The sequence below is a fragment of the Cornus florida genome, unplaced genomic scaffold, assembly GCF_030987335.1.
Source record: "Cornus florida cultivar Cherokee Brave unplaced genomic scaffold, ASM3098733v1 CherokeeBrave_3.0.0_Hap2_Chr09, whole genome shotgun sequence".
NCBI classification, from domain to species: domain Eukaryota; kingdom Viridiplantae; phylum Streptophyta; class Magnoliopsida; order Cornales; family Cornaceae; genus Cornus; species Cornus florida.
This window is the reverse complement of record NW_026775579.1, coordinates 61851177-61923265: the sequence shown is the minus strand read 5'-3', so window position 1 is coordinate 61923265 and position 72089 is coordinate 61851177. Positions and strand designations below refer to the sequence as shown.

The 72089-nt window shown below is 35.5% G+C and overlaps 3 protein-coding genes and 1 long non-coding RNA gene across 8 annotated transcripts; all 4 read right to left on the bottom strand.

The window, feature by feature from the left end:
- Positions 1-35561: 35561 nt before the first annotated feature.
- Positions 35562-37294, bottom strand: LOC132274090 (UDP-glycosyltransferase 91C1-like). Its single transcript, XM_059775255.1, has one exon. It carries the CDS (start codon positions 37073-37075, stop codon positions 35633-35635), a length of 1443 nt encoding a protein of 480 aa, XP_059631238.1. The 5' UTR covers positions 37076-37294; the 3' UTR covers positions 35562-35632.
- Positions 37295-37704: 410 nt separating this feature from the next.
- LOC132274089 (uncharacterized) lies at positions 37705-42151 on the bottom strand. Of its 4 annotated transcripts, none has more exons than XR_009470329.1 (4): positions 40141-42151; positions 39318-39899; positions 39084-39221; positions 37705-38149 (listed from the first exon to the last, which is right to left on the bottom strand). It is a non-coding gene; the product is annotated as an uncharacterized LOC132274089 (long non-coding RNA). The 4 variants fall into 4 exon arrangements; XR_009470327.1 differs by having other exon boundaries at positions 37706-38149; positions 39318-39904; XR_009470330.1 differs by having other exon boundaries at positions 37718-38149; positions 39829-39904; positions 40141-42148.
- A 298-nt stretch (positions 42152-42449) lies between these two features.
- On the bottom strand, positions 42450-53047 carry LOC132274088 (protein CLT2, chloroplastic). Of its 2 annotated transcripts, XR_009470326.1 has the most exons (11): positions 52549-53047; positions 51049-51194; positions 50645-50682; positions 46876-46991; positions 45735-45834; positions 45595-45630; positions 45430-45480; positions 44505-44628; positions 43314-43439; positions 42914-43215; positions 42450-42825 (listed from the first exon to the last, which is right to left on the bottom strand). XR_009470326.1 is itself a non-coding variant. In XM_059775254.1 (10 exons), exons 1-10 carry the CDS (start codon positions 52944-52946, stop codon positions 43067-43069), a joined length of 1284 nt encoding a protein of 427 aa, XP_059631237.1. In that variant the 5' UTR covers positions 52947-53047; the 3' UTR covers positions 42450-43066. The 2 variants fall into 2 exon arrangements, 1 of the variants encoding a protein (XP_059631237.1); XM_059775254.1 differs by having other exon boundaries at positions 42450-43215.
- Positions 53048-53958: 911 nt separating this feature from the next.
- On the bottom strand, positions 53959-61438 carry LOC132274087 (anamorsin homolog 2-like). The gene is made up of 5 exons (XM_059775253.1): positions 61164-61438; positions 60431-60597; positions 60196-60336; positions 59066-59255; positions 53959-54753 (listed from the first exon to the last, which is right to left on the bottom strand). The coding sequence occupies exons 1-5, from the start codon at positions 61294-61296 to the stop codon at positions 54464-54466; spliced, it is 921 nt and encodes a 306-aa protein (XP_059631236.1). The 5' UTR covers positions 61297-61438; the 3' UTR covers positions 53959-54463.
- Positions 61439-72089: the final 10651 nt, after the last annotated feature.

Here is a 72089-nt window from a genome sequence, read left to right as displayed (position 1 = left end):
ACCAACAAATTCCCACAAATGAGGGAGAAATCAAGGCTTGAATTTTTTTTATGAGAAAAGATAAAGAAAAAGAGAAGAAAAGAGAGGGAGGGAAAGCTTTACGGGGAGAGAGAAAGTGTGAGACCAAATGTGGTCTCTTGGCCACAAAATGAATTAAGTGGTGGGTCCCACCACTTAAAAAAAATCCCATTTTTCCTATATATATATATATATATATATATACACACATACATTACCAATTAAATCATACCCACATAAAATAACACACCACCATATAAATATGCACAAAATAATTATGCATCATATGCAATGGACCCGTGACACAATCCCCGTGCACAACAATTCCCTTAGCGGGTTCCACCCGGGTCCGTCAGGCCCGAAAAATGAAAAAATGCGAAAATGGCAACCCTTGCATTTCAAAGAGTCCTGAACTCAATGAAATGCTATAAACAACTCTTGGACACACCCAGCACAGCCCCATGATGTTCGGTACACAAAATGAGAAAAGACAAAAATACCATCGAAAAATTCAAAAAATTCCAGAAAATGGAAAATGGTGAAAAGCAGAAATACTACAATCTCCCCAACTTAAAAGGATTCTCCTCAACTCCGTGATGCCTCTAAAAAAACCTTCACCAATGGTATTATCTTGCCCCTTAACACTTTCTGCCGTGTGTCAAGGATCTGAACTGGTTCTTCTTCGTAGGAAACATCCCCATCAATGTCCACATCAACCAAATCAAGAATGTGAGACGGATCCGGCTTATACTTTCGTAACATTGATATATGAAAAACATTGTGGGCTTTATCCATTTGTGGTGGCAATGCAAGTCTGTAGGCAACCTCTCCTACACGGTCCAAGATCTCAAAAAGGTCCAATAAATCGTGGCGACAACTTGCCACTCTTCCTGAACCTCATCAACCTCTTCAGTGGAGAAACCCGAAGAAAGATGTGGTCTCCCACTTCAAAGGATAGTGGCCATCTCCACTTATCTGCATAACTTTTTGTCAGTTTTGAGCTGTAAGCAACCTTTGTCTAATCAACTTAATCTTCTCAGTTGTCTCAAGTACAATGTTGGGTCCCAAGGCGGCTGTCTCGCCCACCTTAGTCCAACAAATAGGAGATCTATAATGTCTACCATACAACGCCTCAAATGAAGCTATCTCAATGCTCGCCTGATAACTTTTATTGTAGGCAAACTCAATAAGCAGTAGATGATCTTCCCAACTACCACCCAAATTAAGTACACAAGCCCGAAGCATATATTCTAAAATCTAGATGGCACGCTCCGACTGTCCGTCCGTCTGTAGATGGAATGTCGTACTAAAGTGTAACGATGAACCAAACGCTGCGTGAAGTCCTTCCCAGAACTTCAAAGTGAACTTGGTATCCCTATCTGAAACAATAGACACTGGAACTCCGTGCAACTTCACAATCTCTTTCATATATAGTACACCAAGTGTCTTTACGTCATCTATTGCCTTAATAGGCAAAAAGTGAGCCTTCTTGGTCAATCTGTCAATGATTACCCATATGGCCTCATTTCCCTTTTGTAACCTAGGAAGATCTGTCACAAAATCCATAGCAATCTGCTCCCATTTCCACTACTACAAGTAATGGCTGCAACAAACCAGCTGGTCACTGATGCTCGGCCTTCACCTGTTGGCAGGTAAGGCACCTAGCCACAAACTGTGTAACATCTTTCTTCATTCTATTCCACTAATACTGATGTCTCAAATTGTGATACATTTTGGTACCACCTGGATGAACTGCAAAGCGGGAAGTGTGAAACTCCCGTAGAACGTCCTCACGACAAACTGTGGGAATGACCAACAAACCTCTGAACCGTTGACCTCCATCTGCATGCAAGGTCCAATCATTCACTGTCTTACCATCGGAGATCAATTTGTAAATGACATCCAAATCCGGATCCTGTCTTTGTGACTCAATCACTCATCCAACAAGAGTAGGCTGAGGCACAAGACTAAACAAAAATGCCGACTCACTGCAAACATCGTCGTTAAAGCAATATAATCCCATCTCTACCAGATCCTCAAGCATCTTCCATTTCTGAATGGCTAATTCGACCAAAGTTTCGCGAGATTTCCGGCTCAAGGCGTCAGCTACCACATTCGCCTTACCCTGATGATATTGCAAGTCAAACTTATAATCTTCCAAAAACTCAACACATCGTCTCTGTCTGTTGTTCAAGTCTTTTTGGAAGAAAAGGTACTTGAGACTCTTGTGATCCTAGAACACTTCGAATCTCTCACCATACAAATAATGTATTTAACACTTCAAGGCAAATACAACTGCTGCCAATTCCAAGTCATGAGTAGGGTAGTTATACTCGTGAGTCTTTAACTGTCAAGACCCATAAGCCACTACTCTACGATCTTGGATCAGCACACAACATAAACGATCACGTGAAGCGTCACAATAAATCATAAAACCCAAACCACGCTTAGGTATCACCAACACTGGAGGCATAATTAACCTTGTCTTCAACTCTTGAAAGGAAGACTCACAGGCTTTATTCTACACGAACTTTATTCCCTTTCGGGTTAATCTAGTCATACGTGCTGCCAAACGGGAAAAATCCTTCACAAATCTCTGATAGTACCCCGCTAGGCCAAAAAAACTCCGGATCTCAAAAACATTCTTGGGTTGCTCCCAATTCAAAACCGCTTCTATCTTTGATGGATCCATTGATACTTCACCTTTCGAAACGACGTGTCCCAAAAACTTTACCTCTTGTAGCCAAAATTCACACTTCTCATATTTGGCATACAAGCGGTGCTCCCGTAAAATTCGCAACACTGTGCTTAGATGGATCTTGTTGATAAGCGCTGAATACTGTATATTCAAGCGCCCTAAATTACATTAACAAAGTCCATTAATTGATTATTTTATGTAGATTAACTCCATTTGCATGTTTTTATGCATTTTCAGGTTAAAGTGCAAAAAGGAAACAAAAATGATGCCTTGTGGAATTTTGAACAAAAAGGATGCCATTTCTGAATTTCTGGCAGCAGTGATCCTGACTTTTGTCGCCATTTTCGACCTAGCAAACTCAAGAACTGAACTTCCATCATAACATGAAAGATTTAGATCTCTGAATCAGATTTCCAAATCTTCAAGCGGTTTATCATTCGGAGTTCGGAGCAGAGAGTTATGATCTTCTTAACAGAGGTGTGCAGAGTTCGGAGCACTGAAGTACTGACTTTCTCCCCATTTTCGACCAACCAGACTTGAGAATTGGGTCTTCATCAAAACATGAAGTTTTTAAAGCACTGAATCAGCTCTCCAAATCTTTAAACAGATCATCATTCAGAGTTTGGGGTACAAAGTTATAGTAGTTTTACCAAAGTAGGTCAGCGTTGAGCAAGAAGAGCATGTTGCACAGTACACTAATTTAGAGTGCTCGAGACCACTTTTCGAGTGCTCGAAAATCAGGCAGATTGCACTCGGAAATGGCTCATTTTCAGCCACTTGCACATTGGTTTCCTCAATGCCATCTTCCTTCTTTATGAAGTGGTTGGAGGTGTTCCTTAGAGGAGAGAGAGGGTTTTGTTGAAGAATAAAAGGCTACCAAAGGCCACACATTTGGTATGCTTCATTTTGGGAAGATAGAGGAGAGAGAAGAGAGCAAGGAAAGAGAGTTCTTCAAGCTAACAAAGGGAAGCTCGAAAATTGGAGATGGAGTTCAAGCTTCTTCTTCATTCTAAGGCTCCAATGGGTAACTAACTCTTTCTCTAGGGAGGTGATGAAGCCCCTCCCTTATAAGCATGTTCTAGTGTAGATTTTACTTTTGGGATTTCAATGTATTATTGTTGGTGATTTTATGATCTAGAGTATCATATGTGTTGTAATGAATTCTAATGTCTATACATGATTATTTTGAGCTACTCATCTTGTCTTGATGGTTTCTCTTCCTAATCATATTGCTTGCATTTCCATAGTGACAAAGGAAGTTAGATCATAGAATGGTTTTAATGGCATGGAGTTTGAGAACTTTGATAAATCATTGCTTAGGATGCCCTTTGATGGTTTATACTTCATTCTTAACTTTGTGTGCTCTCATCATTTAATTAAGGGCTTGATAATCTTTGGCTTAGGGAGCATGTTGAAGACTACACCCTAGTTTAGGTAGTTCAAGCATGTGAATCTTTGATGGATTATTCTTGTTTTTGATTTAATGAACCTCTTGAGGATAGTATAGCAACCAAGGGTTGTTATGTGTCATGACCATCATTTATGTTGATTTTCCCAATTTAATCTCAATCTAGAATGTGTATAGGGTTGGAGCGGATTCATTTCCCTAGTTTTTCTCTACTTGTATTTCATCTCTTTTTAATTCTTGCAAGTTTCTAATTTATGCAATTTCAATATTCTTAGCTTAAGTGACAAACAACAAAACCATTATAAACCCTTCATCATTCTAGAATGACTCTAGACACTTAGGTTGCCATAGATTAGCGTAGTCCCAGTGGTTCGATTTACCCGACCAATAGCCCTATTTTACAATGATTCGTGTTATTGCGAAGGTTGATGTATAGTTGATCAACCGATCACTTGTGCTCCTCCCGAGATCGTGAATACACAAGAATGTCGTCCACGAACATTACCACAAAATGGTCTAGATAATCATGGAAGACACGATTCATTATGTCCATGAATGTCGCTGGTGCATTAGTTAAGCCAAAGGGTATAACAAGGAACTCGTAGTGTCCACACCGTGTATGGAACGCTGCCTTTGGGATATCCTCATCCCTAACCCGCAATTGATAGTAGCCTGACCTCAAGGCAATTTTTGAAAAACAGCTGGCTCCCTTCAACTGGTCAAACAAATCGTCTATCCTTGGCAAATGATACTTGTTCTTGATGGTGGCATGATTCAACTTTCGGTAATCAACGCATAACCTCAAAGAACCATCTTTCTTTTTAGCGAACAAGACCGGTGTGCCTCATGGTGACACACTCGGTCGGGATGAAGCCTTTCATCCTCAAATCATCAAGCTGCTTCTTTAATTCTTCGAACTCTACTAGTGCCATATGATACAGTGCCATTAAAATCGGCGCGGTACCAGGCATCAAATCAATAGTAAACTCTACTTTTTGATGTCACCACGACCTCTTCTACGAATTCCATAAAATGATGAAGTGTGGGAATCACTCCGATCTCCCACGAAAAAGAAGCAATCTCCTCGAGAGTACAAACTGTGACTCTTCCTCTGAAACAATCGATTATAGCACGAAATGAAGTTAACCAATCCATCCCGAGAATGACATCAAAGATAGTCATCTCTAGAAGGATAAGGTCAAACACGAAACTCCGTCCGGCTATTACGATGGAACAATCCCTAATAACTCTACTCAAGGACACTGAAACTCCAGTTGGCATATCAATACATAACGCCCGATCCATGAAACTGACCTCTAACCCTGATGCAAGTGCAAATGATGATGATATGAAAGAATGAGATGCACCAAAGTCAAATAAAACACGGGCCTAAGAACCAAACACTGGAAAGATATCTCAGAGAACTGATGGACCTGAAGATGCATCGGTCTGAACAACTGCAAAAACACGTCCCTGTGGTGCCTATGCCTAAGAACTGCCAACCTGAACACCTGACTGTTACGCTGACATAATAGGAGTATCCCTCATAGCTGGCCATGAACCCTAAGAAGACATTGTAGGCTGTGGTGGTGGCGGTGGTCTAAAACTTGACTGAGTTGTAGCCGACTGTGACGGCCTCTACTGTGACCCCCTGCCACTACTCGTGCCTATTCCCCGATTCAGACAATCCTGAATCATATGGCCTTGCTGGCCACACCCAAAATAAGCTTTTGATGCTGTAGAAACTGCAGTCGAGTTCATAGGACATTTGGACTTGTAATGTCCAGGCTACTGGTATTGATAACAAATGGCCCCACTCTTATCTGACCCAACTGGCATAGGAGTAGTAGAAGCGGATCGTGCAGACTGCTGTCCCTGAAACTGAGACGAACCACCCTTGTTCTTCTTCCATGACGGGCCCTCTGAAGATGATCCAACATTCCTCTTTTGATTCCATTGTTCCCTTTCTGCATTTTTATCCTTGGCTTTAGCCTCTAGCATCAATGCTCTTTCTACTGCCTTCGAATAAACCTTAAAATATTGGGTCGTTATCAATGGCATCATTTGGTAATGAAGGCCTGAAACAAACTTCCGTGTTTTGTCAGCCTCGTTTCTCATTATTTCAAGAGCAAAGCGAGAAAAAAAAGTAAACTTGTTTTCGTATTTCGTCACTGACATATTTCCTTGAATGAGATCATCAAACTGTTTCCTTAGCTCCCATCTCTTGGTAATCGAAAAATACTTCTCATAGAACAGCTCCTTGAACACATCCCAACTCATGTCTTCCATCTTGTGTTGGTTAGTGACCGACTTCCACCAAAGCTTGGCGTCCTTAGAAAATCTATAAGTGGCCAAGGTGATTTTCAATTGATCATCTGGCACATTCATAGAAGTCGAATGGCTCTCCACTTGATCGAGATAATCATCTGCTCTCAACGGATTTGCACCACCCTTAAACATCACCGGCATAAGCTTTACAAACCCTAAAATCAACTTGAGATGTTTTTGCACTTCTGTCTCCTCTGTCTGAACTACCGGTTGTGGTACCGGTTATGGAAGAGAATCAATCATAAACCTCAGGGCATTCTGCAACAATTGATTCAGTACTAGTTCAGCCGAACCTTCACCCTTTTCAATGGGTGTCACAACATTATCCCTTTTAGTGAAGGCACCTCTCGGGAGAATCAAGTCCCTAAGAAGTGTATCCTCTTCAACTTGCTCCGCGGGATTGGAGTTAGAACTTTCACTAACATCGCCCCTTGTTGGCCTAGAGCCAACTCCCCTCGGTTCCTTTCACGGTGGTATCGTGCTATAAAACAAGAAAACGGTTCAATAATGATGACACTAAAGTCTAATCGAGAACAACTCAACACAAAATGATACCATACTAACACTTAACATGTAAGACTATGCAATGAACACATAAACACTTAAGCAAGTAACAATTAAACGTGGTTTTCAAATAACAAAACACTTTAGCAAATAGCCACATAAACAATGTAAATGACTTCCCATATAACTCTAGGTAGGCCTTTACCCATCATCCTAATGGTTTTCGAACTATTGCTCTGATTCCAAGTTTGTAACGACCCGAACCCGTGGGTTCGAATCACTAACCGGTCCTTAACTGAACCCGAAAACAACCGAGGGCAAAACGGTCAACTAAGGTGTGTAAATTACTTATATAATCGTAAATGAGTCAAAATAGGCCAACATAAGTCATGAGGGTCATTTGGACCCATTTGGATTTGAAACGAGAAAGTTATAGCTGTTCAAAGTCTGAATCAAAAAAAAAAAAAAATGACAAGCTGTGAAGGAGCCGACTCCCATTTTAGATGGAGCCGCTTTCTTTCTGCTAAAAAGCCGGCTCCACACCAAATGAGCATGCTTCACTCCCAAATAAGCAGTCTCCATTCCATGATTTTGACGAAATTTAGCCACTCGACCAAAAAGAGTCGACTCCTAAAGGGGGAGAGCCGACTTTTCACCTGGGAGGCCTAAAATTATGCTACCCCAATGCATTTTTAAACTATTCATTCCATCATATCAATCCAACATACATGATTGGTAAAAATAAACAATTTGATAAGCTAATTCAAGGAATTCTACAACATGGCGACGCAAAGAAACTTTGATCACATTATATATTCATCATCATTCTTCCCATTCCACTAAGAAATAATACACAGTCCTTACATTTAGCTCAATTTACATAAAAGTAGTTTCAAGGTCCATAGTTGTATTACAAGGCTATGCTAAGCAAATTTATTAATTTTCAAGATGGTGCTCTACAAAAGAATGACTCATGACTACAAAAGGTTACAAAACACACTTCAAGCCCCCCTCATGCATGTGGAGGATTGTCATCCGTTACCTCCTTCCCGTGACGTAAAAATGTTAAAAATAAATGGGTGAGCAAATTGCTCAGTAGGTAGTGTTTAAGACACACCTCTTAAGACCTCGTGAATCTAAATAATGAATGGAAGTAAAGGTAATGGGATCATGCTATGCCGGGGAAGAATACAACAACTTCAAGTCCAAAATAAACAATGTCGTGACATGAATGCAATGCCATGCTATGTCACTTCCCATTTTCAAAATCCATTTCATTCATCACTTTTCAAACCGTTAACACAACCGTCCCATAGTGACCCCATGGGGACACGAGAGAAGGATTAGCTACTATCCTTAACCCATGGTAACCCCGTGGCGTCATTTGGGGGCCATATAACTCAACCATGCTAGGGTGATTTTTCTAATTCCCTCTAGGTCATATTAACGCCACGGACCCTATGTAACCCTTTGGCGTCCGGGTTTTTGCAAACCCTTTATCAAAACTTTTTTCCAAAATTCCATTTTTTTTTTTTTCATTTCAAATCAATTTTCCCATTTCATTGCCCGATTCTATGCATGAATGTCTCATAGATATCAATGTTGTGTAAATAAAGAAAGTCATGCTCATCAAATTAATATTCAACAATATACATGCTTTACAACAAAAAAAAAAATTTTAATTATATTTCATACTTTCTAATCACCAAATTTAGCACTAAAGGTACAAAGAGCTTAAATTAATCAACAATTAAACATGGTTCATCACCATATATATATCAAACAATACATAGTCATAACTTTGGCACAACATATATATAATATAGCATGAAATTTCTACAAATCAAGCATGCTAACCACAAATTACAAAGAATAATTCACAAAAAGCCGAAGAAAATGTGAATTAGAAACCCTTACGTCACTTAGATGCAAAAACCCCATAATGAGCCCAAATTTTCGAAATTCAAGGGGTTGGCCAATTGATGAATTGCTTTTACCAAAATGATGGCATCGACAAACTCTCTGTTTTGCCTCAAACAGCACCAACAAATTCCCACAAGTGAAGGAGAAATCAAGGTTTTAATTTTTGATGAGAAAATAAAAATAAAAAGAGAAGAAAAGAGAGGGAGGGAGAGCCTTACGGGAAGAGAGAAAGTGTGAGACCAAATGTGATCTCTTGGCCACAAAATGAATTAAGTGGTGGGTCCCACCACTTAAAAAAAATCCCATTTTTCGTATATATATACACATTACCAATTAAATCATACCCACATAAAATAACATACCACCATATAAATATGCACAAAATAATTATGCATGGTATGCAATGGACCCGTGACACAACCCCGTGCACAACAATTTCGGTAGCGGGTCCCACCCGGGTTCGTCCGGCCCGCAAAACGAAAAAATGCCGAAATGACAACCCTTACATTTCAAAGAGTTTTAAACTCAATGAAATGCTCCAACCAACTCTTGGACACACCTAGCACTCCCCACGGTGTCCGATACGCAAAACGAGAAAAGACAAAAAATACCCTAGAAAAATTCAAAAAAATCTAAAAAATGAAAAATGGTGAAAAACAAAAATACTACTGGAATGAGTAAGTTAAATTCAAAATTTAGATGTACTAAATCTTGATTTAGCATTTTAGATTGAGAAATCTACTGTTATTATTGATAAAGACAATGAGGAAGAAAATATTTTCTATAAAGCTTTGGAGAGTTCGAACAGATTAAGCATTATGGTTCGAATAATAATTCCCCATAGTGATAGTGGTAAGGAATATTTGACTAAAAGAATATTTTCGTATTGTAGATAAATATCTAAAACGAAAATTATTAATTTATACCACTACTATGCATTTTTGTTAGTACTCTTACCATGTATGGGTATGTTCTTAAGATGACTAATGTTGCTGCAAAATTGAGAACCTTAGGGATGATTGTGGATGAAAAATTTCTCATACAATTTATTCTTAATTTATTGTCCACTCAGTATGGGTCATTTCGAATTAAGAAAAGTGGAAGTGAATGAATTGCAAGGACGAATCCAGGAATTGTCAATTGGGGCCGAGGGGGGGGGGGGGGGGGGCTAGTAACATAAATTTAATTACACAATTTCATAAGCAATTTTTTTTTGAATGGGTTAAAAAGGGGGGCTAATACTACTATTAATTTAAAAAAAAAAAAAAAAAAAATTGGGCTGAACATACTATACTAAAATTTTTTTTTTTGTTTTTTTTTTTGGGGGGGGGGGGGGGGGGGGGAGGCCAAGCCCCCCTTTGTGTCCGCCACTAATGAATTGACCAGGTTAAGCAGCAAGGTAATCATTATGTTCAGCTGATGACTCAAGAAATTAGAAAGAAATTTGGGAATAAGCCTAAAAAGGCATTAAGTGAGCAATATCCAAAATTAAAAGATTTAGGTCAATCACTCAATCTACTAAAAGAAAGGAATGTAATAATGTAAAAGTGTTTTTTATGTATTAAACACTTTTAGAAAGATTACATGAAACATAAAGGATGATTCAAAAAAGAATAATAAGCATTTGACTTTTGTATATTTCGAATTACTTATTGAAATTATTTCTAATACATGATAGGTTGACTTAAGTACTAATGTTTATATTTCTAATAGATGCAAAGGATTACTTATGGCTTAAACCATAAATTCAAATGAGAATTTCTTATTTATGAGAATTGGGAAAATTTTTTGTTGAAACCATTGAGACATTTTGTTTAGTCTTAGACAATGAATTTTATTTAAATTGTTTTAAACTCTTTATATTTCTTCAAATTACCATAATTTGATTATATTTCAAAAACTTTATGTTAATAGTGTTTCCTTTAAATTTGATAATGATATTTATTCAAGAAATTCTAATTTGTGAGTTATGGTATTTTTTGATGATTTTTTTTTTAAAAATTCAAACTTGATAGTTTATTTATTAAAACCTTTTTGACTTTGCATCGTAATGTTAGAATTAAGCGTAGCTCAATTAATGAAAATTCATTTATCTTGTGGCATAAAAGACTGGACAATATTCAGTGAAAGGTTAGGAAAATTAATAAATGATGTGATTCTTTTGAATTTAAATTTTACTGATTTTGTTGTGTGTGTGAATTGTATTAAGGGTAAACAAACTAAACACATAAAGAAATGAGTCACAAGAAGTACAGAGCTTCTTGAAATTATTTACACAGACATTTATGGACCTTCTGATGTTCCATCTTTTGATGGAGAAAAGTATTTTATCGTCTTTATAGTTGATTTTTCACGTTATGGATATATTTATTTGTTGCATAAAAAATCTCAAGCAGTGGGTACTCTTGAAGTATACACAAATGAGGTTAAAAAACAACTATATAGAAAAGTGAAAATCATAAGGTCATTTAGAGGTGGTAAATATTATGGAAAGTATAATGAAACGGGCTAATGCCTTGGACCGTTGGACCGTTTGCTAAACTCCTTGAAATGTATGGCATTTGTGCTCAATACACTATGCTAGACATGCCACAGCAGAAGTGTATAACTGAAAGGCGTAATCGTACTCTTATGGATATAGTTAGGAATATGTTAAGTAATTTCTTGCTACCTATAATTTAAAGGGTACAAGTTTTACTATCAACCATAGTACGAGAATTGTTGAAACCGAAAATGTTAGATTCATTGAAAATGGTGAGGTCAGTGGGAGTGATAAAAATAAGAATGTGATCATTCAAGAAGTTAGGGTATAAATTTCTTTATCTATAACTTTTAAGGAATAATTGTTTCTTTAGTTGTTGAACCGTATAACAACGAAGAACAATTTAATGATCAACAATTCCATAATGAGATTATCACCAATGAATAGATTGTAGAAGAATCATAAAGAATAACATTAAGACGATCTCAAAGAGAAAGGAGATTTGCTATTCCGGATGACTATGTGAGATATCTGCAAAAATCTGATTTTGATATATAGTGAGATATATACGGATCCGGTTACATATTCACAAGCCATTAACAGTAATGATGTTACTAAATGGATTAGTGCTATGAATGAAGAGATTATAAAGAAACCTTCTCTCCAGTATTTAAGAATGAATATTTTAAAATATCATGGCATTAGTAGTTTATTATGATTTAGAGTTACATTAAATGGATGTGAATACAACTTTTGTGAATGGGAGTTTATAAAAGGAAATCCACATGGAACAACCTGAAGGCTTTACATTAGAGAGTAAAGAATTCATGGTCTGTAAACTTAAGATGTCAATATATAGATTTAAACAAGTTTCCTAACAATGGTATATTAAGTTTAATGATACCATTATTTCTTTTAGTTTTAAGGAAATCACTGTTGATCAATGTATATACTAGAAGGTTAGTGGGAGTAAGTTTATATTTCTGATTCTATATATTAATGATATTTTGCTTACTAGTAGTGATCTTAGTTTATTATATGAAACTAAAAGTTATCTCTAAGAACTTTGAAATGAAAGATATAGATGAGGTATCCTACGTGATAGGAATATAAATATTTCATGATAGATCATGTGGATTTTTAAGATTATCTCAGAAAGTATATATTGAAAGAGTTCTAAAAAGATTTGGTATGGAACATTATTCAACCACTTTCATTCCATACATAAAAGGGATAAATTCAACCTAATGCAATCCCAAAGAATGAGTTAGCTATAAGGTAAAGAAACGAAAAATATTCCTTACGCATATATTGTGGAGTTTGATGTATATACAAGTTGGTAGGGGATAAAAGATTGTATGCTCACACTTAGGAAGACATTTTTATGAATATATATGTGAATAATAATTAATTCATAATTAGTTATTTGTTCCTTTTGGCTGGAAGAACCATATTATGAAAAAGTGTAAAGTAATTTATTATTACTTTGTCTATTATGAATTTTTAATTTGTAACATGCTTTGATGTTACAATTTATGGATGCAGAGTTTATTTCAGGATATGAAGTCATGGGTGTCATTTTTTGAAAATTTATGTTGCAATTATTGATCTTCTTGTATGAAAAATGATAGGTATTCTAAAGTTAAAATACTTTATCATTAAAGAAGATATTTAGAAATAACGAATGTCTATCAAACATATAAGCACATAACTTATGATTGCAATCCATTAATGAATGGACTACCACCCTAGACATATATGGAACATGTTGAAAAAATGGGTCTTGAATGTAGTCAATGATGATTATTTTTTAATTGCGGAATAGTCTTGGAAAAGACATTATTATTATATCATTATTGATACTTCTCATTTATAGACAATTTTGAATAGGTTACTAGTGTTATGGTACATGGAAGAGACTGTGTCATTTAATGATATACAACCGCCATGACTCGCATTGGTAATTTATTTACCATGGTATTTATGGTGACCAACTTAAGTACTCAATCTAACTTATGATGCACACTAATGACTATTTTACTAAACCACTATGGAATTTATCATATGGGCCAAGTGGGAAAATGTAAGATTATTTATTAATTGTGTGGCCCACATGATTTGGACATGTGATATATTTCATTAATTAATAGTTAAGCAAATAGATATCGGATTAAAATTATATTATTTGGTCAACTTATAAATTACTTTTATAGTAATTAATTATTATAGAAGTGTTTTCCTATTTATTCCGTACTTTGATGAAAAGTGGAATTAAGGTTACTAAAAGGAAAACTGGTCCTCTTTCTACCTTTATAAAAGTGCATATATCCCATCAATTATGTACGCTAATGAAACAATACGCTATAATATTTATGTGTGTAAAAGGCCAAGAGAGAGAAATCAGTTTTCACACTTTGCATATTATTTGGAGTTGCAGTTTAATTCGTTATTAAAGGATCTTGACGTTAGACTTGATCTCAATGGGATTTATAAATACAGATCGAGGTATTTATGCGTTAGGTATATGAGAATAATGATGTTCTAAGATTTTGAAATTCATGTTTATGTGTGATGAATGCTTGACGCAAATTATTAAAGTTTACGACCATAATCAACATTAGGCGTCCCACCAAATTAACATGCATCGCATGACACTGAGGGATGTAAATAACATTTTGAAGGACTCGTTTAGGTGAGAAAATTTGGTACTTCATTAAATTATATAGATCTTTTTTTTCTTTTATTTTTTAATTCAATACTTTTTTATTTTATAAATTAGCATGAAAATTTGGTACTTCATTAAATTAGATAGACCCTTTTTTTTATTTTTCTTTTATTTTTTTAATTCAATACTTATTTTATTTTATAAATTAGCATGATATGGATAAGGCTCCAAAGTCCAAAGTCAATAAATTGCTTATTAAAACTTGGGCTAAGTAGTAGGAGGTAGCTGGGTAATATTATACATTGTTCTAATGCAAGTTTCATTTAGAAATTAAGGTGCTTTGAACAACTATATATATTATTACAATTCATAATCTTCCAAAGGAGTACTCTGTTTCAACTTTCAATTAAAGTACTTAGTTATCAGTTCCTCATTTATTATCTATTAATCATATTAATTTTGACAACAAAATATTTAGGTCCTATTTGATAACACTTTAATTTTTGATTTTTGGTTACCATATTTAAAATTTGAGAAACTGTTAAAAAGAGCCGTTTGTAATCAGAAATTATTTATTACAATCGTTGCAACGATGGCATGGAGTAATGGATGGGTACAAACACTCCACCAAAGCAAAGTGGACCTACAATAGAACCAAAAAGCTGATATATATATATATATATAATATGCTTTGATGAAGTGTTTGTGACAATTCGTTGCACCACGATATCATTGCAACAATTGTCATGAATAATCGCACATTTGTAACCTTAATTTTGTTTTTTGACAACCAAAAAAAAAAAAAAACCAAAACTTTCCAAAACTAGCTACCAATTTAAGTAGAAATTTCATAATATCAAAAAGAAGCTTTGGTTTAAAGTTTTGGGTTTTAGGGCCGGGCACTTAGTGTAATTATAGTATCACTTAAAACAATACGGGAGTTTGATGCCTCTTCAATTGACTGGTCAGATGTCTCAGAAAACAGCAGATTCCAAATTTCACTACAACGGTGGAAGGGCCCAACACATTTTTGAAACACCGACTATTTGGATGTTGTCAAGTTTTAAATTTTCCCCTTCTTTTTTTGGCAAACTAGTGGGAGACAGGACTCGAACAGGGGCATACCCACTCGAAGAATTGGGTAATTTATCTATTAAGCCACTAAGTCATGTCACACTAATTTCCCCTTCTTTTAAATTTCCCTTGATATACTAATTTTTCATTATAAAACAGCTCAAATTCACATGTCACACTTGAATTGGTAAAAACTGTGATGTTTCCAATTCTCGGCATTTTTCATTTTTTCAGAATTTTTATCGTTGTAAGGGCATTTTCGTCTTTTACCATTTTACGTACCAGGCACTGCGGAGTGTGCCGGTTGTGTCTAAGAGTTGTTTGGAGCATTTTAATGAGTTCAGGACTCTTTGAACTGTAAGAGTGATCATTTTTGTATTTTTCAGCTTTTCGGGTTGGACGATCCTGTGTGGGACCCGCTACCGGAATTATTGCTCACGGGAATTTTTGTTGGGTCCATTTGCATCATATTTATTTTTTTTTGTATGTTATGTAAAGTTGTGAAATTATTTAATGTGTATTTATATATGTATGTGGTGTAAGTTAATATATATATATATATATTAAATTGGTGGGACCCACCATCATTGTTTTAGGGTTAAAAGACCATATTTGGTCTCTATTCACTCTTCACTCCCGCTGGACTCTCCCTCTCACATTCTGGAATTTTCTTTTTTCCTTTTTTGGGTTTCAAACTTTGAATCTAGATCTCTCTCTCAATACTTAGTGTTTTTAAGTGTTGTTTGCGACAAATTGAAGCCCACGTCAAGATCTACAAGTTAATTGGAGCAATTTTGTGTTTGGTGCACTCTAGGAGGTTTGGGATCTAGGGCACAAATTGGGGCCTTTGGCTTAGATTGAGGTAGGGGTCTCTAATACTCAAATTCTTGTTCCTTTATGAGTTTTTCTACTTTAATTGTTGTCAAGCATGATTAAATTGAATTAATTGTTCCTTGGATGATTTAATTAAGTATATGAACCATGTAATTATGTGTATTTGTTGACTTACTTGGAAAGTATGCTTAATGTGTTAATTTTCTATACCTATGATGCTTAATAATTTGTTAGAAATTTTATATGGAAGCATGTTAATTATGTGATAATAATTCTCTCCATTTCCATAGTATTAAAAAAGATAAAGAAATGTGATATGCATACAAGCATTAGGCATGAAAGAAAAGGGAAAGTGTTTTGAAATGAAATTGGAAAGGGGATTTTGGAGAGAAATTTGAGATAATGGTTTTGAGAAAACCTGGTCGTCGCTGAGTCACCAAAGGACCGATGTGTTAATATAGCCTAAAGGGAACTAGGGAGATTGCCATATCGTGGTTTAGCTATCTGGGCCCCGAATTACGCTGCGGAGGTACCAAAGGTCAGGGACAGTAGCCAATCCTTCTCTCGTGTCGCTGCGGAGTCACCAAAGGGCGGGTTATATTAACAGTTTGTGAAATGATGGAAGTTTTCTGAAAAATGGGGAGTGACATGCATGACATTACATTCATGGCACGGCATTCTTTTGTTTTGGACTTGAAAATGTATATTGTATTTTTTTCCAACTTTATATGACCCCGTTCCCTATTGTCCTATTCATTGTTTGGATTCACGAGGCTACAAGAGGTGGGTCCTAGGCACTACTTTGTTCACCCTATTACATTTAACATTTTTTCAGGACACGGATGGCAAGTGGCGGACGACGCTCCTCCACAGGGTTCAATGGGTTAGTAGACCGTTTTGACATACCTTGTAGCTATAATCTTATTTTATTATTATTATTTATTTTTTTATAAACCCGGAATGACACGTATAATATGTATTGACGTAAGAAAGAATGGTGTTGTCCCTAGTTGACCTCAGGTTCGGTTAAGGACCCGACTAACGGTTCGGACCTACGGGTTCGGGTCGTTACAAATTTGGTATCAGAGCAATTGTTCGAATACCATTAGGACGATGGGTAGAGGCCTACCTAGGATTGCATGGGAAGTTGAATTGCATGTTTATATGCTTATGTGCTAAGTGTTTAATTTTTTGAAAAACATGCCTAATTGCTTACTTGCTTACCTGCTAATGTGTTAATTACTTGTTAAGTTAAAGTATGCTTAAGTATTTAATGATAAGGGACAATATTTATGAGATTAATTCCATGGTTAAAAATTTTAAGGCATACTAAAATGACAAATTATCTATTAATTAAGTTGCTTATCACGTATATGGATATAGTTACCCGATTATGTACTTATTTCTTAAGTTGTTTATTGTTAAACAAGCATGCTATATGTGCTAAGATGACGAGTGTTAAAGTTATGAAATATGTTGTATGATGAGTATGACTATATGCTAAGTACCACGCATTCTTATATGTTATATGTGTGTAGTACTGACTTAAATGATCCATGAGTAAGTGTTATGTTTTTAGTATGTAATTGTTTAGCCGTCGCATTTTTTTTTTTTTGTTGTATTAGTTCTGTGAGTTGTCACCTACGACTGGGAAGGTATCAGCGTTGTGGGTAGGGGTGATGTGAATAGCACGATCATTTAAGTCCGGTTTGATCTGGGCACGTTGTTCCATTAGGAGCCTTTTCCCTAGAGACTGGTAACGGTGAAAGGGTCTGATTTTAGGTGTCTTTCGGGACGGAAGTCCTTATTTTCTTGCACGGGTGAGAGTTTATGTTTTCTCAATATAGTGAGTGGACTTTTGAGATGATGGATTAGTAGGGAATGGTGTGTGAGTCATAGGATCCTTTCATACAAGTAAAGTTGATTAGATGTCATAGGACGTGAGGTGGAATATAGTGTATGGTTTGTAAAGTTTAGGTGTTGTATGGGTTGAGCAAGGGTTGTATTTGGATTTTTTTTTATTTAGAAGTTCACTGATGTCTAAGGTTGAGAGTTTGTCTCTTATATTGCCGTTTTGAGATATGAGTTGAGGTTAACCTTGAGTTGGCGACGGGGATGAGTAGGTTGCACCTTTTATTTTGATTTCCAGTGAGGAAGGCAGAAGTTTAATGTGATGTTATTTGGTGACCATAGAATATTGGTCACATATTGTGTTGAGCCAGGATGAGGAGTGACCTCTTGGGCTTAGTGGCCTGTTCTATTTGATTTCTTTGTTTAGTGGCCCTGTGGGCAGGTGTGCGTGAGCGTGTGCTGGTGGCACCAAAAGGCTACCACACTGGGCGAGTTGCGGGCACACAACTCAGATGAAATCGATGTGGACATTCCATTGTGTTGGATGATAATCGTAGCGATTGGTTGAGAAATGATAGTGTTAAGGGTGTAAAAGTTGTTTACCTTTTTGTTTGGTAGGATAGTTCAGTTGTAGGTGTGACTTGAGTGTCTAGTTAGATATCAATGAGAGACTATTGTTTTGTAATTGTCGTAAAGTATAGTTTGTGTGGTTGACCGTTTGGCGTGGTGTCTATTGTCCCTCTTAGGGATTGTTCTTGTAGCGTTGCCGCGTAGGATTTTTATTTTCTTGTAACGGGTTATTGAATATGGTATCGGGTATCATGAGTGATGTGTGTTTTCATGTCGAGTTAGCATCACTTTTGAATGAGTGGTTGGTAGTGGAGGCTTGTTGTTTCCAAGGGATTGGAGTCTGTGTACTTATTTTGGAAAGGATGATCATGGGGGTATTAGTACTTGAGGTTCGTGTATTGTAGAGTAAGTCAGTTCAGGGGTGACCCTAGTATTCGGGAAGAAAGTGGTGATTGATTGCATCGTTGATAGTTTTAAGGAGACAATTGGGTGTTGAGCATTTTGGATTTTTATGCTCATTTTTGTTTTGAGGATTTGTTGGCATGGCATTGCCATATGGATGTTCTTTTCATGTGGTAAATAGTGGTCGCTGTGGTAAGTATTGAGAGTGGTGCTCATTCTATTGTTATGATGGTGTTGTCTTAAGGATATTAAAAGAAGAATCGTTTAGTAGTGGCTTGATGGTCTGATGGGATGATATGTTTGAACCGTTGTCTTAAATGGGTGGCAGTGGAGGTGTTATGGTATGATGATTAATGTTAAAGAGTAGAACGGTTTAAGGTGTGATTCAAATGTGACGTAAAGATTGTGAGTTATTTGTTGTATGTTGTCAGGTAGGTGATGGAATTGTACGCCAATTGAGGTGATTGTGGACAGTTTAGTCCTTAGAGCCAGTGAGAGCGGTGTTGCCAAGTAAGCATCTTTTTCTTTTGAAGAGTCAGTGGGTTGTCATGACTGAGGTCACGGGTCTTGTGCACACGGTGATCGAGACAGTATCGTTTGGGTAGGCATAGATGGAATGGATGGTAAAGTGTTGTTTTATGGCATTGAGGTGGTTGGTTGAGAGTGACTGATTCTAGGAAGAACGGGATATGGTGTCCGAAGGGCTGTGATTGTTTTTAGTGGTAGTATGTTGTGAGCATTGGTGCTCTTTGTCCGATGGTTGTGTTATGAGTTGTATTTTAGTGCTCGACGAATGGGTGGTGTGGACCTGATTGGTTTAGGTTAGCATGGGTGTTGTAGAGTATTGTATATGAGGTTTTTGTGTTGATAGTGTGTAACGGTTCGTTAGTAGCGAGGTTGCCTAGAATTGAGGTCGTAGTCCTGTGTATGTTTCCAATTGGTTCTCCTTCTTGTGCGTAGGAAGTTCATTTCATCTCAGGTGAGATTGGGTGTCCATGGTTGGACGATTGGTGAGTAGTGCGTGATAGAGTGCCTGGTTCATTCAGGTGTGAGTTGTTGGTCTCTTGTGAGAGTGGAGTTTGTTATCCTTTCCGTTGTTCTAGTCCTGGCAAGGACGTCATTTGTTGTGAGTCTTGTTCTTCGTTTCGGAGTTGTGCGCGTCTGTAGGTGGACGGACCTGTGTGAGGTTTGTTATGTTGTTAAAGTTCACCGGTAAGGTTTGGTTGTGTAGGTCGACTCGCTCCCACAGGGGAAGGTGGAGTCTTGGGTTTTGTAGCTCTTATCCTGAGAATGGTTTTGACGGGTGGAATGTGAGGCACGGGTTGCCAAATAGGGATTTTGTTTCCAGTGTAAGGTGCTTTTGGTGATGGCTAGGAATGTGTTGTGAGCGATAGTTTGAGGATGACTAGGCTATGTGAGTTGTGTATCCGGATGCTTTTATTGATATCTGAATTGAGCAGTGCCTTGAGGACAAGTGTTGGTATTGTTGGAGTGCTAAGTAGCTAGAGAGAGTGTGTGTGATTTCACCGAGAAATAATGGGAGTAATTGACTTTAGTTTTGAGGCTTCAGGCATAAGATGGGTGTATTATGGGGTTTGACGAGGTCAAAATTGAATCGAATAATATTGTGGAGTTGTTTACCTGGTATGGGTGTTATGAGAAGATTAGAAAGCTTTGATGTTGGTTGATGATTGAGACATTTGGTGTGAAGCTATTTTCATTTGTTATGGTTGTGAGATTAAGGCATAATTGAGATTCTTAGAGCTGGTATGTAATTGCTTAGTTGTTGAGGATATGTCGAGCAATGGATTGATTAGAGAGTGGATCTTGTGGTTGTTTTGAGAACTATATAGGTTTGTATTTGAGGTTAGACCTGAGGACAGGAACGACATCCGTGTTGAGATTGGATCGATGATGAGAATGGCCTGACCAACCATTTCTCCTGAGTCAGTCCATCTTTAGCACGATGTCGGGTCAAAGGTCCACAATTGTTTTAGTTCGTCATAAATAGTGAGAGCACGGAATTGTGGATTGTGTCGGTGTGATAGTGTGGATTCAGGTGGTTTGTTTCGGTGACGAGGTGTGTTAGGTGGGACCAAGTGTCCAATCCATTTGATTACTAAGGATCTTGTTTCGAGGATTTTTGTCTTGGGTACAGGATAGTGTGTTTTACTGATTGGGTGACAAATGTCTATGCAGTTGTTGGGAGAATTATTGTTTGGTCATCTTGAGGTCGATAAGTATAGTGATTGTCATATAGTGCGATTAGTAGTTATTGGTACGGTTATGTGGTGGTGTAGTTACGTACTAGATAGCAAGTGTTTGGTCTGTCAGGGACGTGTAGATTAGAGTTGAGATAGAATAAGAGATGGACAGGATTTCTTGTTTGGGGTTTAGTGTGTCCCTTAGAGGATGAGTTGGGTTGGACGTTGTTATGTCCGGTGGTCTAGCGATTTCTAGGATTTTGGAACCTTTCGTGAATGTGTAGAGTAAACTGATGTTCGTTTTGAGTTAGGCGTAGAGCCTAGTTGGTCTTATGTCATAATGAGGTGAGAGATGGGTACTGCATTTGGTTTTAATAGCAGTGGTATGTGATTGTCTGGTGATGTCCGGTGTCAAAGGCAATAAAGTTGGTGAATTCATGGTCTTGGGGTTTGTGAGGTTTCTCAGGAAAGTGTGTGGCTGTAAGCCTCCTTCTTTAAGGAGGGTAGATTTCGAGGACGAAATCTTTTTAAGGAGGGTAGATTGTGATATTTCTAATTTTCGGCATTTTTCATTTTTTCAGAATTTTTATCGTTGCAAGGACATTTTTGTCTTTTATCGTTTTATTTACCGGGCGTTACAGAGTGTGCCGGTTGTGTCTGAGAGTTGTTTGAAACATTTCATTGAGTTCAGGACTCTTTGAAATGGAAGAGTGGTCATTTTTGCATTTTTTATTTTTTCGGGCGGGACGGTCCCGTGTGGGACCCGCTACCGGAATTGTTGCTCACGGGAATTTTAGTTGGGTCCATTTGCATCATATTTATTTTGTTTTGTGTGTTATGTAAAGTTATGAAATTATTTAATGTGTATTTATATATGTATGTGGTGTAAGTTAAAAACAAGGAAAAAATAAAATAAAATAAAATTAGTGGGACCCACCATCATTGTTTTAAGGTTAAGAGACCATGTTTGGTCTCTATTCACTCTTCACTCCCGCTGGACTCTCCCTCTCACATTCTGGAATTTTCTTTTTTTTCTTTTTTTGGGTTTTAAACTTTGAATCTAGATCTCTCTCTCAATACTTAGTGTTTTTAAGTGTCGTTTGCGGCAAATTGAAGCCCACGCCAAGATCTACAAGTTAATTGGAGCAATTTTGTGTTTGGTGCACTCTAGGAGGTTTGGGATCTAGGGTACAAATTGGGGCTTTTGGCTTAGATTGAGGTAGGGGTCTCTAATACTCAAATTTTTGTTCCTTTGTGAGTTTTTTTACTTTAATTGTTGTCAAGTATGATTAAATTGAATTGATTGTTCCTTAGATGATTTAATTGAGTATATGAACCATGTAATTATGTGTATTTGTTGATTTACTTAGAAAGTATGCTTAATGTGTTAATTTTCTATGCCTATGATGCTTAATAATTTGTTAGAAATTTTATATGGAAGCATGTTAATTGTGTATTAATAATTCTCTCCATTTCCATAGTATTAAAAAAAAAAAGGAAATGTGATATGCATACAAGCATTGGGCATGAAAAAAAAGGAAAAGTGTTTTGAAATGAAATTGAAAAGGGGATTTTGGGGAGAAATTTGAGAAAATAGTTTTGAGAAAACTCGGTCGTCATGGAGTCACCAAAGAGCCGGTGTGTTAATATAGCCTAGAGGGAATTAGGGAGATTGTCCTAGCGTGATTCAGCTATCTGGGCCCCAAATAATGCTGTGGAGGTACCAAAGGTCAGGGACAGTAGCCAATCCTTCTCTCGTGTCGCTGCGGAGTCACCAAAGGGTGGGTTATATTAACAGTTTGTGAAATGATGGAAGTTTTCTGAAAAATGGGGAGTGACATGCATGACATTGCATTCACGGCACGACATTCTTTTGTTTTGGACTTGAAAATGTATATTGTATTTTTTCCCGGCTTTGTATTACCCCGTTCCCTATTATCCTATTCATTGTTAGGATTCACGGGGCTACAACAGGTGGGTCCTAGGCACTACTTTGCTCACCCCATTACATTTAATTAACATTTTTTCAGGACACGGATGACAAGTGGCGGGCGACGCTCCTCCACAAGGTTCGATGGGTTAGTAGACCGTTTTGACATACCTTGTTGCTATAATCTTATTTTATTATTATTTATTTATTTATTATTACTTATTTTTTTATAAACCCGGAATGACGTATAATATGTATTGACGTAGGAAATAATTGTGTTGTCCCTAGTTAACCTCAGGTTCGATTAAAGACCCGATTAACGGTTCAGACCTACGAGTTCAAGTCGTTACAAAAACAGTATGGACGTTCATTGAATTATTTGTTTACTTTGAATAATAAACCAACTAAACATGGTATGAGTGGAGCACAAACTTTTCATAAGATAATGACTGAATAATTGACTTGAAACCCATTTATTAATGTGACAACTTCTCGATTAATCTGACTTTACAGGAAAAAATTCAACTTAATACAATATACTAAACTGTGTAGTACATTTTATTAACGTTAAAATAAAGAAGAGAATGTGGTGCTTAAAGCTAGTAGTTTGCACCAATCAAGATAAAAATCTCGTATTAGAATTGAGAACCACAATTCTAATAACCAAGCAGTGAAAGATTTCCTTATAAACAAAAATAATTGTTTAGATGGAAGACGCTTAAAATGGTATAATGTTATTGCTCAATATTCTTTTGCTATTGAATATATCAAAGGAACTAACAACTTTCTTGCAGATTTCTTAAGCAGGCCAAAAGAAATATCTAACCCTGATATTTCCCTCTCCATGATTACAAATGGATGAACAAGGTTCTCTACCCGCAAAAGATAATGACGGTTGGATCACTATTGCTAAAAAAGCAGTTGATAAACCAACTCCATCACAGCCAAAAAAATGGTTCGTGGTTTTTGCTGGTCACCACCCAGGCATTTATGAAGAATGGAATGACTGTCACAAACAGCTTCGTTCCTTCAATGGTTCGTGTTTCAAAGCTTATGATACACTTATAGATGCGCAAACCGTTTTCTATAACGTGGGGCAAGCTTCTCAAAAAATGTTTTCAAAACATAAGGATGTTGCACAAGTTAACGACTTCTATAATCCTGGTCTTCCAAATGATCTTTATGAAGAAATTAATAACGTTTAGAAAGCCCATAAACTTGGTGCACATAAGAAATTCAGACAACATCTGAGTGCTCTTACAGCACTCATAGCTGAACAAACAGCCATGACTGCTGAGCTTAAAACGCTTTGCATCAAAATCTGTCTTACTATTGACTGGGAAAAAGATTTTTCTTTATCTCAAATTAATTGTTTTCTTAGCTCGCCCTGGCTATTTTCTAATTAAGGTGGAGATAAGTGAACCTACTAAGTGGAGCAAAATTTATTAGTTGTCTAATTAATTGGTGGATTTCCAAGTCTAAAATCCCCACTTGCACATGTATGGGTGGCTTTGGTAACCAAGAAGCCACGCCTTTGTGGGAATATATCTAGTGAAAGAAAGGCATTACTGTGTGTTTGTGATGAAAGATATATACAAAATAAAAAAGTATAATTAAATAATTAAATTTAAATTTCATTGCTTCTTTCCAATACAAGCCAACAATAATAGCTAAATTTTAAAAGAAAAAATAATTTAAAATTCGACAGCTTCCAAAGAATTACAAGATGACTTGTATAGAAACTTATACTAAAATCATATTTGTTTTGGAGTCTTCTACTGATAGGAAATGTAATTTCTGATGCATGAAGGCCATGTTATATTGGGGCTCTCTCTAAAAGCGTATGCTTTTATATATATATATATATATATATATATATATATATATATATACACACATACATGAATATTTTAAAATATACCCTTCATATAATACATGGTTGGTTTGATGGGGGATGATGAACACCCCTTAGAGAAATATGTTCCATGAAAAAACTAATAATTTTTTAATCCATCTCATCCCACCCTAGCTCGCGGTCAAAGAAGGGTTAGAAACTTGGAATTGTCATACAATACATGAAATATATATATATATTCAATCCTAGCCAAATTCAAGAAAAACATAAATATAAACAAAGGCTTTACAATTATATTCATAAATTTTTAACTTTGTTGTTAGAAATCTAAAAAGATCATGAAAAATATTAATAATAAAAAAAAAAATCAAATGGAGATGCTAAAAACTGGCCGGGATTATCTTTTTTGACATTTACTAATGACCCAAGATAAGGGATCATTGGATGTGGGACCTAAGTCGCACAATGCGGGAGTGCGAACGAAAGTGAATTCGAGAATTGGAGCGTGAAAAGGACAACATTAAGTTATAAATAGTGAAAACAGGAGTGAAAGTGCACGAAGAGCGTGAGAGTGGCACCCGTTAAGAATGATTGTGTAACATAATGTGGGACAAGCTTCCTACCCCAGGTGAAGACCCGAACGTAAGGATGGCAACAAGGCAATTTGGGGCGAGGAACGCTATCTCCATCCCCATTTTTGTTTAGCATAGTGATCCCTATCCCTATCCAAAACTGTTTATTATATATGGTGGGGTGGGGCGAAGGTGAGGGTGAGGTAAGGCGGGGATGTGTTTTGTAGAATACTTTCATAATTATATTACAAGTCTAAAGAAAGTAAACAATGAAACAAATTTTCAACTATGGTAATAATTTATTTTCTCTTATGCGGTTAAAAACAATATTTATCTTATCAGTTAGAACTTCTTTCTTAATATTATTGTACAAATATCAAAATAACACATAGAAGTTCTCGAATAAGAATAATACAAAAGAATATTTAGTGATTGGAATAAAATAAATTAGGATTTGCCTAATATATATATAATATTATTGAATATAAAATAAAGTATAAGGATAATATTGTAATTTATCACTATAAACGGGATGGGTGATCTTTCCCAATCCCCAACTCGAAACCCTGTTTTCAATCCGAACTCATATCCCCACTCCAAAACCATATAACTACCTACATAATTGTTCTAAATGGGACAATGTGGGGCGGATACTCAACGAGATAAAACTTAAGTTATTAAATGGTACTAACACCAAATACATATATACCCCATTTTAATTCCCATCAGAATCTAACGTCCCACTTGTAAAGTTGGAATCCTTAAAAAATTAAAGACGATTAAAAAGGGTCAAGGTGCAATTGATAAGATAAGCCCTTACTATTCAAGTCTACTGGTCCTCCTTAATAGGGTTGTGGATAAAGTAGACATAGTTTTAAGATCCTTTATTTGGTTTTGGATCAAATCTTAAGATGCAGGCTTAAGAATCAAAGTGGGTTGGGGTTTCCTACAACATATTTGGAACCTGTTTAACACTTCTTCTCGTAGTCTGTGGTCCTTTTGGGTTACATTTTACTTGATAAATGACAGAAGCTCTTAGGAATATTAATTAATTATCCTCCTAATCTCTAATTTAATAGAAACATTTCTTAAATATTGTCCTTATTAAAAGCTGTACTCTAGTGGCACTTTTTCATCCTCTCAAAGTTGAAGTTGACAATTCAATTATCTCGAGGGTTTGTTCGGCTGTATGGAATTGAAGTTTGAAAATCAAAATTGGTGGAATTTGAAAAAAATTTGGTTCAATTTTCTTAATTGTTTTTATCTAATATACCAATTATAATTCCAATTCCAATTCCAATTCTAAGACTCCAATTTATAGTCTAAGAATATAAGAGATGTATAAGTTATTTGCAAATAAAATAAATAAATAAAATAAATGTTGTCCTTGGCTAATATTTTCCACAGATGAAGATTAATATATAACTCTATCTCCTAGTATAGTACAATAACCAAAATAAATAATAAAGATAATGCATTCCATCAATCAATTATTTAACTTTATTGACTCGAATCATAATGTAGATAAGTGACCCTACTTCCTAAGTGGAGCACAAATTTCAGTTCTTCAGGTTAATTTCCTAGTTTTAAAACTCCCCCACTTGCACATGTACTCGTGATTGGCTTTTGGAGATCAACAATAAAGCAAGATTTGGGACATTTTCTACTTTAAGAAAGGCAATAATTAAAGATGAATGGTTCTCAAGAATAGTTTTTTATTTATTTTTTAATCAAAAGAGAATTTCAAAGTGTGGCTACTAGAAAATGAATTCCATCACTTACTTCAAGTGCAAGCCAACATTGATTACTTTATATCATACATGTTCTAATATTGTCTATCGACACCATAAATTTATTTTGGAATGATGCATGAAAGAGTTTTTTCATTAACTTTATCGCTTTGGTACATAACACGAGATACAAAATGAGAATTGTGGAGCTCCAATATATGGAAGATAAGCTTTGGGATACATGCATGAAGTCGTCTTGTGCACCAACACTACGTCCTTTTGGTCGGCAATATAGAGCACAAAACGGGCTACATAGTCTCAAGATTCCCAATATATGGTTCACGTGGTGGGGTTCTGTGTATATTGTCACGAAGTGATTCCTAAGACACTTGGAGGATGGAAGACACGCATGTTGGTTGGTAAAGAGTAGAGTTTGACTGGGAATGGTTCTAGGAAAGGGGCGTGCAGGAGCATAGGATGGAACCTCTTCAGAGTTCAGGCAGGTCGACTCGGTTGAGTGCGAGGAACTTGTCGCTGGTCGTGGACTTGACTATGAAGAAGGGAGTTGGCCATCCTGCACAAACTAGTCGGGAGCTGGAGTCGTTCCCCTAACGAGGCCATGGCAGGTCGAAACCAGTCAGCATATATCCTTGGGAGGGCAGGTTGTGGTGGCTGACCAGGGCGCTTGCGCGAACTGAAGCAACGCCTTGATGCCGCACGGGCCATGCCGCTGTGCCAAATCTCTAGACCAGTGACAAATGGTATCAGAGCAGGACTTGGAGTAAAGCACAGTGGGGTGCCCCCTTGTCGATCCGGGAGGGGTCAGAGAATGAAGATGGTGCACTGAAGTTGCGTCGATGAGGAGGAATCAATGCAGTTGGGGGGAGAGCCTCTATCTCCCTAGGAAGAGGCGTCTGTCGAAGTTGCGTACTGGAGGGCCGGAGGGCCGCGCACACCAAAGTTCATGCTTAGTCCTTGGGTGATGCAAACCATGGTGAAGGGCGAGCATTAAGTCGGCAGGAGGCCCTTGCTTGCTCGGGATATCACGGAGGCGGCATGACGGAGAAGTGTCACATCCTTAAGGAGTGGACATCCCCTTGGTCCGAGGCTTATCATTGGGCGAGTGCAGTGCAGGGAGCTGCATAAGGAAGCGATGGTGGGAAGGCGAGCATACTGTATGGAGGCAGACTTTGGAAGGGAGTGGACGCAGTAGTGAAGCGCCGCACTGCGACGAGGGCGTCGCAAGATTTGGGTGGGGGAGAGTGTCACGAAGTGATTCCTAAGACGCTTGGAGAATGGAAGACACGCATGCTGGTTAGCAAAGAGCAGAGTTTGATTGGGAATGGTTCCAGGGAAGGGGCGTGCAGGAGCACAGGATGGAACCTCTTCAGAGTTCAAGTAGGTCGACTCGGTTAAGTGCGAGGAACTTGTCACTGGTCGTGGACTTGACTATGAAGAAGGGAGTTGGCCATCCCTGCACAAACTGGTCGGGAGCTGGAGCCGTTCCCCTGATGAGGCCATGGCAGGCCGAAACTAGTCAGCATATATCCTTGGGAGGGCAGGTCGTGGTGGCTGACCAGGGCGCTTGCGCGAGCTGAAGCAACGCTTTAGTGCTGCACGGGCCGTGCCGCTGCGCCAAATCTCTAGGCCCGTGACAATATGCTCTAAATTTTAAATTAATGCTTTCATTCACGATAATGTGGATAAAATGAATAAAAATAATTATTTTTTATATATAATAAAATATTATATTATTATCTTTTGACATATCTATGCCGCTTTCATGTCCTTTTTATTATTTTTATTTTTGTTTTTTTTTTTTTAAATTTATCTTACCATATAGTTCTTACTCGTATCTTGTGTCCGTACTTTATAACCTTTCACCAATTAAATTCTAATTTATAAAATTTATTTTATCATATATTAGTGTCTCTTGTCAAACAAATTTCTAACTCCATCCAACACGGAACCCTCCAAATTCAAGGGGATTCACTCCCCAATTAATTTAGTGAGGGAATGGGGTGGACAATGCCTCATTGTGAGGGGACAACCTCGTGTGGATGGGACGAATTGGATTGGAAACTGGTGACAACAATCCCCCAATAATTGACATAAAAATTGGAGTCATACAACCAGTGGCACAAGAGTAGTTCTGACCTGCCAATAACAAAATGTTTTTCAGGTTCATCCTTTTTTTTTTTTTTTTTTTTTTTCTTTTTTTAATTAATTAATTTTTTTTAACCAGCAGGTGTATTTGTATTCAAGTCCTGTAGTGGGTGTACTTGTATTTCAGTTTCCCTCCCGACATATTTTGTCGGGATAACAAAAAATAAAAAAGAGTGTCTGCAAGGCAAAATATAGAAACAACTTTCTTAGAGAATAAAAACAAAATATATGACCAACAAAAATTTCACACAAGCTCACTTTGTTCTTAAGAGTGACTTGAACTAAATTATTTACTTTGCCAGATAAAAAAATACAATTTCACAAAAAATCAGCAGCTTATTATTTTATTATTATTTTATCACCATTGGAGTGGAGAACATATTCGGTGTGTCCAGTATACCAGTCCATCAGAGCCCTCCATTTCTACGCGTGTTGCGCACGGACAACTCTGAAGTGTCCAGTGCATGATACATCGCGCACACCGAATACCTACTCCTTAAAGTAAGATTAATCCTTAAGCGTACTGACATGATTTTCCAAACATGTGTCACGTTAGCTCGAAAAATCACCACTTTTAACAAAAAATTTACAACAAAGTTTTCACTTTTCACTTGAGTTTTTCATTTTTGGTTATTGGTAAAAGCAAATTAAACTTGGTTAAATCTCTAGTTTTAATTTGGTATAATATGGCTGGGTTACTTTTTATGTCCCTCCCTATTTTTCTATCCCCAACACACTTAACCATTTTACTTATTTTTGGTGATTTGCCAGTTTAAAAGAAAAAAAAAAAAAAAAATTACTGAGAAAATCAGTTTGTGTTGTGGTGTTCTATACACAAGTTCATTTGTCCGATCATAGACAATAATTTTCCTGCAGTGATCAATCTATTCAAGTGGTTGAGATTTTGGAATTCTTTATTTATTTCTAAGACATATTATTTCTTTTTTTCCTTCTTTTTTTTAAATCTAACACTTTTTTTTTTTTTTTAAATAATAATTAATTAGCATGATATGCGTGAGCCTGAGTCAACATATTGCTTATAAAAAGAGTTGCATTAGAAAGTAGGAAGTAGGTGGTAAGGTCCATTCAATGCATTCATGCAATACAAGGACAAATGAAAGCAAAAAATATTAAAAATTGCAACACTACTTTAATACAAGTTGCATTTACAAATTGAGGTGGCCTTGAGCAAGTGTGTGTATCTCTTTGTGTTTGTGATATATATATAGACACACCCTCACACAAACACAAAGAGATGCACACACTTGCTCAAGGCCACCTCAATTTGTAGATGCAACTTGTATTAAAGTTATATATATATATTCACACACTTCCTTGAGGCATCTCAATTTCTAAACGGTGTAATATACTTGAGCAATTGTGTTAATCCAAAAAAAAAAAGGAGTAATTTTGATTTTTTAGTTTATTTTTTGGGTGGGGAAAAAAAATTAATTTAATGAAACTTCAAGTAGATCATTATTTTATTTTATTTTATTTTTACTTTTTTGGGTAAGGAAAGAAATTTAATTTAACGAAACTTCAATAGTGAGAATCAAATAACATGTCAGAACTTCATACAACTGGGCCCAATTTTGGCCCAATGCAGCTTGTATTGTCTTTCTGCTATGATTTTACTTACATTTCTGAGTGTCCGTTCAATCCTCTTTTTGGATATTATCGACTCTTTGTCTATTAACAATGCTTGTATTCCCCACCTTTTATTTGTACCTAGCATATTGTTACGTCCGGCACCTAGCCATATTTTACTAAACTAGTACACTCATGAAGGACCATACATGAGAGCTTATAAAGGTTCAAGTCTAGGACAACCACGGTGAAGTCAGTATATGTCTAGGGTGCACTTGCCCCCGCTCTGGTCCGTCCACTATACATATAGATTTCTTTATATATTTATATGTATGTATATCAAATTTTTTATATAATACCCTCGCTAAAATTATTAGTTGTTAAAATTCTCTCTTATTTATTTATTTATTTATTTTTCTTCTAATTTACTCTTCAAATTCCTTAAAAATAGTTAAATTTTTCTTGTTAAATTAAATTTTAATTTTTTCCTTTTTAAGTTGTCATATATATTTTTTCTTTTTCTTATTTTTTTTCCCTGCTATTCCTTTAAATAATTTTTTGGGAAAATTAGATTTTGGTAATCAAAATTAAACATAATTATTCTATAGTGACTTTAAAGTCAAGAAAAGGTGAATGGTGACCAATGTTGAAACTTAATTGATATTAAGTAACCATATGATGGTTTATTATCTAAATAACCTTCTTATAATACATTATTATGTAAGTAGACAAATTTATCCTCTACATTAACCTAAATAAACACTTAGAGAAGATCAAGATAGGAGAGAACTGAGGACGGATGTTTTACATCTTTTTCTTCAAGGTTCTAAGAGGCAGGATGAGAAAATTGTAAATTTTCTCCCTATTCATTATTTTCAAGATATAGTTGTTATACTTTACAAGTTGATTTGTCTGAGAGATCTTCCTTAAGATATAAGATTGTAATTTTTAGGAATTTTTTAATACTATTTAGTTATAGTTTAAGAAATAATGACCATTATTGATTAATTTCATAATTTTGCCAACTGTTAATGGGTGTTTCAAAAATATGATTTGCCACTGTAAATTTTATGAGCGTTCATGGTGAAGAGCCTTGAAAAATAGATAAATGGTAGAAAAGAGATAATGTTGATAAAGAAATCTTAATTTTTTAAATTGGTAAATTGTAAACTAAAAAGGGAAAAAAGAAAATGTTAGAATAGAGAAAACATTGGATTAGAGAGACAGAGAGAGGTGAGAGTAGGAGGATGAATTCAATGACTTATTATTTGTATTGGATGGTAATTTCGTCATCTAAAATTTATTTTTAAAATGTTTATCAAATCTTTAAGTATTTTTGACCAAATTATCCTCAAATAGTCACTTAATATCAATTAAGTTTTAACATTGGTCACTATTCACCTTTTCTTGACTTTAAGGTCACTATCAAACAATTATGTTTAATTTTGGTCACCAAAATATAATTTTTCCAAGATTCAACTTGGTATATGGGTCATATGGGCCGAGAAAATAAATGTATTTTTGGACTGTGGCCCGATGATGTGGATATATTTTGATTCGGCTATGGAGTTGTATGTTTTATGTGGAATTCAATTTGCATGCAAAGACACATTTTGAATTAGATGATAGATAGGGATTGTTTTTTGGTAGTTATCTTTTAGTCCATTTAAATTAAAGTACCAGTATTTATCTAGGATAGTTCAATTTGAATAATTATTCAATTATATTATAGAGTTATAATACAATTAGAATACTTGTGTAGGATTTCTAGTTACATTATTATATAAATAAATAAAGAGGAATGTTAAGATCAATGTTCAGCACCCTCAGAATCATTTTAATATTGTTATTGCTTTCTCAAACCTTTCCCAAAATAACATTCTTGCTATTTTTATTTCTCTCTCTCTATCAGTATCTCGTTCTATCCCTCTTTCTCTTAATCTCTCTCTTCTTTACTGAAAGTTAACGTTCCCAAAGAGACTACAATTGACTATTTACACTCGAACCAATTATATTTACACTCGAACCATATAATTGGTTCTGACATGTCCGTTTTACAATAATTTCGAATCGAATCTAACCAGTCGATTTTAGCGTCAACATCCCGGTGGGACCCCACTAGGTGAGTAAATTATAGTAACTATGCCTCCTAGGCTAAGAAATTCAAAAGGTGTGGGTACAGGTGACAACACTTAATAAGAGAACCAGCAAATCGGCATAGGCGAATCTAATGAAGTCAATTCATTTATTCCATCCGACGTTCCTTTGGCTCGGGTATTGGAATCAATCATGCAGAAAATGGATGGCCTACAAGTTCAGATTGATGAGGTAAAGTCCCAAATGGGGGAGTCAAATCAAATTTTGATTTCTCAAATACATGAGATGAAGTCACTGACTGCTCAAATAGATAAGTTGAGTCAGAAACTTGAAACCGCTGCTAATCAAAGCTAGATCGAGCTGAAACATCCCACGCCAATGAATCCATATTTCAACGTGTTTTGGCACCATTGATACATATATCTCAGGGGCCTCAAACAACATCAACAGGCATCGTACCGCCAAACACAACTCTCGGCATCACAATCGGCAATGTGGCGAACCCAACTTCACCCTTCTTGCAATGAATCCCAACCCAATTGCAAGGGCTGCTGCTGGTGTTTGGAGCCCAAGAGGATAGAATTAGAGATTGGGTTTGATTGTGAAGACTGGCTTTCCACTTTAAAAGAGCCTCTCTTTCCTTTTCTCTAATTGGAGCTGCAGAATAAGAAGAAGAATCACAAGCAGTGAAATCAGAAAAAGAAAGCAACACTGCAAGGATGATGATGATGGGAAATAATAGAAGTTTGAAATTAAAAAGAAATTTGTTGTGAAATTTCATTGTGGGTTTGATACTATAAGAGGGCAATTGGTTGGATGGATGATGAAGGGCTCCAAGTATGGAGAGGTTTTTATAGAATACAATTAGTAGTATATGGAATACACACACAAATCCACTTTGGGCTGCCACACTGCTTGGGAATTCAACTTCTTGATAATGAAAACTTGGTTTTCAAAAGTCAGTATCATGAAATTCCTACGTGCATAGTAAAATATTCTCTCCGAAGTACAGAGTTGGAAATGAATCAAAAATTAATATACACTAAAAAGGAAGAAAAAATTAATAAATATACTCTCAAAATCCTAACTTCTTGTGATTTGTTTGGAAAAAAGGGGAGAGAAAAGAAAAGAAAATCAAGGAAAGAAACACTTACTATATTTCAAGAAAAAATTAATAAATATACTCTCAAAACCTGATTTGTTTGGCCCTTTGCCCCCTCTTATCTAAATAGGGATGACAACGGAGTAAGTATGGTACGAGTTTGCTTAAATTCGTACTAGTCTTATTTAATTATTAACAAATTCACAATCGATACCAGCCCCGTTTGCGGGTGACACTTCCAAGTAGCAATTGATACCTTCAAGGTGTATGTCGGTGACACTTCCATTATTATTTTTGTTGTTTGTGTTGCTGCTTAGTCCGATAATACTTAAGAAAAGAAAATTAAATCAGAGAAAAAGGAAGAAAATATAATTTTCTGAGAACTTTATCACTTGGAGAATGTATTATCACCACAAGCTGATTCTTAAGTAGATTAGCACTAGTGATGTTAACAGGAACTGTCACTATTCAAACTCATCTCAGGAAGGGGGTTTCTTTAATTTTCTGAGAATGGTTTTTCATTTTCGGGAATATTGACAATTGTACAAAACTATGCCCATTTTTTTTCAGAAAATTTGATTAAAGCTTCATCTCCTAATTGAACACAGTTAAAGCCTCTCTACTTCTAATAAACTCCAATCGCTCTCATCCCCATATTAATTAAAAAACACTCAAAAGATCTTATTGATAAAATCAAATCTTTAGTCATGTTCTTGACTGGAGTCTTTGATCCTTGGGCTTGAGCATAGGTTTTCTCATGATGATAATGATAATGGCCTTGGAATTGTTTTTAGTGGCCAGTGCAACAGATTGACCAAGCATAACGTGCAAGGAAGGGCATAAATACAGCATAATGATTACCTAATAAATAGAGTAATTAGAAAATGACACGCACTCTGGGATTATTTATTAGGAGTAATATTTTATTAATTATCTCATAAATATAGGAATGGGTAAATAATTCGCGATTGGATCGGATCGAATTGTTACACCCATCAATCGGTGACAAATTTAAAAAAATCGAATTCGTAATTCACGGATTGAATCATGTATTGAACTGTTAAAAATTCGATTCGATCCATGAGTCTGATCTCATCCGTGAAATATATATATATTCAAAGAATATATTAGTTAATTTAATTAATTAATGATAATTTAACGGAGTCTATGGATGTATTAGTTAATAATTATTAAATATATGAATTAATATTAATAAATTAAGATTTTATATATTAAGTTATGGTTAAAATATAAATAAATAATAAATAATATTAATTATATAAAATAATAATAGATAATTTAAATAAAACTCAATCCGCAGATTCAATTCGATCCAATCCGTTATTATACAAATTCAATCCGTAAGATAACGGATCGGTGGCGAATTAAGATTTGTCTAATCAGTTAATAGTGGATCGGATTAGGATTAATAACTAATCTGATCCGTGGCCGGACTGATAAAATCAATTCTTCAATCATTTTTTTTAATCATGTTTTTATAAATTTGAATTCTTGATCGCCCATGAACTACTTATTCAAGACTCATTTTTTATTACAAAAATGTAATAAAAAATTTCAACCGAACAATTTCTTTATTCAATTCAATTGGCCTCCATAAAAGGAAAGGGATATTTAGGCCCTTAATCGAGATGTCCTATTCTCTACCAGATAACGTACAAAACCATCAACATAATGGTCATTTACACTTTTATCCCCAAACAAAGCCTTCATTTCCCTTGCTTTCTCTCTCAATGCCTCGCTCTCTTCTTTTACCATTGCCAATCTTACTGAGTCAGCCACCGAGTCACGAGTAAACGACCCATCCTGCTCGTTCCTTGGTACTTCCACCCCGAGTGTCTTATTATTCAACAACCTGGCATTCAACCCTTGCTCATTACACAGAGGAAGGAGAATCAAAACCCGTCCGAGTCCAAGCCCTTCGATGATCGAGTTCCAACCACAGTGAGTTAAGAAACCACCAATCGCCGAGTGACCCAGTATCTTAGCTTGAGGTGCCCATCCTACATAGACCACCCCACGACTCTTGACCCGCTCCACAAACCCATCTGGTAGCATTTCGATCGTATTGAGGGTTGTCCCGGTTGGGTTTCTTAGTACCAAAACAAAAGGTATCCTCGATTGCTCTAACCCGAGAGCCAACTCAGTGAGTTCTACTTGACTCAGTGTTGACTCAGTTCCAAATGCCACATAAACAACCGAGTTCACAATCTGTTTGTCTAACCACTCTTTAACACCAACCAATTTATTATCATCACTACCTGTCTCATTATTGTCCCAAAATGGTGGCAAAACACCAACTGGGACAACAGGTTTTTGGTAAAGTTCACAAATAAGATTGAACCATTCCGGTTCAAATTCAACACAAGTTCTGATAAAAACCACATCACTTTCACCTATTGAAAGACAAAAACGTTCAATATCAGACGTAGCAGCCTCGATCTGAGACCCAACAAGCTCGTCCTCGTCGGAGCTCTCAAAAATCTTTAACACCTCATGGGGACGATAAGCCATATCGGATTCAAACGGGATCCATTTGGGCACGACCGTGAAGTCCTCGGGTGTTGTTCGAGCATACTCATCACTCAACAACGCCCAAGGCGGTCCGATATAAGCCATTGCGGCGGCTGTGAACAGACTAAAGTAGGCTCGTGAAATGCCGAGCCTGGCGGCGAGTTTGGGCACCCAAGGAGAGGCGTAGTCGTAGACAATCCAATCTGGGGCTGGGGTGGTGGTCGCGAGGAAGGTGGTTAATGGTGGTTGTAGCAAATCAAAGGCCATCTTGAGGAACTGTTGCTTGTGGTGTGGTATGTCCATGGAAGACTCTGCATGGTCTGGCAAGTGGTTGGCTTTGGGCAATGGAAGGCTGATTAGGGTTATGAGATGGGCTAGGTTTGGGGGTATTTTGGGGAGTCTCTGGAGGTTTCTTGGGGTGGAGATGAAGGAGACATGGTGACCCTTTTGCGCTAAGCACTTGGAGAGGTTGAGGAAGGGTATGAAATGGCCCATGCCTAGCCATGGAAACATCACCACATGAAGTGCATCACCACTTTCCATTGGAAGATTAGCAGACCAACCTCATCAAGAAGTTGTGGAAGTAAGAGCATGAATGGCCAAACGACCTGAGTCACCTTGTTTGGCTAGTGCAGCTATATATATATATATTGCATCAATAATACATCAAAAAACATATTATATAGAGAGAAAGAACATATTATATAGAGAGAGAAATATATAGTTGGATGTAACACTATTTTAATGGAACTGTGGGGTCTGTATCCAAAATGTTAGTAGGAAAATTCAAAATTGGATGCTGCAAGTCTATGTATATTATATTGTCACAATTCCTGCTAGCCGTCTTCTTTGAACCTTGTAATATTTTACTATCTTACCCAAAAATAAAAACTTGCAATATCTTTATGTGAAATGGTGATAAAGATACTCGAAAAATAATTCGTAATGACGGTCTAATGGATAATTGATATCTTTGAATGAATTTTAAATTCGAATATCTTTTAATCGTTTTGGTTTTGACTCGCAATATATGAAATTGGAGTTTTAGAATTAAAATCGGTGGAATTAGAAAAAAATAACTCACAAAATTAAACTAAAATTTTCTTAAATTTCACCAATTTTAATTCCAAAACTTCAATTTTATGCCGCAAAATGTGTAATTTGCAACTAATTGATATTCCAAAATTTACCAAGTTGAAAGAGTTGTTTTAAAAAGAAATAATAATAAAAAATCTGAAAATTTTCAAACTTTGAAATCTGTGATTTTATTGTCACCCAAACGTTCAAAGTTCACTTGCCCCATGTGCATGAACTTTTTTTTATTTTTTTATTTTTTTATATTCTGTTAGCTTCAAAGAATCAAAATGTCAGCCAAATTTATACTATTAGGTTAAAGAAAAATGAAAGTCAAATTCAATTAAATTACGTGTGTTTATTCATTACTAATCCGTTAGGTAATTATTAATACACTAGTTAAAATTATTAATAAACTAAGTAGAGTTTGCAGTTCTTGCATTTGACTTCCGATGGCCGCACCCAACACCACCTTTGCCGTCCTTTCCATCGGTTGTCGTATCATACTGTTCGCGTTGTGGGGTTGACTGACATCTCCCCAATCTGAAAATCAACATATTAATTTTGTTAGATTATAGCTGGAATGGTTAGTGGAGATTCATAGACTTGTTTGCATGGCCAACATTGGTAGTCTTTATAGCCCACTCCTCCCTCCTAATTTCTCTAAATTATTCTAGAATTACAATTTTTTAGAATTTTCCTTTTGACATATCTTGTATATTTGTACACATTTTTCACACGTCATTTGTCTTCAAAAAAAAAAAAATGTTTATCTAGATTTTACTAGTCCTTAGATAAAAATCTCTTAGAAGTCTCTCCTCTTTTAGAAAATTTTAGAATAGTGCATCAATTCTAAACCAATCGATTAGAAAATTTACATGGAACAATTGTATTCAATTCTCGTGATCTTCTGTCATAGAAAGGGAAAGAGACTAGGGAAAACAAGAATTGAACTGAAAATATGCAAAAATCTAGTGTTGATCTTCTTTAGATGAAGATGTTAAGAGAGATTGAATACATCATTGTGAGACCTACTATAGAAAACTGAACCATCTTTCCATATATAAGAATAGATTTTCAAAAGCTATGAAACAAAATGAAAGCCTTGCAAATGCCACCCAAAAATAAAAAAATAAAAAGAAAAAAAGGTGTTCTTTTCCGTCCTAATTGCACCCATATTTTTCCTCTTACAAACCATATCTTTTATTTTATTTGAAATTACAAATTTGTACTAAGATAAATATCAATATTGTTTATATATAAACCTTGTCAATATATAGAGACTAAATTTTCTTCCAGCAAACGGCAAAAAGAAGGATCAAACCATGGCTTATTTTTGGGATTTTACAAATTTCACGAATCAAACATGAATAAGGAAAAGCTGAATAGGCATTATTGCATCAATAATGTGTCTGCTAGAGTCAAAATCTATCATTCAAAAAAAAGAAAAAAAAAAGTTATTTAGTTAGAAATATACCTTACATGAGAGACCACCACCATCACACACAAAGAAGACACTGTCGATTTGTTGCATACATAATAGCACTCTGAACTCTCATTCCACCGTACACGAGCATTCTGCAATTCCACCATGTCCACACATTTTTCCTCTTCACTGAATCAAGTATCGCAATAAAGTTAGATTCCTTCGTGTTCCAAAGGAATCAAGCATGAATGGATATAAACAAGATAAAGCCATGAGCTGAATTACCAAACAATGCTCTTCTATGAAACATGTACTTGAACTTGAAGAGGTGTCATACCACTGGCAATTCATTCTTATCTGAATTTCAAAATTGCGTTTGGAGAGAGAGAGAGAGAAAGGGGAAGCAACGACTTTGAATAAATTTTGAGAGCATGAAAGGTGAACTACGTGTAATTGTAGAATCTCATGCATGCACAGGAAGTACTTTAAAGATATTTATGAAATGTATCGAAAACAAGTTGACCGCGTCTCTGTGGTACCAACATGTTGTCAATAAGAAATGTTGCCAATCCAACAGTTGGGAGTGGCAGAGTAGATGAAAACATACAACCCCAAACTATGGTCTATGTGCTGTGGAAAACATAAATATGCTGCATGACTTCTACAGTTGAAAGTGCGCAACTCTAATAACAAAATTCCATATACAAAAAATTGAATAATTTGAATTGGCAAAAGCAGGTAAACATCTCCATATACTCGTGAGATGGGATCTCAATTTGAATAAAGAATTCATCACCATTAAACTCTCAATAGTTATCATGAGTGAAGTCTGCAACATCGTTGTAAAGCACATTCCAATAATCTTTTCTATCCTGCCAAAGATTAGATCTGATAAGCTACCACATCCTCCAATGAACTAGAAAAATGATATCTGGTTGAGTTTAAAAATTAAATGGCCTATCTATTGAGCCAATTGCCTGCATCTATGTAGTGGGATACCAAGTCTTCAATTCACATCATAAGTATACATATGTATACAAACACAAATATATACACAACAATGAATACAGAATCAATCTCTTTAATTCTGAAAGAAAAAAGATCATACCTGAGTTTGTGAATGCAAGTACCGCTCAACACAACTCAACTCAACAAAATCTTTCCCCCAACTAAATGGGATCAACTACATAACTCCTGTCTTGCGAATGCAAGTATTCCAATAAAGAAATACATTTTCTTCCAATTGTTTTCCCACGTGTTCAAAACCCAAAAGAAATACCATGTTCTACTTCTGTAAATGATTTGAAAAGTACTTTCCATTTTGTGAAGAAAACTAAATGTCCATCTTGAATCATGTCATTCAAGGATTTAAGTGCTTCCTTGACCCTCCCACACGCACATAATCTTTTAATGATCATCTCATATAATGTTCCGTTAAACCCCATGTTACTAGTTAACATTTCTTCAAATAAGTAAAGTGCCTTAGAAACATCTCCCGTGTTGCAATACTCATTAATACACCAGGCCGTCCAAAACTACCATTCCGGAACCTCTCAAACAAGCTCTCTGCTTCAGCGACTCTTCCTAATTTCCAATAACTGCCAAGCAAACCATTCCATATACCTGTACAACTGACAATCCCAGCACTCGTCACAACCTCATCAAAAATCCTGAAAGCATCAACTTTACCCCTCTTGCATAGCCCCATGATGATAAATCTCGCAATCTCATCAACTCGAACAATCCCTTTCTTTCTCTCAACATTAAAGAACTTCATAGCATCTTGGTCCCTATCAGCCCGAAATAGAGCCTTAATAAAAGAAGCCATATACACAAATTTCAGGCACAGCTCTCTTCTTCATCATCTTCTTCAGCAATGCTTCAGCCTCATCAAGCCTTCCAACATTACATAATGACCGAAAATACATCTCATAAGCTATTATTTCCGGTACTGCACCCTCACAATTTAATTGGAAGATTACCCTCCTCCCCTCCCTCAAAAAATCAACATTTTTCGAACCCCCCAAACAATCTCTTTGAATCAACTTTCGGAACAGCTTATTAGCCTCTCTAAATTTACCCGATTTACAAAGCCCATGTATAAAATTCCCATATATAAATATATCAAGATGGTACTTTCGTTTCACCAATTTCCTCAGAATCAAATCAGCTTCGTCTAAATCTCCATTTCTACAGAAAGACTGAAACATCACAAAACAAGTTAAATCATCAACTATAAACCCATTATTGTACATTTCTCTGACAATCTCTTTCGCTAACAATCCCTCATTTGCTCTACACAATGCCCCAATCAAAGCAATATAGCTCTGTTTCTTCAAAACCCACAACCCAATAAAATTCTCTCACAAATACTCTTAATCTCACAAACCCCACCAAACTTGCATACATGTATAACATAATCCGATACACCAAATCGTCGAATTGTCGACAATTCAGAGACACATATTTCATTCCACACAGTCTCAACATCGTCGATCTTACCATCTTTAACCAAACAATCAATTACTAAGCTGTACATAAAGTAATCAGAGACTTCACCTTTGCTTTTAAGATTATAAATCGCAGATTTCGCTCTTCCTAGCTTCTTCAATTGAGATAAACAATGAATTACAAACACTGAAGTAGCCGAATCGAAGAGATGGGTTTGAGACAGCAGAGAGTCTAGAGCGCTCAGAGCATTGAGGTTTCTAGGGTTTTTGGAGAGGGTTGTGGCGAGGGTAGAGAAAGCTTTCAGGTAGTGAAAAGGGTCTTTGTTGTTTGTCTGTGATTGATGGTTTTGGAGGGTGTTTGTGTCTTTTATCAGTGGTTGATGTGCAGGGCATAGTGATAGTGATGGTTGTGAAGGCTGTGATTGTGTAGAGAAGAAAGCAGTATAGAGTGAGAAGTGTCTACGAGAATGGAAGAGAGAGGAAGGGCGGGGGGTCATTGAGAACGATGACTGTTATATTGTGAATGTAATGAGTAGTTACTATTTTACCTTTCCTTTTGACGGAACGGAAAATGGAAGGAAATCAGGAGATGGGCTTCCTTCCATTGAAGGAAAAGAAGGATCATAACATGTTATCTGAGAGAAGTGATTTCCCGAGGATTGGTTATTATTTTTTATTTAATTTGCAAAAAAATTATCCAACTGATTAATGAGTTCACATCTTCAAGACTGGATTTTGAACGAATGTTAAGTTCAAATGAGTTGAGTATCGTCTAGTTGAACTTGTCACTCAAGAAATAATTTTTTATTTTTAAAAAATTAAAAATTAAAATATTATTAAAAAAAATTCTGCTTCATTTAATTTTTTAAAAATTATTTCCTAAAATCTCAATTATAAAAAAATCAGATAATTTGTATTTTATAATTCTCTAAAAATAATTTTTATTTCCCAACTGACAAACCAAGCAAGAGGCAAAACAAGCTACAAGGTGATTTTATTTACATGTACTGGAAAAATAACAATCAAGTTCTTACAGAATACAAAAATGCATCTGTCAACATATTTTCCCTTAAAAAATACAACCACTTAAGCACCATTAGTTACATAGACTAGTAAATCTAATGAATGATATCGAAAAAAGTAGTCATATTGAAGTTGTTAAGAACAGTGTGTGGCATGGAATTGGAGCTTGTGGCATGGAATTGGAATTGGAGCAAATTAGCCCAAAGGAATCAAGAGTCGGCAAGGTCTATCGTGACACAGCATTTGATTCAAAATGGACTGATTAAACCTTCCTTCTGCACACAGTGCATTGTCCAATGCAACATACAGCAAGGGTTTAACTGTACAAGAATGAATATCTTTGTAAAGAACGACACTACAGGATTTACATTGAGAGAATTACAAGTATTTGATGTATATATCTCTTACACTTGCAAAATTGCAACCTTGGATATTTAAAATTCCTGCTTTAGAGGCCGAGGTACGTTGTATAGAATGAGACCCACCAAGATTTACATTGAGAGAATTACAAGTATTTGATGTATATATCTCTTACACTTGCAAAATTGCAACCTTGGATATTTAAAATTCCTGCTTTAGAGGCCGAGGTACGTTGTATAGAATGAGACCCACCAAGAGAATCATACCACCAAAAACGAAAAGGGGGCTTAAGCTGGCACCTTCTGGGAGATATGGCAATGGAAGCGAAAGAACATATATTGATAATGGCACTGCAAAAAAGCAAAAGCACCCATTAGTACAAGGCTATACAACATGTATCTGTATATACATGTGTGCGCGTGTTAGAGAGAGAGAGAAAAAAAAAAACCTGATGACATCGCAGCAAGAGAAGAAACAACCGCTGAGGAAATTTTTACCAGGTTGAGCAGTGATATGTTGAAAGCTATATTTGTTACTATATAAAGTAGGGGCAACAATGGAGCCCCATCACAACCTGACACCAGTGAAAAAGAAATAAGAACCACCACCGGAGATAACAAAATCTTTTGATACCATCCCATTTGTCAGTGGGAATGATACATTGTTTTGGACATGGATGATGACGTCCCTCCAATTAACCAGTTTAAGCTAAATTTAGTTCTGAAAAAATCACAGTACATGCATTTATGTCATAAGTTACATCATAAGCATCTGTATAACTGATTTTTTGCCAGTGCAAAGTCCAGTGGCATTGGTTTAGGGACAAGTCTTCAACTTCGACAACAAAAAGTTCAGACCCATCAAACCAAATTTCAGTCATACAATTGACGACATCATCAAACCATCATATCCAAGACCGTATGTGATGAGCAAATTTCCCAACTTTTTACTCTTGTACCATAAATTGACGGAAATTATAATTTAGAGAAGTGCCCTTCGACATAGGATAAGACTAGAAAAGTAGGAATGCAGAGCACAGAAAAGTACGAGTTCCCCCTTTTATTATATGATAGGAAGCAATTAAATACTTATTTCAATATTTTTTCCAAAGAATTCTCTTCACTACATCATTGTTCCATTGTTGCCTATCCTTTACCTGCTAAACTTATTATGTGATATAATTTGGCTTCCCAACTCTTTCCCAAATGATATTGATGCTCAGACTATTCTACTTGATAAAATAATAAGATCTCAAATCAATCCTTAAAAGTTATATAAACATGTCCTATTGTATAATATGATATATGATACTTGGAACCCAATCAGTTGATATAGAAATTAAATCTTTTATGAATTGGAGAATGAATAGAAAGAACTTTGGAACAGATAGGACAGTGTTAAAAGATTTTGTACTTTAGATTTGAATTAAGGAATGGACACGGGAAATGGTAAAGTGCAGGACAGTGATCTCACAATTAACAATGGAAATTTCTTAAAAGTAGAACCAAAGCCATTGACTAAATTTTCTCATAGGAGGCAAAAGCCCTACTTTTAAATTCTATAAAGAAAATACTGCCTTCATCTAATTTTTTATTTCCATTTGCACCATCCTATTTTATCAAGGAAAGAAGGAGCTTACCTGGTGTATTGGCACCAATACTGAAAAAGCAACCAGCACCGCTCTTAAGGTATGAAGGGAGCTGAGAAAACGGTATACCTTTCAAGTTTGATAGGAAAGGTAGAAAGAGAAGTACAAAGAGAGCCTACAAGTGTCCAAAAAATTAAAAAATAACAATGAGAAATAATGACAGATAACGTATTGAGATTCTCCCATGTAAAAATTTAATGAATATACATTAGTGAAGTTCAACACAACTAACCATACACGAATTCATAATTTTCTGGGATTAAATACGGTGAGCCAATAGAAGATCAGCCTTTTTACTCTACAAAATAAGCAGGGGGGAATGGATGTGTACAGCTTAGTCAAATAATCAACTAGATATAGAGTTGCCCAAAAATTTTCGATAACTAAGCTTCCCAATTGTGCTAAACACAACCAAACAAAACCTTGTTCCACATTCAGAGTGGTGTTAATGCTTACCATTTTCCGCAACTGTCCTGTTGCCATCTGGACAAACGGGCCTTAAAATATGTATGGATTTGGTACCCTGCCTAGTTGGCAAAGGGTCATGCTACTAGGGATCAACTATGACAATTTATGCGTCAACACTTCCAGAAAATTTTCTCTTTCATATTTATAATATGGCCAAAAACTATACATCTTTTCATACTAAAATGCACTTACTGTTACAGTTGTATCAAATGGGATCGGCAAGACTGTTGATCAGTTGGTAGCATTAGCAACGTAGTTTTGACAAAGTCATGCAGACTAGCTCAAGAATTTGAATATAGTGATTTCAAGCATAGACTAGCAGTGATTTTTGGCAACCAATATTACCATATACTCTTGCCAATTAATAGACTATAAGACTGATACATGCCGAGAAGGTGGGGAGAGAATAAAATTTGTTTGTTTACCTAGCAACCCTTATAAAAATTACCTGGAATCCAGATCCAAATGAATTGACAACAAATATGTCAAGCAACTTTCCCTGCATTATGATTGAGAAATTTTAAGAGAAGGAAATCATACAATCACAAAAAATCATTTGTTGACCAAGTAAAAGGTAGTGAATATTTTCTAAAGGGAAAATTTTTAGCCATACCTTCAAGCGGATTGCAGCATCAACAAAAACAGATTCCTATTGAAATGCGCACTTAGTCAAAGTTAGTTATTTCACTCATAAGGGTTACCCTTGTAAATATGACTACGCGGGTTGCAGCATGAACAAGAGGAGATGCATACCTTGAGGATGGATGCACCAGCTTGAAAAGCACTTGAAGCTATCATTAATGCTGGCCACAAAAGCCCGATTCCAGATAGCATTTGACCAGTGTCTGATCCACTACAATTAAACAAAAAGATTAAGGGCACAAATCATGATAAGGGGCAAGGATAACAACATCCAAAGACAGATACACACATGGAAAGGAATAAAAAATGTTTAAACTTTCTGAAATCAGCTTCCCAGAGCAGGGCGAGCACCCCTCAGATACCAGAAAATCACCATGCTTCCATGTAATCAATAAAAGGTCATCTTCTGGGAATACAAGAGACACCATCTGGGATAGGGTATAATAAAAGGTGAACAGAGAAACCAAAATTCCCTTTCGTCAAAAAGGATTTCCTGCTGTTGAGAACCATTTCAGATCTTATATTGGTGCATCAAACGCGCATACAGTTAATGACAAGAAGGCAATGATGGAGTTTGAGCACCTGCACTGACATTTGAGAGGGATCCTATATAAATGACATTTATGTTATTTTTTTCTTGTCCCTCCTTTTTATGTCATTCATCAACTGTCATCGACTGCCAGTTATACAGATCATATGAGCAAAATGTAGTTATAAGTTTCTAGAAAAAACTAACATGGAACAGAAACTGGTCCATGGGGACATCAAAATGACAACGATAACACTATAAACAGATCAATCATGTTCCAACCGTACAGAGTTCATGGTTTTGAAGAAAAGATGAATATGATCAATATCACTTTCCAATATTTGAAAATAAAATCTGCCAGTCTTTATCATCAAAATTAAATTTGTTAGAAGGAACAAACATTAGTAGAAACCCAATCCTCTCATAAGTATACCTTTCCTGGAAATCATCTTATAACCATGTAAACGATGTCATTTATATTATTAGATTCGTCTAGTCTTTTTGCCAATCTTTGCTCAGATTCATCTTGCATTTTTGCTCAAATCTTTGCTGAGATTCATCCATGAAAGATGTCCACCATGTACAATATCCAAATAAATCACACGTGGTGCCTTTCATAAGATCTATATCATCCCCACAACATCGTATGTGAAGGCACAGTACCAATTTGAAATTTTAGATACTTTAAGAATTCTAGAACTCTGAGAGAATAGACTGATATACCTAGCAACTGACGTGATCACACCAAAAGCTACGAGTAAGCATCCAGCAATTTGAGTTGTTGAGTACCTTCTCCCCAGAAGAAGGGTAGAAAATGCCAACTGCCACACCAAAAATGTCTGCAAGAAAATTTCAGATAGCAGTCTTGAGGAGATAGCGTATTGCCAATATAATAGAAGGCCTTATTCTGACTTGTATCTATATTCTATAAACGAAATAATAAATTCAGCAACCATTTAATTAAGATTCCACTCTCAGCATAATATATCCATAATCTCTTACTCAGAAACATAATTCTTGTCAATGTCCAGGTAACCTTATGCATTAACACATATACCTAGCATGGATAAGACAGTGAATTAACCAGTAAAGGAGAAAATTTTTGCCAGGTTGCAGCAGCCATAAAGCCTTATCAGAAGACACTAAAGGCTCTGCATCCCAGAAAAGCAATGACACAAACACTGTACACGAATCCTTTTCATTTCTTATTTGAATTTCAAGATAGGGCTTTTTCAGGTGGCTGCATGCTACGCTGTCACAATGTCATGCAGATCCTCTAAGATTATGTACAGACTGAATGGAGGATGCCTCTGGAAAAGATATGGAGAGAAATCCAAAGGCATCGGGACATAATCAGGATTCTTAGGCCAAGCTAACGAAGTTAGCTTGAGAATATTTATTGTTTATAGATTAGCTGTTGATCTGTCCGGTTGAAGCATTAGGACAAGGCATATAAAGAAACGGATCTTTCCACCTCTATCAAGTGAAGTCTGTTTTTCATACAAGGGAAAAAAGTGATATGATACCTCGTAACCTCAGTTTGAACTGCCTCAGAATTTGAATGGTTCCAAACCCCAACCTATTAGTTGACAGTGTAAGCGCATGCCAACAGAGCCCCAAGCATACCCAATAAAGAAAATTGGATAATGTTTGTTGGACAGTGATTTTTGTACTTTAAAAGAATTGCAAAGTCTAATTCTGATGCATTAGAAATCTAGAAAAAATACCAGGTTAATGATCTCATAGGAAACCTAAATTCAGTCAAACAAATCCTTATTCCAAATCAAGCTATATATATATTGCCTAAACCGTAGGTACATTTTCTATCACAACCTTGACCCACATTTATGGGGGCACTAATATCAGTCTCTAGATGAACCAGTTTCACAGTAATTGTTCTTTTATTTATTTATTATTATTATTTTTTTCCCTTGGCAAGAAACTCACACTCACCCATTTTCCCTTAATAGGACTTGAACCCTCACCGTCCACTTTGTGAGGTAGAGGAGATACCACTAGGTTACAGCCTTTGGTGGTCAATAGTTGTTCTTTATTATCTTTAATTTTTTAAGAAGTATTGTTCTCTATGATTACTTTGGGAATATAATATTTGTTTCCCCATTTCACACAAGGTTCTCCCCAACCCATTTTGAGTGATGATTAATTCCAATAGATGCATGCATACCCTGTCTCCCCAAACCATGTGCATTGGGAACGTCTAAGGAAAGAGGAATCTGAGACATGCAGTTTCTGAGCCTTCATCTTGGCCAATTCTCCTAGCAGTGAGGGTTGATTTTGGAATTCTAATGTTATTTATATTGGACATAAACTTCATGTACAATATCTATCCATCCATCCATCCATCCATCTGTATATATCCTCTTGCCTATTTAGAAACCATATATTAAGTGTTTGACAAATGACATGTCCCAAAATTATGATGTACCTAATTGTCAAATGGCCTCACCAATCCCTAAACCCTAAGTAGAATTCAGCAAACCTAGAGCTGCGCAATTAAGGAATACTTTTTTATGAGGAAGAAGATGAAGGAAATAATGATACCAGATGCTAAGCTCTAATACCACTTGAGACTAATGCCAACGAAAACTTACAAGACCTCGAGGGGGATGAATAGGTCTATTTATTGTTTGATTATCACTGAGTTGATTATTTAATTCAATTAAATTATTTACGTAGAAAACTTCAGCGAGAAAAAATCATGGAGACTATGTCATCTCATGCAAACTAATCCACTATATCGAGAACGAGTACAAGTTCTAGTGCCTTCGAAATTGCTCTTCATGAGTCGCTGACTCAAGTGCCGTTGTAATCACTAGCCGTTGGTTTACCTTCGACGGGTCAGTGTCCTTCGACTCTAGTGCCTTCGGAATCACCAGCAACACTGATCCATGTTAACACAAACACCTTATGATGACCGTTTCTCCTGGTGATCAAACATCCATGTTCTTCCACAAGAGCATGCAAACAATTACCTAACTGACGGTTGATGCATTAAAATAAATGAAGCTCCATGCTCTCAGATCAATCATAAAGTAGTATGAATGGTCTCTAATAAAATCCCAACTATGTGATGAACAAAGCCTAAAAAATTAATGAAAAAGAGTAAGCATTTTCCAAAGTATCCCTTCTCTACTCTTTTGTGTGTTCTCTCTTTCTACCACAAACTCCTTTATGTAGGATTTAGAAACCTTTATTCAAGTCCTATAATGATTATGAATCCATTAGGAATGTTTTGGACATGTTTTGGTTGAGTTCTCATTTAATTCGAATTTGAATCGTGTAAAAAACTAGTCAAAATTGATTATGGGCAAGTTGGACCGATGCATGAAAAAGTTCCTCTGGTGCAACTCCCTACTGGACAAAGTTTCACAGGTGCAACTTCACTCTGAAAATTTTTCAAAGACTGCGAAAGAAGACCTTGACTTTTTGGACTTTATTGAGTTGACAAACAAACTAAAAAATAAGCATATGATATATTATTGGAAAGCTTATCATATCTATTTTCTGATCATATAAACATCACAACTACATTCTGAGTATGGAATAAGTACGAGTTCAAAAGGACATAAAGGTCAAACTTACAACACCTGATGTAGGCATCGATCAAGGCTCACTCAAATCTTGTTCAAGAGTTTCCAAAACACATGTTTACTTTTAAAAACATTTGAGAAAGTTTCCTTATGCATGAAGGTCAATTAAAAAAAATTATGCAATTAAACAAGTTCAAAACCTAGGTCAAAAGTGGTCCAAAATTTTATAAGCCTTTACCAAGAGTTTCCAAAACATATGTTTACTTTTAAAAACATTTTAGAAAGTTTCCTAATGCATGAAGGTCAATTAAAAAAAAATTATGCAATTAAACAAGTTCAAAACCTAGGTCAAAAGTGGTCCAAAATTTTATAAGCCTTTACCAACCTATTTCCTAAGTTTGCCTAAGAGTGACTGAATATCATGGAGCACATTGTTGAGATATTCTGATGAAACTTCAATCTCCATTCTTCGATTTCACTCTGAGCTTTATCTTCATCAGTAAGGCGACTGGCAAGGACTCAAGACCAACAAGACTTACAACTGCTTTTTGTTCACACTCTAGTATAAACTCAACTCTGAAATAAAATTCCAATATACAAATATCTTACAGAAGAAATTTCATAAAGCTAGTTCCCAGATCATAAGACAACTCAAGAAGAAAAAGGCCATCAATTCAACAAATTTTGAGTAATTGGCTCTTAAAACACTGCATTAATGGGTACTGCATAGCTGCACATTTATATCAGATTTAAATAACAACACGAAAACATTGAAGTAAGCAACCAAAAGAGATTTATAGACATAAAAGGAGAAACAACATTACGTTCAAAGTTCAAACAGACTACTATATGTAATAGCCCTCAGGGTGAGCCCTCGTTAAATACAAAAATTGGTTTAGTCACCAATCTTCTTTCAAACTATTTCATATAATTAACAGTACCTGATTTAGTACAGGTATAGCTGGTCCAGGAAGCATGGCTGTAAAAAATATATAAAATTCAGTACAAAGGCCATAATTGAACTCCAGATTCTATCTCATTCCATATTTCTCATTTTCGAAACATTTTGATCTCGCTTTTGCTTTCTCTGGATTTTATCCAGTAGCAAACCTGCTGAACACACCCTATGCTCTAAAAGACAATCATCATGACTAGAACATGATGGGAAAAAAATGTAGATGATATATATATATATATATATAAATAATAATAATAAATCTGAACTTCTGAAGAAATTGAAACTATCTACAACTAATTACTTTAACAATCATATATAAATTTTCTTTGGCACCATTACGAAACTCGAAATCTGATGATCTGTCTTAAAATAAATAGTATACAGTACCTCCAGAAGACATCCCGGCAGCAACTCCAAGGGCTTCTAAAATACCAATGAACACAAAACGTGATTTCGGAATAGCCATCATCTCATCAGTTACAATCCCGGCACGATATCTTATATACAGTATAGAAGAATATATAACAACATACCTGCGTATAACAGAACCAGTATCATTTGCAAGACACTGTTTCAAGTGTACTAGGATGATCAAAATGGTAAGTTACTAGCACCAATGTAATAAATACTCAAGGAAGTGAACCTCAATGAAAGGGAAAGAAGAAATATACTATGATGAATAGTATCATGCTCCAACTACCAACTTTAACAATTGTGGTACCTATACATTCAACTCCAAGTTCTTATATTGATTCCGCTTCAATCCAAAATTAACATACCAAAAAACTTGCATTTTATCATTATCAGATAAGGTAATGAGAACCCTCTAATTGAGATAACACAAGCTTGGCGCAGAGAAATCCCCTTTTGTCTTAAGAATACTTTGTACCTCTCTTAAGTCTTCAAAACAAAACCCTCTAAAGAAAAGACTTACTTTAGTGCACCACATCACTTGTCTATAAAACCAATTCCACATCATAAATCAACAAAGGACCTTCCTGAAATCCCTTCCCTTCGAAGAAAATGACCAACTTAAGGAAAAATGGTGTGATTTGTATCGGTAACTCCAATAGTTGCCCATATGTCTGCTTATGTGCTTAATAGTGTCAACAAACCATTCAAACTGACCTATTTCCAGATTGGACTGTGATTAATAATGTTAAATACATTATGAGCCTGCACCCTGCGATGTGATAATCTAATCCTAGCCAATACAAAACTTAGTTTGCTTTTCTATTATACCAGATTGGAAGCACACACTAAGATGGAACCGTATTGTTACTATCCTCTTAGGGTCATTATACTGGAGATGTAACTGTTGTTAAAGAAAATGACTCTCTCCCATAATTGTGTTTAGCTAAAACCATATACTCCCTCCTCCCAAAAAAAATGTCCTGTTTGGGAAACCGTGAGTCGCGGTTTTCAAACAGGACATCTAATTTGGGACGGAGGTAGTAGTTTTTTTCTGAAATTACTCTTTTACCTTCAATGAATATTCAAAGTGGTGGATATAATTCGGACATTTCATAAGTACAAGAAATTTTGGAGCCGGCTTAGTGTTATAGCATATCCACCATAATGCATTTGATACTGATTATTGAAATATTTCTGAAATCATCCTTATAGTTACCAAATTTAAGTTTTTGAAGCTTATGCATATAATCAGAATCAGACAAAAAAAAAAAAGAAGTAAATATCAATAATTATCATTCTCTCAATATCATATCAAAATTCAACTCTCCACATTTAACTCAAAATATTACAAGACTAGATCAGACGCAGCATCAAATTTCCACATATGCATCAATATGAATATATTACATGAATACGTATGTGTGTGTGTGTTTTCTAAATAGGCTGAAAATGAGAATTCGATGAGAGAATTACCCGAAAGTCGTGACCTGAGCTAAGAAGAAAGGGTACTCCTTCATGGGAACGAGGGCAAGTTTGTAGAGCACTCGATTCGCGACGGCTAATGTTATGGTGATTGCAGAGCTAACAATGATGAGCTTAGTGTTGGATGAAACTTGTGACTTGTTGGTCGAAGCTCGGATCGTGAATTTAGGGTTTGTTGGTGAATATCGTTGAATGCGAGTCTTTCTAGGATGGAATTTGAAATCATTGCGTGAAGACTTTGAAAGGAGATGAACAGATTGTCTAGGGCTTTGGCGAAAACTCATCACAATGGGAGAGTGATGATAGTTTAATCGATTGATGCTATAGCTCTGATGGATTGGGATTTTGGAGTGGACCGATTGAACCGAAGATATGCACGTAAATGCCATAAAAGAAAAGGTCTATGTGTGTGAGTTTGTGTGTGTGTGTGTGTTTGTGTGAGGGATCAGACTCTCTGAGAGGAGGTACCAACTGACTACCAAAGCAGAGACATTTCGGTAAAAACGCTGATAGCGCGCGAGAGTGCAACCCGAATCAGTTGGACGTGTTGATTTCTTACAAGCACGGGTCGGACACGGTACCCGACTCGACACCTTATAAACACCAATGAATGAGTTGGATGGGTTGATAGCTAGGACGGACACTTCTGCGAAAATGTCAAACCCAACATGTTATGGATATATTTGAATTCATATCCCATATTTTATTGTCATGTCTATAATTTTAAAATAATTTTTATTATTTTCAAATCACACCTTGAACATTTGGCAGAGAAATAAAATCCATGCTCAAATTTTTTAATTTGAGTTGAGTTTTGGATGAAAAATTGATGCTGATTTGGTGGACTGAAAGGTTATTCAGCTTCAAATTATTTTAAATATAATAATTTACAGTTAGATTGTCTCATAAATTGTCATATCCTCATATTTATAATTATCCATCTTGTATTAATAATTATTCACTTGGGTTGACAAATTTTTACTCTCGTATTTGGTGTAATTGTTTGTTACCTCGTACCAAATTCGACGGATTATAATTTTTTTTTGTTTAGACCCAACTTGAGATTTGAAAATGTTTTGGCACATGAAAAATTGTACTGACCTTCATTTTATCCCACTTGGTCTCTCTTCTTCCATTGCAAAGTTGAAGTAAGAAGAAAATTTTGGCAGAAGTGACTTACTTAGACATTCAAGTGAATTTCGGACTACATTCTATTGTCTTATTTAAACCATGAGCTCTAAGTTCAAAAACTCGAAAAATAACATTAAAAATCCCACAAGGTATAAATATAGTGCTGATACTTCCTCACATGATCTGAGAATAATTACAACAACTAAGGCTCTAGCTAATGCACAAGAAAGCTATTAAACCAACAATAGTGGACAAAGAAGAAAAGGAAGATACAAGAATTAGTTACAAATAACACAAGTAGAACAAGTTTGCAACTGAATATTGACATGCCCCTACAACCAACAAAATCAAGATCCACACTAGTAAAAGTATCAATACAAGTAGCTGTTCTTAAACAAGAGCGCGAGTCCTTGAGAAAACATGGGTCAAAAGAGAGCCCCTCTCTGATACCAAACAAATTTCATATATACAATAAATTATATCGAGGACAAGAGCTTGGGGGCTCACCTTCATATTAGGAGAGTGTTCGTCCCCCATTTTAGAGCTATATGTATACATAAAATGTACATGTATGTTCGTATGTGTTAAAAGCCGGTATTGACTTTATCGCTATCTTCGAGGATTTTAGAGAAATGGCTGATCTCTTAGCACCACAAGTTCTCACAGTTTATACACATTCAAGCGATACAGCTGCTGCAACTGCGCTACCAGTATGTGACTTCCTTTCTCCTCTGTCAAAGTTCTAATGGGAATCTTCACAGCAGTTCTTTTCCAGCTACAAAGCTTCACTTGCTCCCACAACCTGGTTATGCTCCATATCAATAATGTGAGATCCTCGGAGCTGCTGACCGCAGAGCAAGCTTTGTTCACATTCTTCTGCTGCACAACTAACTGGTATAGGGAGTGGCATTTCATAACTAACAGGCTGAACTCTTCGGCTTTGCATATACTGCCTTCTTTTCTCCTTTTCACGTTTTTTTTGCTCTTCTGTCATTCTTGCTCGGCGTCTACGTTGGTAGAGTCGATTTCGTTCACGTATACGTTCCCGTATAAAATAACTTTCATCTAATATAAGACATAAAATGGGATATTTTTTAATAATCATTATTGATTTCAGTAACAACATTAAAGCTTAGTAGTTGAATAGGTCCAACAGAGGTGAGCAGAAGTTCCTAAAAGCAGCATTGACTATTAAGTAGTCGATTGGCCAATGACATAATATAATAGATGTTCAGTATAGAAGGTAAAGGCTTCCACATGAATGAAGTCTGATTTGAACTTTCAAACTCCTTGAATACATAGTTTCACCTTGTCTTTCCACATACTTCTGTTTCTTGTAGACTATTTATCAACCATTCCTGCCTTCTGATATGTGCATGTGCCATGCCCATGCAATATTCTATGTAACTAGGTGATGCCAGATAGAGTGTACGTGAGCACTGTGAAATTATACATATATGGAAAAGAAATACACAATTACCTATTAGGAGCATTTAATCATTTAAATAAATAGTGTCTATGGAACTAACTTGACACAAAACATATGCTAAAATAAGAATCAAGTAATGGTACGTCCTGCTCCAGAATAAATCAAAAAAATATAAATATAATTTAAAAAGAGCACACTGAATTGACACATGCAAAAATCCCACAATTCAGAGACAAATATTTCAGACAGTTAAGTAACCCTTTATTTTATTTTATTTTAGTTTTTTATTTTTTTGTGGATCTGTGTGTGCGTGCCAAGAAATACCAAATAAAATGAAGTTAGTAAAAAAATTACAAAGGAAGCACAAACAAGTACTAAATTTGCAGACATACTTTTTATGTATGTGTTGATAAAAAATGCTTTAAGCAGTCTGAATAGCATCTACTAATATTATTGTACACACTGTTTAAAAACTTTCGCGAGAGTCCTCATGATTGGTAATTAATGCCAATGCAAAACTAAAGTTAAAAAAATTTCTCAAGAAAAACAATTTCCAACATTTCCTCCCAAGATGAGAGAATGGGAAGACATTTTCATTAGGCTTTAGTCTTTCAATGCAACGAAAATACATTTTATAAATAAATCTATAGGATCAAAGCTAAGAAGATAAAGGCTTTGAAATACATTTTATGAATAAATCTACAGATAGCGCCCCTCCCCCACTAAAAAGAGTAGATAAAACAGTTCCTGAATTATCATACAGAAAATATGACGTTGTAACTTATTCTACCTTTGTTTTTCTTCCTCCTTTTCTTTATTTTTTCAGGTGTGTGGAGTAGGGGGTTGGAGTAGTATGGTAAAATCCAACATTCTTACTTACCAAACTACCTGTGTAGGTTTCCCATGGTTAATACCAATCTTCCCTTTAATCTAGTGATCATATGGTCCAGCTATTGACAATGCAGCATTAGATGCATGGCAAGTTACATAATAAACAGAAGTGGGAATCCCCTCAAGGTAACTACAAAAAATGTAATTGGAAAAAATAAGTGTTCCTCTTGATGAAATAATGAACTGTAATTGCAATGCTTTAGGTGAATGCAAGTCACTTACAAGTTTATCCAAAAGCTAATAAAGACATCATTGGTCACCTTATTCATAATATGATTTACAGATAATACTCTAAGCCTTAAAACAAACTTCAATTGCTAGCAACAGAGTTCTGTTTTAGGAGAATGCATATCACCTACAAGTTTCAAACGAGTAGCTTGAGAGAAATATTGAAGGAAAATGGATGTTAAATAATATCTCATAATATGATTTACAGATATTACTCTAAGCCTTAAAACAAACTTCAATTGCTAGCAACAGAGTTCTGTTTTAGGAGAATGCATATCACCTACAAGTCTCAAACGAGTAGCTTGAGAGAAATATTGAAGGAAAATGGATGTTAAATAATATCTCAGCTGCAGATGGTGACAATTATTTATGAAGTGTAAGAAAATACATCAAAAATCATAATTTTTTGCAAAATAAGGAAAGAGGATGCCATCACAAACTTCAGGAAATAAGAGATTGGGTTCCCACAGAACTCAATCAAATGAAAGAGACTGTTGATACTTTATAACCGTGGTTCTATACCATCGAAGGTGATACACATGAAACGGTAAATGCAACAGATTGATAATTGATTCCAGACGAGAGTGGAGCAGTCCAAAGAGAGAGCAAGAGAAAAGTTGGAAGTATCTCCCCAAGGTTCAATTTGAACAATTGGCTGATGAGTCTGCTACTTGACCTTATATAGAGGTCCTACAAAATGTGGAACACAAGTGCAATATGAAGCCTAGAGCCAATTACAATGCAACTATGGCTGTATGGCATGCAGACTTAAGCCAGGAAGGTCAGCAGCAGGTGATAGAACAAATGCGTGCCCCATGTCGTAACTTGGCGTCCACTTCTCCCTCCTTTCTGGTCTAACCAATATAAAATTCACCACCTTGGTACATCCAATTTGGGGACCATCTCAATTTGTGGGTGGAGCTGCAAATGAATCAAGCTGAGCTTCAGTCTATCCAGGCTCGGCTCAGTTGTTTTGTGATTCAACTCGAGCTAGGCTTGGGATCGTGACGAGCTCGAGCTCTGGCTAGACTACTTATTATTTTAAAAAGCTCAAGCTCGGCTCAGCTTGACTCGTTTAATAGAAAAGGTCAACCTCGATATCATATTCGTGAGCGGGCTCGGTTTAAGGTCATGTTCAAGGTCGCTTTGGCTTGTCCATGAACTTACACAAGTCTACACAAGCCTATGTTCATGAATGTATGTTCATGAGCCTACGTTCATAACCCTATACAAGCCTACATAAGCCTATGCTTATAAACGTCTTCATGAGCCTGAGTTCATGAACACATACGAGACTACACAAGCTTAGTGTTCATGAACCTACACAAGTCGAGCCTAACAATTCGGGATTGGCTCATTTACTAAACGAGCTTAAGCTCAACTTGTTCACCTGATGCTGAAACTGAGATTAAACGAGCCGATCTCAAGTTCTTCATGAATAACTCAGTTCATTTGCAGCCCTACTTGCCGGCAACTCTAGCCACTATGAGATATCCAAATATTCCTAAGCCGGCATTATTTTCCTGCATTTTGATGCTGATGAGCACCTCCGCAATCCTGCCCCCTCCTGATCCAATATGCTTGGAGGGTTAGGACCAGTCTTCTCCCTCCCTGGATACAATCAACAACCTGTATAATCCTTACCCTAGAGGGGGTGAGTTGTCAGCTTCGTGAGGCAATGCCCAAGAGATCCAGACAACCCCACCAAACCCTGACCACTTTGATTCATTTCCATGTGAAGGTCATTAAAGGAGCAAGTGATAGTCAAACACAAAGCCATATGGTTGAGCTAGGCATGAATTTCAAAGTGTCAATATAGAGACTAATGGAACTATAAAACTTTCCAAATATGCAATTAACTTAACTATCTGTGTCTATTGTCCATGAACAGTTCAATTCTCTTTATCCACAATTGTCACAATAAAGCCACCAGTAAATTTTTCAAAAAGCATTTGTTATCAAATCTAAAGCCTTTGATTTCTGACAACAAAGAAGAAATCTAATATTCTTTGTGTTGTCTGATTTCAAGGATCACAAGAAGAGATATAGGTGTTATTAACAAGGATCACAAGAAGAGATTTCAAGGATGCCTAACATATAGGTCTGCCAGGGGAAACTTGATTCTTGGAGCTTCAATAAATTGATTATAATTAATTTATCTAGATTCTAGAGCCGTGGTCCATTTGAAGAATGCCACCATAGAGGGAACTTAAAGTTGCCCAATAATCCAATAGAAAAGGAAAGAGAAAACTTAACCCCTAAATGCTTGAAAATAGTTTGAGATAGCCAAAATGCCAGATCTAGTTCACTCTCTTCTATACCCATCTCATACCCCTATCAATTCTCAATATATAACGGTAACAAAATTTTACCTCCCAACAATGCAATTGTGTTCATTAGAAAGGAGACAACGCCTCTTCTGTATATTCCTAAATAATCCAAATCTGTTATATTTGTCCAACACAATCACATGCTATTAAACAAGGTTGCTGCCCTAGATGTATCAAAATCTCATTCAACCGTTATTTATCAGTGGCCAGGACCTCAAGAGCTCCCTAGTTCTCACTAGAAGCTGGACTCAAATACTTAGCTTGAATGAACTTTTTCCACAGACAATTGAAATGTATCGTAAGTTAAACTTAAGCTACCATGACTAAATTTTATATAATGTCCTATGAAAAGCATTCTGTGAAGATTTCTAGACTAAATTCAGATAGGAAAAAATAAATTATCATAATACTACAGAAAGACATTGATAAAAGCTGCAAGGCAATAAGCCAACAACGCAAGTACTTTTATTGAACATTTTAATTAAGTCCAAATCCAAACCTTGGGGCAACTCGGGCCTCTTTGGATCTTCTTCTGTAAGTAAACTGTTTTCGTCAATGAAGTCATCCATCTCCTCAATCTGTGGTTGCAAAGAACCACCAATAGGAATAATTGAATTATCCACTTTGCGTGCTTCTGTCTTTTGAAAGGTAGAAAATTCTTCGGCATCATACGTTCTCTTTGCTTTTATCTGCACTGACAAAAGTATATGAAGAAAAAAACAAAAGAAAAAAAGAAGTCAACACCATCCTATCTTTCTTTCCACCCTGTTTTCTGGATGCTTTTGCCAAATAAAAGAATACTAAAGAGGTAACATTTTAATAGAATATTGAGGGTATTCTGCCTGGACAATAAAGCATTTTATGTGATGCAATGCCCATGGAATGCTTCGTTAAACCCAGACCAAGCAGCCGACCAGAAAAGAAATCAGACAGATTGACTAGCAGGAAATTATAAAGCATTTTAGTGGAAGGAAGCAATGAAGCATCTTCATTTATCAAATCTCCAAACCCAGTGTAGTGGAGGGTATGGTCTAAAACATAAATGGATGAGATGAGAAATCTATGCGGAAATCAGAAGTTACTGAGATGGCAAATGCGTCTTCCCATATACCTTGCAAGGGAAAAATTATCATTTTGAAATTTTAGTTTAAACTTTCATAACATCAGCAGCAAACGATGTAGACCGTGACAACAGGCGGTAATCTGTTACACAAGTATAAACTAGAAGGGAGTTCGGTGTAAATTCCAAAATCACTAAGCATGTAGTAGCTTGCACCAAGAATCAATCTCGATCAATCACTCCATGTGACAGGACCAACTTTTACAAACTGTCCCTGGGATATGACTGATGACAAAATCACATTTGTTGCGAGACATATTTTTGCATTAGCCAGCATAAGGAAATCTGTTATCGTAGTTAAGTAACCACCAAGCCATCATGTGTTTTAATTTATTGAACATCATGCATTAAGGTGATCACCAGGCTATTAATACATACATAGGTCATAATTAGGGTATTTGGACTAGGTAGGCCAAGAAGTGGTTAAAGCATGGAAAGGCAATCAAATGACAACATTTATATTGACCAATAAAAACTACATAATTAAGTATTCTAAATTGAAATATTACCGCAATAAGCTCAAAATCTTGAGATGTTTGATTGATTTCGGCTGAGTGATCAAGGCATTCAAAGCCCTCAATCAAATAAAATCCAGCGAATAAAAGGTTGCGTTCTAAACAAGCCCTTGATTCATCAATTTCACCCAAAACCTAAAATAAGGAATCTATATCAAAACCAATGCAACGGCTCTAAAAATAACTGGGAAAAAAGTGTGAAACAATTGTTATTACACACACAACTTACATATTCTTGGTTTGGGTGAAAGAAGGACGGTTCTTGTAGAAATACATAACCACCTGGCTTAAGAACTTTTGCCAATTCTAATAGCCATAGTTGGCTGTGGAAACCAGGTTTCTCCGATATCGAGATAATTGTAGATAATGAAGATGACTTAAAATTAAGGTTTCCTTCTGCACTAAAATCAAATAAATGTGTTATTGCATGTCAGAAAACAGACTATACTTAAATAAAAGAAGCCACTTTCTGTTTTGTTGTCAAGCAAACTAAGCACTAATCTACAAAATTTATCCGACAACTCTCATGCTTAAATTTGTTTTGATTTCCAAAAAAGGAAAAAGGAAACTATCCTAATCCAAGCCAAAGGGTATTAGTTAGCTCAGTTAAGTGGATGTTTCATCTCTAAGGCCCCAAATATATCTATGCATAAAATATTTAAATTCCAAAATTATTTTTTCAAGAACCTTTTCTCAGCAACCAAACAGATAATAAGATTAATCAGAACAGAAATTTGAGCATACAACATATATCACTACAAATCAAAATCCTAGAATCCCACCACTGAATATAACAGTGACAAAACTCGCAGAGTGATGAATTATCAAATAATGATTGAATTCTACCAATCAAAATCCTAGAATCCAATAACTGAATATAAAAGTGCAAAACTCGCAGAGTAATGAATTATCAAATTAATGATTGAATTCTAGGGTTTCACAAGGGAAAATTTTGTACCGACCAAGAAGAGAGGCCTGTGTGATGATCCTCAAGTCCTTGAGTTCAACAGAGAAATGCTGAATCGCCCAGGCCACAACAGTTGCGTTCACAGATATTGAGTCTGTAATTATCAACACCCCGTCATCGAAGTCCATCTCTTTCTCGCTCTGCAACGAGAGAGAGGTTGTTGAATGTTGTTGAGCTTAGAGCGAGAGAGTACTAAATATGGAGAGAGAAAGTAGAGAGAGAAAAGAGGGGGAAAGTGTCAGTAATGGAAGTAAGCGGTGACCCAATTACACATAGACACGTTCAAAATGATACAAATACACCACTCCACTCTTGTGACTGTGTCTTGTCTTGTCTGAAAACGAAGCCGAAAAGCGTTCTCTCTCTTTTTTCCTCTCTCTCTCTCTCTCTGAGCGCTGGTCCTTCACGCGCTGCATTTCCACCTGATTGATAAAAAATTGAAAATTTTAAAAATTAAATTTTAAGTATTGAATATTTTTAAGTAACAATTAAAAATGAATATTTTTAATTGTTTTGCAAAATTTTGAGTCTTCAGCTAAATATGATGTTTTTGTCAATTAAATTTTATCTCATTTTAATTAGGACTTACTATTTGTGACGGCCCTGATTTTTTAAGCTAGTGCGTTCTGTGATGAATCGAAATTTAATTCCATAACGGATCCGAAATGCGGAAGCAAAAATAGAAATAAGGTCTCTAGAAATATACAATATCCCTAGGACGCCAAAGTAACCTTCCATGAGGCCACAGAACTTCACAAGAACCGACGCCAAATAAAATATCAGAAAAAGATCAAAAGAAGCCCCCAAGGGCAAAACAGTCTTTTTATATGGAAGCAACATCTCCGGAAATGTACATCATTCCCAAGACACATTTGTGACTTCATGAAAAGTCACGGAACTCATAAAAAAGCATAGCAGAAGCAATTTAAAAAAAAAAAAACCGACAAGTTTAGCCCTAAGGGCAAAATAGTAATTTTTAGCAAAATCTGAGTGCTACTGAGCACATCATTGGAAAGACAGCGAAAAATTAATCAAGTTAGACTCAAGAATCACTTGATTCAAAGTCCGAATAGAAAGGAAAAGTCAAAACAAAGTTTTGATGTTGCCGAGACCATGAATAGTGTTTTGACAGCAATGAACAGTAATTTTACAGCAGTGAATAGACCTGGAAAAAATGCTGAAATTTGTGTGCCGTTTTGAGGCACTAAACGATGTTTTTTAGAAAAACACAAAGAAGAAACTCCCCTCAAAATAATTTTTCCAAACTAACTATGTCGAAAGAAAATTTTATTTTTGACGTAAAATTCTCAAAATGCCCTTATAACAGACATTTTCAAAAAATGCAAATATGCACAGAAAATCAGATTTGACATAGAGATTTCTAGACAGAGACGGTATTTTCTGGGAAAAAAAATGTTGTGAAGAAACCCCTCCCTAAAATCGCTTTTTCTATGTGACCATGTCAAGGCCAGAATTTATTTTTCAAAAGAAATTCCCAAAATGTCCCTAAATCAGTTTAAGTTAAAAAAAAAAAAAAAAAAAAGGAAAAACCCAACTTTGTACCAAGTGCTCATTTGACCCTAAATGGTGTTTTGTACTAAAATGATCATGCATGCAAACGTACAATAGTGATTTTAAGCGCGTGGGGATGGTTTGTGGCTCCCAAAAATGTCCGATGCAAGATACGACCTATTCAAACCTCAAAATGCAAAGAAAATGCTTTAAATGGAAAACTTAAGACCAACAAGCATCCATTTCATACAAATGTAATATTTTGTGCAAGGTGAGCATTCACACAAACGTAATATACATATTTACATGCGTTCTAATGGCCTACAACCTCAATGGTAGCTAAAAATAAAATATCACCTATTAAACCTCAAATTTTGCCTAAAATGACTTTAAAAGGAAAATTTGAAACTCAAAATTATAAAATGGTTTCAAATGACCATTTGGCCCTTGGCCACACTTCATGCATGATTTAAGAGACCCTATGGAAGTATTAAAACCCATTTTCCACCACCCATGCAAATGTAGTGACGTTAAAGTATGGCATTTTCCTATTTTTCAATAAAATAGGCATGAAAGTAAAAGTACTTAGAATATAAAAAAAATATCATTGGGCCATGGCCTTATCTCATACATGTCAAATATATCATAAATGGCGCACTTAGGTGCTCATTACATATTTAGAACCAAATATACAGGTTTTGACATTTTGAATCAAAAATAGCATTTCATACTGACATTTTCATGAAATAGATACTTCAAGTCTACAAGACATCTCAAAGCAAATGTAAAGCCTCAAATCTTAAATCTTGTACCTGAAAAATGTTTCCACTATGTGGGTGAGTAACATAAAGGTATTCGTACGAGATGAGTATGCATAGACCTAGCATTTTACAAACTTATTAAGTTGTTATAAATCAATTCATACAGTCATGCCACCTAGCGTCTATGTCAAAGGTGAGACTCAAGGAGCATTCTAAGCTACCTTAGAGTATTTCTAGCATAAACCACATTATTCATGCAATTTAACAACATAGGAGCATATAGGGTAACGCAACAAGACATAGGTATTCAAAGTTATCAACTTGTAACCTAAAATGCGAAAACAACCGAAATGGTTCATGCCAACTAACGTCTATGTTGCAAATGAGTCTAAGGAATCATTCTAGGTTACATTGAACAATTAAAACGCAAATTACGATTTCAATGCAATTTTAACTCACAATAGAACTTCTAATACAATGCATCAAAGCATAGATTATCAAAGTTAATAACTTGAAATCTAAAATACAGAAACAGCAAGTTATGACAATTTAGTGTTATTAACTTGTATTGAAAAGCAAGGCATGTAAGTAAGTACTAAGCACATGTATACTATACCTAATTGAAATGGCAAACACCACATCGCAAGCTATAAATCAATCCATATTAAACAACTTGGAATTGAATGTGAAATCAAGTAGTGGCGGAAAGACAATAACATACGGTCTCAATGACCAAGCAAGCTGATCTCGGGTTACTAGCCTGCAAGGTACTACCTAATGCGCACTAAACCCAGAATCAAACCGTATATTGGTGTTTTAGGGTTATTAGCCCTCAGTGAACTACCCAGTGCCCATTATATGTTGTAGAGGGAGCTCTCATCCCCCGTACTACAACCATGCCCTAGCCATAACATATTACAATGTCCTTATAAGCTTTCCTAAAATCATCAAGTTATGCATCAAGGTATAATACATATACACAATATATTAGGCAACTACCATGCACAAATAAGTCAAGTAAAACACACAATATTCGTCATATGTCTTCAAACTACAATGGCATACGACATATCAAATATATAATATGTATATAAGCAAGTTAAACTATAATCTCGACTCATGGAATGCTATAATGTAATCATACAACAAGTTCCAAATTTACAAGTTAAGCATGAAAACAACTTCAATACCTAACTACTTCAATGGAAGCATATAATGAAATTTAATTAAATTAAATAACTATATTCTCAAGATTACATACTAACTCTAAATATTCTAAAACTAATACAAGTCAAAGGTCATGGCAATACCTTATTTAATAACACTTTAAAAGTTATTTCTACCTAACTCACAACTAGGTAAATTAAACTTCATACAAGAAAATAATTAAATAAAGTTCTCCACACTCATTCAAATATTCTCATTTTCATATATGTTAATGAACATATTAAGGCCTAATTTAATATCACGTTGTAAGTTCATTCCAAGCTAGGTACAACCATGTGAATTAAATTCCATACAAGAAAATAATTAAATAAAAGTCTCAAAACCTATTCAATTATTCTCAATTTAATGTATATGATAAAACATGTCAAACTCATCAACAATATCAAGTTAAAAATCCACTTAAGGGAGTATAACACTTAAAATAAAATTAATTAACTTAATTAATTAATTTTCTCTAGATTTTAAAATAATTCCGAATATTCTCAAATTCACATATGTTAAAGAACATACCAATGCCTAATTTAATATCAAATACAAGTTGATTCCATGCTAGTTACAATCATGTGAATTATATTTTCATACAAGTGAAAGATTAAATAAAAATTGCAATACTTATTCAAATCCTCCCAATTTAATATATGGGAATGAACATATCAATACTTAATTTAATAACATACCATAATTTAATTTCAAGCTATATACAACCATGAGAATTAAATTTTATACAAAGAAAATAATTAAATTAAATTAAATTATAGATTAATTACAAAGGCATGCATACATGTTATATAAGCTTATAAAATAATCAATACAACAATTATATAAATCTAAAACATCCCCTACCTCACTTTGAGATGAAATCTCAAATCCCCACCGGAAGGTAATCGCTCTGAATCCGACCATACTTCTAAGTTATATCGGGGATTAAACAACTTTAACCTTGAGGCACCATGAAAATCCAAACCCGAACTCAAAAATGGTCAGAATCAGCTTCTAATAAGGGGAAAATGAGTACCTCACTAAGGCCTACGATAAATACCAAGGTACTACGGCATTTTACAAAGGGGAAGAAGGTTAATTTGAGAAAAGAAGGGTGGCAGCCCCCTTGGGCTTCCATGGCTGATTTGCAGTAGTGTGAGAAGAAGATGATGAAATGTTTTTAATTTTATAACCCCTTATTTATAATAAAACCCTAAAAAATGCCCCGAAAGGGCCCTACTAAGTCCGAAAAAGTGAAATTTGCGCAAACGCTCTCAAACGGTAAAACACCGTGAACGAAAAAGAACTGAAATGAAAAAAAATTAACAACGGAAGAAACAGCATCGAAAACCGAATCCCGTGCAGAAAGATATGCCCCGAACAAGTTTGGCTGTAACCGGAACCCTAAAACTGGGGAAAACGACCGTGAGGAAATTCTAAGAGTACACGACTCGTTGAAAAGTAAAAATGAATCCTGTACGAGGATCCAAGCTCAAAACGAGGCATTTTGCAATAACTTTCGTTAATTGCATAATGGCCCCTACAAAAAGGGATAACTGCAAAACTGCCCAGAATGAAAAAGATATTTTCTTAAAAACCCCTAATCAAAATATCTCCAAAAGATATTTATAAAAAATACCCCAAGAAACATCAATGTTTCTAAAGAATCCTTTCATCCACATCCCTACGGGAGAAAGAAACAACCGGCAAGCATTTCTCCAAAAGTAAAGTTACGTGTTTCGAGGAAATCAACTGAAATGAAAACTCGTGAAGTCAAAACTCAACTCCAAACATGAAAAGTGAGGTTATGCCAACAAAGTGACAAATGGGAAAAAGACGAAAAGTGAATAATATCCAAAATATGAAAATGTGAAAATAACTCGGTCCTTAAAGGAAGTTGTCAATCCAAAAAAAAGAGTCTCGGAAACCATTTCCGAGCACTCGAGACGACACTAAGTGATGAGTAACCAAACTCAGAAAAAAAAAATTCAACGAAAAAAAATTTATCAGTAAAATTTCAAAAAAAAAGAAAGAAAGGAAAATGACAGGGTCATTACACTATTTTTAGTAATATTTAAATTACGTTATCAAATATACTTAATTGAATAAAAGCTGATTTCGTTCATAATTAAATACTGAATTAAATTATCACACAATGCTTAACTCTTCAAAAAGCTGAATTCGTTCATAATTAATGAGAGAGTGATAATGTTACGGATATATACAACAAAGAACTATAAATGTAGCAGTAGGAAGAGATTAGCATGCCTACAAGGTAAGAGGAGAGAGAGACCAAAATTATCAAGGGTGAATTATAAATTATTTCAAAAAATTAAATATTAGGAGTGATATGACTTGTTGTAGAAAATAATAATAAAAAAGAAAATTCATTTAACCAACTTCATACATATTAGTTTAAAACAATAATAATGATGGTTAGAAATGTATTATGTACTTACATTTTCATTAATTGGACTTATCAATGGAACCATTGAGGAAATGAAGTTTAGTAGAATGCTCCATAATAACACACTTATGCCTTGAGGAATGGAATAATTGAAGAAAGAGATAGGAGGAAGAATTGAATAAAGTGGGCAACTAACATAGAGGTTCTTGTTATCACAGAATTTAAAGATGGTCAAATGTACATAATCTTATGTTAGATTATTTCTAAAGTTAAATTTCTAACCCCTACATCACAATGGAACAACCTTCTCATTGTGACAATGTAACGACCCGAACACATGGGTCCGAACCGTTAACCGGGTCCTTACCCGAACCCGAGGACACCTAAGTCAATCCACATCAAGTCTAGGTCAACACATTATCATTGTACCTTAACTAAGCTTTATGAAGGCTTTAAATCAACTTTCAAAGGGTTGGGGTTTAAATGAACCAAGGAAGGAGCAAAAGATGCACTAGCAGCTCCATTTCGGTCGGCCGAAATGGCCTCTAAAGTGCCCCCTGAACCGGTCAGCCGAAGCGCAAAGTCCCGAAACTGTGAAATGAATCGGTCGACCGAAGTACCCATTTCGGTCTACCGAAATGACTCTGCGAGCTGATTCCTACTACTGGACATGCTGAAAATGTTGGAATTGAAGCAACACTTTGATAGAGACTTTGAAATAAATCTACAACGTATTCCAAACACATTGCAAAATGACTTTCTACATTTCTTGATTTGAAACATCAACATTTTTATACAAAAACAACATCATTAACTTCCTTCCAATATAGAAATACACAGTCTTACAATTGCTCAATTTACATAGAAATAAAGTCAAATATTCATAATTACATTTCATGACCATGCTAAGCAAACTTAATACATTTTTAAATGGTGCTTTACAAGAATGGCTCAAACACAAAAGATATTTAAACACTTCTCTAACCCCATATTTGTGGTGGATTTTGTCCGCCATCTCCTTTTCATAACCTGAAAAATGTTAAATAATGGGGTGAGCAATTTGCTCAATAGGTGGTGCCTAAAGCACACCTCTTCAGACCCCGTGAATTCAAACAATGAAGAGAACAAAGTAAATGGGGTCATGCTTTGCCGGGAATAAAATAGCCATAATAGCAACATCAACAACCCAAGTCAAGAATGAATATGCCGTGAAATAGGATGCAATGTCATGCAATGTCACTCCCCATCTCCAAAACCATTTCTTAAAATCCCCATTTCACTTCTTTCAAAGCCAATTTCCCTTTTTCTTCCCATGAGTGCATGAATACTTTATACATTTAAATGCCATGCCAACAAGAAATCTCATTCTATGCAAATCAACTATCCACAAGATACATGCTTTGTAGAAATCTCTAAAATTCTACCTCATGTTTCTAAGTCACAAATTTCAGCTCATATAACATAATTGGCATGAAATATAAAAATTTTAGCATACTTTCTCACACAATATAAACTAATACACATAATCATATGCTTCACATATAACGATTTAGTCACTTTAAAGGATATCAACACAATCAAAGCATGCTTGGCAACAATTTATACCAAATAACTCACAAAAATCCAAGAAATTGTGAATTAAACACCCCTACCTTACAAAGATGCAAAAAGTTCCAAATTCAAGCCCTAGGTTCGAAATTCCTAGGGTGCACCAAATGATAAATAGCTTAGATTAATGCGTAGATCTCGCCAAGCTCATCGATTTGTCGCAAACGGCACAACCAAACTCCTAATGGTTAAGAAGAAATCAAACTTTGAAGCTTGTAAAAGAAAAAAGAAAATAAAAGAGAAATTAGGAAGAGAGAGCCGGGAGATAGGGAGAATTTGAGGCCAAAATGGCCTTGTGGCCACTAATAATATTAGTGGTGGGTCCCACCAAAAATATCTTTTTGACTTTTATTTTTTCCTTTTTTTCATTTACCACCACACACATATATATACATACAATCTACATTGTAACCTTATAAAACACATTAAATAAAATGAATAGTATGCAAATAGACCCAACCAAAACTCCCGTACGCGATGATTTCGGAAACAGGTCCCACACGGGACTTTTCGAGCCGAAGAACGGAAAAATGTCAAAATGGCAACCGTTGCGTTTTTAAGAGTCCTGAACTCAATGGAATGCCCCAATCAATTCTCGGATACACCCGGCACACCCTACAATGTCCGGCACGTAAAATGAGAAAAGACAAAAATACCCTCAGAAAATCAGAAAATTCCAGAAAATGAAAAATGGGGAAAATCGGTAACATTACAGACAAGTAAGGACAATAAACTCTATTTTTAAACAAATATTAATTCATTCTCATTTCTCTTCCTCCCATTTTTCCATTTTTGAATAAAAAGCAAAATGGTAATTTTGGAGAGGTGTTTCCATGGGTTATGAAAACTTAATTAATCTTTCCTCTGTTTCATTTCTCCCCTTCTCTTTATGGTATTATTTTCCAAAGAGGCCATGCGGCACAATAACTAAATGACACTCAATTTATTACGGGCCTGATTGGCAACCAGTGTTGCTTCGTGTTTTTTTTTTGTTTCGGACAATGTATTACAGCAAAACAAAAGCACAAAGCGTGTTTGGTAACATTTGCTACGATTTTAATATTATTGAAGTGCTTTCGAAAAAGGCTAAAATTCAGTGCTTCCGTTTGTTTGCCATTATAGCAAAAGCACTGTAACGATGAACATTACTTAAATAAATAAAAAAAACTTAAAACTGACATTTTTAACTAGGCATTTTATTTTCCAAACTTGCAACACCTTTTTACCAAACGTGTTTTTATGTTTTGGCTTCCAAAAATCTTGCAATAAATATATGCTTTACAAAACAAGCTTCAAATAATATTGAACACATGAGTCAAAGTAAAAGCACAAATCAGTTATGGTTACCAAACATGCCCCACATATATGATAATGATTTTACAAGTTAACGAACATAAACCAAATGGAGAGTCAAAAAAGATACACTCAATTAAAAGTGATGTTGAAATCAATTAATCGGGAGTCTTGGGCTTGTTTTGTAATTCTAAAAATAGTTATCAAGAGAATTCATAAAATATAAAATTATTTTCAGAAAACTATAAAATACAGTTCTATAAAAATAGACCTTTTATAGTTAAGTTCATAAAAACAAACATTTTTTAATTGAGTTTTCAACCAAGCAAAGTAATTTTTTATTTCTAATTTTTTTAAAAAAAATAGAACTATTTTCAAAGTTAAACTAAACATGTGAATATATTACGCATAGCGGGATAAAGCTCACCCTTCCACATGGCAAGAGTTGAGTGGCCAAGACCAATGCTTTAAACAACACTAGAACGGGCAAAAATCCTCTCCATGGCACCTCTCATTGGAGGCTGTCCATTGAGAATCTTACGGCTGTGATGAAGCCACCTCGCCCAAACTTGCCTTGTCATTGCCTACTAAGTACCAACTCAGCAACTTAAGTAACAAAGTTACTTAGTTAAATTTTCTTTTACTATGTACATATACCGTATACATAAGTGATACACAATATTATTTTATTCACTTATATGTGGGACAATTCACCTTTAACTTTTGTCAAAATCAAATTACTTTTAACTTATTCATCTTCCTTTTCTTTTTCATTTTTCCTCCTCCGGTTGTTGTTGTTGTTCTTTCTTCTTCTTCTCTCCAAATCGATATCTTCCCCTTTCGAAACCAAAAGTATAAAATAATATTTCCCTAAGAATTCTTCTCTCTCTCTCTCTCTCTCTCTCTCTCTCTATATATATATATATATATATATATATATATATATATATATTATGGAAATACAAAATTCAATTGACATTATAAGGAATTGGGTAAAGAAAACTTTTGATGGTTGAATTGGATCTGGGTTGACTCCGGTGAAATTGTTAGCAGATTCATTTTGAAAACCTCTAGTCGGATGGCATCAGAATAAATGGTCCTTGAGCTATGCATTGTTTGTGATGGATTGAAGACTTGGATAATAAATTTTGTTGTTTACTTTGATCGTGGGACTTAAGAAAAAACATGAAGGAAAAACATTTATAAAAGAATAGAATAGTAAAGTTTCTGGCCATTGAGATCTACTCTGAAAAAACTCCATGCATTCTGGCGGTAACGTAAGCTAAATCTTTTATCATTTAAAATGATAGATTGTGATTTAGAATTTCTTGTAATTTTATTCGAAATGATAAGCAAAGTTGTAATACCCCTAATTTTAAAATGATAGTTTCGGCATTTTAATTACTGTTTTATTTCATTTTTGTGTGACTATTTGCTTATTTGTTTAAGTGTTTAGTTGTTTTCATTATTTATTTGATTTAAGTGTGATTAATTGTTTAATTATGAATTTAAATTGCATTAATTGATTTCTTGTTTTTTTATTTTTATTTTATTTTATTTGAATTGTGTATTTAATTGTTATATTAATTTTTCTTTACTTGGATTAATTTAGTAAATTAGTATTATTCCTTTTAATGTGTAAGTTGGTCTAATTCAATGTTTTAATAGGATTAAATTAGTGTAATCAATATAATGTTAAATTTGTACTAAATTAAGTTACAGTTATAGCTTTACAGTAAAATTCACGTATATGTAGCCAACGTATATATAACATAGGTTGTTCTATAGGCTGACTAGAATTTTACATTAGGGCTCTGGCTCTAATTATACAAGGATTAGGGTTTTAGTGTTTTAAGGCTATAAATATAATTATCACGTTGGTTTAGGGTTTTGAAAAACATAAAGGTAGTTTTGTAAAGAAAGAGTTGAGAGAACAGAGCACCGTAAGGGTTGTCAAGGAGGAAAATAGAGAGGACCAAGGAGAGGTTGTGGTGGATTATCCTGGAGCACTAGGAGGCTTGACAGTAGTTCAGTGTTGCCGGAAGCGTGGACACGACACCGAGATTTCATAACTGAAATCACAGGCAAGTTCTTTTCTTCCTCTTTCCTGTTGGCTTGTGTTCTGTGCACCTAG

Coding starts and splice junctions, on each gene's coding strand:
- LOC132274090 (XM_059775255.1), bottom strand. CDS start 37,075: ATGGAAAGTGGTGATGCACTTCATGTGGTGATGTTTCCATGGCTAGGC.
- LOC132274088 (XM_059775254.1), bottom strand. CDS start 52,946: ATGGCATTTACGTGCATATCTTCGGTTCAATCGGTCCACTCCAAAATC. Junction 50,683..51,048: donor TGCCGGGATGTCTTCTGGAG/GTACTGTATACT, acceptor TATTTTTTACAG/CCATGCTTCCTGGACCAGCT. Junction 44,629..45,429: donor CATTTGGATCTGGATTCCAG/GTAATTTTTATA, acceptor GGACACTTGTAG/GCTCTCTTTGTACTTCTCTT.
- LOC132274087 (XM_059775253.1), bottom strand. CDS start 61,296: ATGGACTTCGATGACGGGGTGTTGATAATTACAGACTCAATATCTGTG. Junction 60,598..61,163: donor CACACAGGCCTCTCTTCTTG/GTCGGTACAAAA, acceptor ATTTTAGTGCAG/AAGGAAACCTTAATTTTAAG. Junction 54,754..59,065: donor GAGGCCCGAGTTGCCCCAAG/GTTTGGATTTGG, acceptor GTCTTATATTAG/ATGAAAGTTATTTTATACGG.